The sequence below is a fragment of the Dendronephthya gigantea genome, unplaced genomic scaffold, assembly GCF_004324835.1.
Source record: "Dendronephthya gigantea isolate DGI-Jeju-01 unplaced genomic scaffold, DenGig_1.0 000194F, whole genome shotgun sequence".
In the NCBI taxonomy this organism is placed as follows: Eukaryota; Metazoa; Cnidaria; class Anthozoa; order Malacalcyonacea; family Nephtheidae; genus Dendronephthya; species Dendronephthya gigantea.
Genome location: NW_021163204.1, coordinates 288198 through 356522, shown reverse-complemented (window position 1 = coordinate 356522; position 68325 = coordinate 288198). Strand labels below are relative to the sequence as shown.

The window sequence follows — 68325 nt, the reverse complement described above, 5'->3', positions numbered from 1 at the left end:
CACGGTGAACAACTTCGAGGTGAAATAATGCTTTCCCCTAACGTTTCTTCGACTCGGCCATTTTCGACTCTTCCTTATCCAGACGACTACCTTCTCTCACAGAAGGATATTGTAAATACTTCTTTGCTAGCTAGCTTGGTAGTTTTATGCTGTTGCCATACCGGGCAAGGTGAGATTTCTTCCGAAGGTGTCATAGGTATTGCTCGGGCATTTATTGCAGCCGGGGCTCGCACTGTTCTCGCCACACTATGGCCCATTAGTGATGATGCCACGAAAGAGTTTATGGAAGTATTTTATGGTGAGTTGTGCCAGGGAACATCGGTTTGTGAAGCACTAAGAAAGACAAAGAATCTCTTCCAAAAACACCAAATCCAGGCATACCGGTCTTACAAAATCTGGGCCCCATTTACCATCTACGGGGAGGACGTGGTTTTTCAGAAACATGACATCGAAAATATCAGAGATAAATCACGTGACATGTTCTCTGGTTTTGTTGTATTACCCTAAGGTTTGTAAGTATAATAATTATATAGCTTTGTGTAGCCAGTATCGGATTTGAAATATTCAGTTTTTTAAATCAATATACAGTAGGAGGCAAAAGTTTGAGTCCAGTCGTTGTAGAATTCCAGTATTAAATCCTGGCAGCGTATTGGAGTTAAGACATGCGTGCTAGTGTTTCAGTACTGTAAACTATATTAATTGCACACTGTTTTGGTCCTAATGATCTAAATTAAACAAAATAAAGTTCTCATTCCTTTACACTGCCCAAGATGGGTAGGAAAAAGGGCAAAGTGATGGTGCACAAGGACAAATAGTTCCATTAAGTATTGAAGGATTCTTTCCTCGTAAGATCGCAGAAGAAGTGAGAATTTAAAAAGGTGGTATGCAACTAACCTTGGAGAGGTTCGAAGAAACTAAATCCTACTCAAGCAAACTTTTAGCTGCTTTGGTCATGCTCGGTTTGGCAATATTGAAAGATATAATAGGATCCTAATTAAAGAAAAGTATCATCCAATTCTTCAAGGACATGGAATTTCATCTGGTACAAAGATGATCGCACGTCTAACTACATGATAATCACCCTAAGCACATGCACATCTTCTATGTGCCAGAAATCGTTTAGAAGCAAACTCATTCTGGTGATCTCGTTGTCATGGCTTTCCACCTCATATTCCAGATCTAAAACCTATGGAGCACTTGTAGAACCGTTTTAACCGGAAGAGGGCGAGGCACAGACCCGCCAGCCAGGCTGACTTGAGGCAAGTGGTCAACGAATGCTGGCAAGGTATTGAACGTGTGACATTAAAAAACCTATGGAATCTATGCGAGCAAGAATAAAGGTCATTTCAAGAGCAAAAAAGAGGGAACTAAGCAATGACATGTAAATGCATGTTTGCACATTAAAATACGTAAAAATGAATATCATAACATCTCATAGTTGTTGTACAGCATGTATTTTTCTGTTTACTTGTTTACTTTTTTCTAGTTCACTTATCGGTAAGGTTTTCTGTAGAATATTAATATATGCTGCTGAAACAAAGAAATACAGTCACTGGACTCAAACTTTTGCCTCCTACTGTAAGTAGACATTTCCTCTCTTCAAAGTGTGATAGTGCATTGGACGAAGTACGATTGGTATGCAGTTTTGCAGTTATCGCCAAGCCGTAAGTATATATCAATTTCAATTCAAATGTGATTTAAGAATTCCCTATCCCCATTATTTGCATACTTATTCCCTATTCCCATTATTTGCATACGCTGGTCCCAAGAAGGGGAATAGCATTTCTTTCAAATTGCATGAACCAGGGTTTCATCCTTTCGTTATTGAGGTATCGGGCCAGTCAGGATTAGAACATTAACCTGCTTACTTCTCTTTAATTTCCAATATGCAAGTAAAATTATATGTAGGATATCATTTCAGTGTTAAAACAATACGCTATAGCAAGCAGATATTCTATTATTTTTCTCCACTCGTCATCGGTTCACATCCAATTGTTATATTTTTGAAAAAAGGGGGGTGGCTGCCTGTATGAAATTTTCACTGATAAAAGCAGCACTTTATTTGACTTTGCAGATTAAACTTTTTGTGCAAGCATTTGAACTTGCTCCCAGAAATAAATGTACACTTGTTTCAGGCATGCGCAACATAGCAAAAAAAAAAATTACTTAGAAAAACAAATGCAGGCTAACACCGTCCTGCTCAGCGTTTCCGAGATATATTTTGGTGCTTGTATGGGCATCTAGAAAATAAAGTGCCTGTAGCAAATTATATGTGGAAAAGTTGACCTTCAATATTATAAGTTTGCGGAATTCCAGATTTTTTCTTTAAGATAAGAGAAATATTTAATTTATATGCGGCAGCTTCTAATGTTAAGAAATTTTAAGCAAACTTAGTTTAGTAAAAAAGTCAAAATTATTGATTAATTGATTTTTGTTCTGTAATTTTCTGTTATTCGAATCAGAGTTATATTTATACTAAATGTACCTACCTACCATTAATAAATGAGGTTCTCAAAGTATGCTTAAACTTTCATAAAGAAAGAGGAGAGTTTCAATTTTTCTTACAACGTTGTAAGCATCAAACGCTTTCAGATATAACTTGATACTTATTTATAGATAAGAAATAACATAAACTTTAGCCAACATTCTAAAACCTAGTGGACCGACATCACGCGCATTGTATTGATGTGTGTCCGCAATGAAGAAGGATGTAAAATATGTGAGGATCTTCAAAGCGTTGTTCAGTAATAAGGACTTTGAACTTGCAACGCCGAAACATCGTTAAAAACATATGAAATAGTTCAATATTTTGCCTTCTGTTTAAAAAAAAGATAACATCAATCAAACCGATCTACCTTCTACGACCCAGTAGAACACTAATGACATTTGTTTTGACAATTGTTGACAAACGTCTTCACAGTTATTTCATCGGCGTAACAAAAATCGGGCAACTGAAACAATAATTGAAACAATATTGAAACAATAATTGCTTCACATACGAAAGTTAGAAATCGGCAAGACTGCAAGAGCAATTATTTTACATTGAGAAAAGGAATACACTTTCAACTCATCATATGGTATACCGAGATCATGCTACTCACTGAACTAGAAAAGGAAAGCAATAAAATTGAAATATGTTACCAGTGTTAAAGTATTGGACAGATGAAGGGTTGGGTATTGTGACAGTGCTTCAGTCGACTAAACGATATAATTATACCCATATGTGTATTTGTTGTTTCCTTTATTTATAATCATGCACACCAAGCAAGTGGTTATTGATCTTGTGGTTTAAATAAATCACTTTTACTGGTGCCTCGAAATTATGTACAAATCGTGATCATAACTGGCCAAGTGTATTTAAGGAAAGGAAGCGGATATGGATATGAAAGGCTTTTGTTTCATCTATATACTGCGTGGATCGTGTTCAAACAATTTCATTAACGGACCGTTATAGCGACCATGTGCGTACAGATATGCCGTTCAGTAGCGTTGTACGAGGAGAGACATCACATAAGCAAGGAAGTGCGAAAAGAATTATGCCAGTCCACAAAGTGGTTGAAGAATGTTGGTCGTAATGTTCACAGAAAATCAGTTAAACTTAAATTTTAATTTTTCAAAGTATTAATCGAAGATGAAGGGTTTTAGAATTGAGAAGATGTAACCATGCACATTTTGTTTCTAATAATAAAGTGTTTTTTTTTCATTTGTTTCATAAAATACATTTAACCGATGAAAAAATTATCTGCATGTGCCTGTATTACTGTTTCGTCAAAAGTTTTTGAAATTGAGCCATTGTTTATTTTCAGCCTCTATATTCGTCTCGCATTCTAAGACCTTTTTATCTTCTAATATTGTCATATACTGCGAGATGTTGCCAGGAAGATGATTACAGCAAATAGTAACATAGTATAAGTGGAAACAATTGTTAGGACCTGCAAGCTTCCAATTGGAAAATTCAAGACAATTTTTAGGCTTAAAAAGTTAAGGCCTTCAATTACTAACGACATAGAATTACCGTAAATTATGAATATTGGACCCTAAATTACTGACTAAGTTAGCAAATATAATTACTATATTCTATGTAGTACGTATCAACGCATGCTTTGTAGTTCGTTTTTTATTACATTATTTTCTTTTATTACAAAAATTAAAGACAACAATAAAAAAGTAGTCATTTTCTGCAGTAGTTTTCTAATAATATTACTTAGTTTTTAATTGTATAATGTTTCTTCTTTGTTTGGTGAGACTTAAGGATGGTGATTACAGTTTTTGATGTGCATTTAGCCGATATACTCCGCCGTGTTTATTTACTTATTAAGGTGGACACAGACCGGACGCGAAGCGACAACGGGACGCGAATTTTGAGTTTTCAGAAGTATGTAAATTAAATTCTGGAAGATAAATTTGAATCAATCGACGCAGAGCAGTCAAAATGAATTATTGTTTAAACATCCTGCGCACGGCCTTGCCATGCAATAATGTAGTGTTGCTGGTACAATTAGCGGTTATTAGAATAGTACTCGTGATGTTTCAAATTTGGGAAAATTAAACTCTCCCATCCCGCTTTTTTAATTTTGATGAATATTTCAAACATAACTCGTACTATTATTTTGGTACAAAATTTTTTTTTGGTATTATTTTGGTATTTTGGTTCTACAACTGGACAGGATAATTTTTTATGGATTTGTGGAGTAGAGTTTTATTGGAGTGGATTTGATCTTGCATACAAAGTGTCAGCGTCTTATTCCTTGATGAACAAATAATCATTATTCATTTCTGCAGAAATTATTTGTTTTCATAATCAAGATGCACTAAAATATTAGTATAGCAGGACTAAATTGTCAGGCCGCATTGCTACGTGACTGCAATCTGTACTTATCAGTGTTTGTAGATATTTCATGGTATACAAGCGCGAAAATGAACGAAGTCAATGGGTCAAAAAAAATCCATCGCGCAGAACAGTGTATGTGAATAAATGGCCTCCCCCCAAAATCCGTGTAGTTTCACCGCCCATGATATAAAATAATTTAGATCAGTAGAGATCAGTTTCACTTTCATTGAGCAGGTATATTTAGGTTTCCAAATGTTATTCCTGGAAAACAATTAATATTGTATTTGTAAGTCTCTTGCTGGTTTTGGAATGATAACGGCACAGTCATTGAATTCCGAATACAGAATAATTATCTTAAAGCGTATTTTCACGATTTTTACACCATTGTTAAGTTCATTTATTTCTTTTTCAAATGACACGTTGTACGTGTAATTTAGTTGAAAAATGAAGAAGTACTGGTTCGACAAAAAAGTTCATAAAAATCACCATTTTCCGCCGATGGGAACTGGACGTTTGTTTTATTGAAAATTAGTCCCAATTAAAGGGCTTTAAAATCTAATCACTACTGAAAACTACAATGCAAATTTATCGCAAAAATTCTGCTTATTCAATGTTCAACGATAGAAGTTTGAAGAACACAATGCCTCCATTAATTAAATTTGCATTTTCTTTTGTCTGCATGGAGGTCTAATTTCGAATTCCCATCGGCGGAAAAAAATTGATTTCGAGCAACATTTTTTAAAAGACGATAACTCGGCCAGTTTTGGTCGTGTCGATATAGAACGGTTAATCGTAAACTAAATAAGCTAATCTTTGTTGCCATATAAAAACTAGTATACCGAAGGCCGCGGGTTCAAATCCTGCCGTGGTCAAGTAGAATTTTCTGCTTGCTATGGCAGGCTGCCACTCGGTGTCATATCCTACTAAAATCCATATAAAAACTATATCGTTTACTTTAGTATTTTATACACAGCAGCTTGTCAAAGTTGGATTTGAATATTTTTTATACACACTGTATATAAACTTTTAAATTGGCTAATACCACAAAATCTAAAATTGTGTTGCAGACCCTTGGGTTTTTTAGGGTCAATTCAGATGTCAAGTTTCTTTAGAGCGAGAATCATGGCACTTATAGACTGACATAACTAGTTCGATGACGAGAAAGTGACACAATATTGAAAAGAAATTATCTATTTGTATTTGTTTCACTGCAGTCAAATTATTGGTACGGCCAAATTTCGTACCCGTGACCCATTTTCATCAGTGTTCAGGTTATGAATACACGTGGTCGCTTCTTAGGAATTTCTTTGAAAGACTAGCTAGCAGAGTTTATTTACATGTACATGATCGTACACCTTTTCTTGCAGGCTCACCCATTGCACTTGTTGAAGTGAAAGTGGCTTTCTAAATTGACTCGGTGTTAATAACATGTACAGCTGCAAAGAGATTGCTTTTTAAATGCCACTAAAACTATTGCATGCTATGGTGTACTTTGTAAAGGTAGTGAACAAGATATTTGGCGAGATTTACATCATCGCGTGATATGTGTTGATGCGTGATTTTCTACTGAATTTTAAAATTATCAAGCCGAATTATGTCAGCGTTTATAAATATAAAAGGTACATGATTGCATGCCCATACTGTACTTGTTTTTTTCAACTCCTGATAATAAACTAATATTCATATTTTAATTTTTATATTAATATTATTTCAATATTCCTCTGCATACAATATTATATAAAAAGCCACGGTCTGATGTTTCGCAGTAAAGATCTCACGCTCGGTCAATAATCGGTTATTATTAAACTCCGCTTCGTGAGAACTTTGAAGTTTATAATTATGGGAAAAAAAAAACTTTAGAGGATCTAGATGGCATTTGGGGGCCTTGGATAACGTTGAAAACAAATTATTGACAATTTTTTATTGACTTCAATGCCGGTATTTTATACGCATTTTATTGTAGTTGTACAGTTGTATGGAGTTCCATGCTGGCTTTGAAATGGCAACCAGGTATAGTCATTGTCATTGCTTTTCAAATAATTACCAAGTGTTTATTTTGTCACGAAAACTATGTTGATGAACGTGGATACATTAGCTTTCCTCACACCCGCTCTAACAGCTGCAAATGTTGTTGCCAATAGCTTTCACTAAAATTGTTCGTCCAAACAGAAAACAAAGAATTCCAGTATGCCATATTTTGCTCATGCATGATTAACCATGTCGGTCACGTCAGTTGTTATGACATATTGATTTTCCCAGGGCTTTCGATACACGCAGTACGCGAAAATTGAAAATTATCTGGCAGTATTCCTTTCTTCAGAAATTAGCTATGTAAACTACTTCAAAGTTTATTTTTTTACACTCTTGGCAAGTGACAAGTACCATTTCCGGCGCTATCGATTACATGAAGGCACGATTTGAATAAATAATAGACATGCAGATCTGCTAAACACGAAAAATCTTAATATTGAAAATGCATGAGTTTGCACCTATCGAAACTCTCAAGTAATTCCGAAGACGATATAATTATTTTTCCGGTGAAACAATTTCACTTTCTTTACGACATAACTTGCACTCAAAATTCTCCGAGAATCAAAGCTCAGAAGGAAGCAACTCGTGCGCAGTAGCTCTATCAAGGGAATTTTAGTTGTTATCCGATTCAATTTGTTAACATTGCTTGAAATGAAATCACATAACGATCACCTACCACAATTTTTAAATATTATTCACATTTAGGGAATAAAAAATATTTTCCGTGTTTCCATACAGTTACAGAATCGCTAAAACTAGACACGTAACGGCAAACGTAATTGTTTACCTCACACGACGAGTCAGATCGCAGTTGACATATTGATTTTCCCAGGGCTTTCGACACACGCAGTACGCGAAAATTGAAAATTATCTGGCAGTATTCCTTTCTTCAGAAATTAGTTTTTTTAAAGTCATTAACTATAAAATATTGGCAAATCGTTTTAGGATGACCAAAGGTCGAAATGTGCGAGAGAGGACTGTGGTTAAAGTTTGAGTTCTAGTCCTCTCACTACATTTTGACCTGAAACGCACCGCCCTTAAAATATTAGCGCAGCCGTACTAAATTCTCAGTCTGGCTGCATCACTGTAAACAGTAGGCCCTACTTAATGGTGATTTTAGTTCTTTCACAGGTTACAAGCACCAACAATGAACCAAGCCAAGGAGTTCGATTTTGTTAGCGCTGCGAAAAAGTTTATTATTTTACACTCTTCGCAAGTGACAAGTACCATTTCCGGCGCTATCGATTACAAGATGGCACGAACTTAATAAATAATAGACATGCAGATCTGCGAAATACGAAAACATCTTAATATTGAAAATGCATGAGTTTGCACTTATCGAAACTCTTAAGCACTTCCGAAGACGATATAATTATGTTTCCGGTGAAACAATTTCACTTTCTTTACGACATAACTTGTACTCAAAATTCTCCGAGAATCAAAGCTCGGAAAGAAGCGATTCGTGCGCAGTAGCTCTATCAAGGGAGTTCAGTTGATGTATTCATATCAAGTGGCCGTTGATGCAGTTCACGTACGGGTTTGCAGTATAGCATTGGATAAAGAACCTGAACTGATATAAGGATAAATATACATTCATCAAAGTATCAGACCGTCGGTAGAAATAGGAGGAAAGCAAAGATCAACCCGAAAGCGAACAACAAAGGCTATGCCTTGAATCTTAGCTCCTCAACGGGTAAGTTTGTTTAATATATAAACCAGGTCGGTAGCTTTCATAAACATGCATATATCTAGCATATATTTCCACATATACTAGCATGCATATGCGACCATAAATCTATAGAGTATACTAGCAAAATAATTATATTTTGGTGTGTAATATACAAAGTTTAAGTGAAGGTGAAGTCCGCTATGCGCATATATAACAAATTGAGGCCTAAATTTACGATTTTTTTAATTAAAAGCACTAGTTGACATTCATTTAGGCATAGCAAAGAAAATGTTGCTAGATTTTTAGAAGAAGTTATACAGATCTACATGATATGCCATACCTGATCTAAGATTTCATACATCAGTCTGTTAAATTAATTAATAAGCTATTAGTTAATAAGCTTTCCTGATGATCAGTACACTGACAATATTTATAACCAAATTTATATTTGGGCATAGAATCTGCATTTTTTAAACACTTTGATTCATCGAAATTATCGTTTCTCTGGTTTATAAATGAAAGTAATCACAAAGATTAACTTTCACGACCCTACGTTTCGACATTCCGGGGTGATCTGATGTTGAAACTCGGTTTCTTATATGCTCTCAAGATGACGTCATCTATGAATTAAATGTAAATATTTTTTTTGCAAATAGCTTCCGTCATCCCTATATAGGACACAAGGACTCGCATTAATATGCCAGGCTTCCAAACAACGCTTTTGTCCATAACGATCATTAGTGGTAATGACTTTTGAATCGTTCCACGTTATGCGGTTAGTTTGAGACACGTGTTCCTCTAAGGCTGATTTTGAACTTTCAAAGTTCGAAAGGCCTTTTTATTTTCTTTTAAACGTTTGCCAAACAGACGTTTTGTTTCACCTAGATATTCTTTCTCGCAATCACCACATGTTATAGAGTATACAGCATCAGTTTTCAGTTTAGTCGCTACGCGATCCTTGGGTTTCGCGAAAATATGTCCCATGCAGTGTCTGAAAGGTTTTTCCTTCCTGAGATTACGTATAGATGATTGTTACCATTCTATACAGAGATGGGTAATAAACCTCTCTACTAAGGAGCTAAAGGAGATTGAAAGGAAAGGACTAAAGAGTTTGCTATTTCATCAAGGCGAATTCCAATAGCTGAAATTGTCGCTTCGGTTGAAGAAGGAATTTTTCACCTTAACGACGAAACTAAGCTAACGGTAAGAGCTGAAGTCAGTAGCATCCTCACACGTGCTAAGGCTCCCCAAAAAATATTTACAGTAAAGTGTTCATCTTTGAGAAAGATCCGGACAGTGTTGTGTTCTCAGCAGATAAAGGCGATTGTGTTCTTGTAATGGACAGACTAAGGAAAACTATCGCGAGAAAGCGCGTGCATTGCTCAATGACAAAAACACCTGTAGTGTCCTTAAGTCTGACCCAACTTTTAAGACTGAAAAAAAATTGAACAAACGCCTATCACTCTTTAAGAAAGCTAACAAAATTAGCGAGGTCTCTTATAAATTGTTGCGTAGTAGCGATCGATTATCTCTGCGATTCTATGGCTTTCCGAAGATTCATAAGTCGGGAATCCCTTTGAGACCTATCGTGTCTTTTCTCAATTCTCCTACTTATACTCTTTCGAGGTATTTGGCTAGAATATTGTCTCCTACTGTTGGGAATAGTCTCTACACATAATAAAAAAGTCCACTCATTTCGCAGAATTTATTAAAGGTGAAACTCTAGACACAGACCAAGTGCTCGTATCGTTTGACGTCGTTTCCTTGTTTATCAAAATCCCTGGGTGGGGTGTTACAACATTTTTGTATAAGATTGATCTTGGACAAAAGTTGTTGTAACACCAATCCCCTCCCCCCCAAATTTATTGTTGCTACGTGAAATCTCCTTACAACAGTGATTTTGGGGGTGGGGTGTTACAACATTTTTGTCCAAGATTGTAGGTATTCTTTTTGAGCAAGGCACTGATTATGTCGAAATGAATCAGGAGATTTATTTGACAAAATTATTGACAAGATTTGAAATGTATGTTTGCAAATCCCGCTCTACTCTTTCTGCCACGAGGATTTTACTGAGCCAAGTAAATATCGTGAATTGGTTGGTTGTCTGATCTATGCAATGACACGCACGCGCCCTGACATATGCTGGATTGTCACGACATTGTCACAGTATTTGTCGAGACTTCTCCGAGAGCATTGGTTCGCGGCAAAACATGTATTGCGCTATCTGAAAGGAACTCTTGATTATGAATTGTGTTATAGAAAGTGTGATGATGATTTGCGGTTAGTTGGTTTTAGCGATGCTGACTGGAACTCTTCGATCCATGATAGACGAAGTATCAGTGGGTACTGTTTCAGTTTAACTGAAACCGGGCCATTGATCTCATGAAGATCAAAGAAACAACCGACTGTGGCGCTCTCCTCTTGTGAGGCAGAGAATATTGCTCTGGCAGTGACCGTTCAGGAAGCTCTTCACCTCATCCAGTTATTAAACAAACTCGTTAATATTTGTTGTCTAATTCAAATTTATGAATATAATCAGGGTACGATAGCTTTATCGAAAGATCCAGTTAATCGAAATAGGTCAAAACATATAGATATTCGTTATCATTTTATCCGCTCGATATCAACGCAGGCAAGGTTGTAGTATACTACTGTCCTACTACAAATATGATAGCTGATATAATGACTAAATCACCAACACGTTCAAAGTTGCAAAGATTCAAAGATTTTATATTTGGTACCTAAAATATTTGTAAAATATTGATTATCGTTAAAGTTATGTTAACCATTGATGTATCTGAGTTAAGCAAATATGAATGAGATCAAGCTAGTGGGGGTGTTAAAATGTGATCTCATCGTATTTCTCATTGTATGTACTTAGGGCGAATGTATTTTTTATGTACTTAAATAAAATGGCGAAAGCACATTGTGTTATTTGAGTTGAGAATATATCAATCCAAATCGCCATCACGACGGAAGCGCCGAGTACTTCCACTGGCAGTACGGCCAGTGGAACGAACAGTTCATCATGTGTTGCTGAGAAATGACCTGCATCCAGTTGCCCTTTTGGGCACCCTTCGTATCCTTGAATCCGACGCGATGCCCTAGCGTCATATATCGAGATCTTCAACGATTCTCAGTTTAAGTAATCTAATAAGTATTTGATACTGCAAAGCTTTCGGCCTGTTAACCCGGGCCTTCATCAGGAGAAATCCCTGAAATAACATTTACACGGCACTAAAATAACACGTTAGGCGTGATTTGTTAGCTTACGCCATTAATTAAGCGGTTTCAATTACCAAATAATTATGAAAAAGTTATAGTTTTAATTATACGCGTGTCCTAGACTAGTATTTAGCTAGCTGACATTGAAAAGAGCACGCCACGTACTATTGAGCAAAAAAAAAGATTAAAACTATATAATAGACCTATTTATTGGAACTATTTGTTTTTCATAAATATTAATTTTGGTAAGTGAATGGCGCGAGGTAACAAACCATGATTAACGTGATATTTAAGTGACGTGTAAACAGTGTAAATGTGTATTCAGGTAATTGCACTGATGAAAGCCCGGGTTAACGGCCCGATAGCTTTGCAGTATTAAATACTTATGTGGTGTACCTAGTGTCAGTAGACTCTCACTATGCAAACAATGGAAGATTCTGCATGAGTTTGTTCTTCATCAGTCTTCACAAATCGAATCCGAACGTAGAGGAGCTGGACACAAATCCTACTAATGACCGTGAACATAATTTGGAAAACAAAATAAGCAGCTTCGTCAACCTTGGAAAAAAAGCAAAATTGTTTCAAACAAATCATAACCAAAGATTGAGTTTTTGACAACAATTTATATAACTCTGGCCTGGAGTGAAAAGTCAAAGAGAAATTTATTTTAACAAATTTTAATGCCGTTTCACTTTGCACTACTGCGATTCCAGCAAAACTCAGATAAGTGACTCGGGCAAGATGTGTAAATAAATAAATGCATAGATAAATAAATAGATCACGTCGCAATCATGCTTCATGTTCTGTATAGCCGTGAAGACTTTTTTATAATTTATAATATTAGATGCTTTTTCAAATTTACAGTATACATTTTTTGCATAGCTATACAGTTGCCTGTTTAATATGTTACTTCTGCCTGTTTAATAGAAAATTCGATCAATCCTAACATAAATCCTAAAGGAAGTTTTCGTTATTTATGCACATTATAAGTGTTTCTCCTCCAGTAATCAGCATTCCGGATTTGCGAAATGCGACTAAAAAACGAACATAAATATATATGGCATGTGAGTGAGAACATTCGAATGTAGTATTTATATGTATTGAGCTGTTATATAATTGGATTGAACTCAACTTGATTTGAGTTATGAGCTGACATGCGAATTTTACGGGAGTCATAATAATGTTAAAATTGTGTAATTTTATTCGGACTTAAATTTTAAAAGCTTGCTAATTACTTTATACAAATTATAAAATTTTCAAATTCCTATAGGCTACCTTCACAGTGGTTTTAATATATGCGTGTATAAGATTAATACTGTATTAAGTACTATGCCAACAAAGTAAAAAGGTTGCTTGTTAGCGCAAAGATCACTAAAAAGACAGCTTTTTTAAACGAATGCGGATTGCCCAGTGTTATGAAAAAGCTGGTCAAATAAGGAGTATAAACCGAATCCACGCGCGTCTGGACGTGTCTCCAATAATGCATCTTTGTTGAATGAGGGCCACTACTTGCAGAATAAGTTTTGGAGTGTGTTGGTGAGAAATCGCCTGCATCCAGTTGCCCGTTTGGAGGATTGGCACCACACATTTCTCAAAATTCGTAACTGCGAATCCGAGGAGATGCCGTTCATATCGATGTCCTTAAACGATTCTCAGTTTGTTCTTCATTCACAAATCGAATCCGAACGAAGAAGAGGAGCTGGAAACAAATCCTAATGACCGTTAACATTCATTTGAAAATCAAGATGAGCAGCTTGGTCAACCTTGGAAAGGACGAACTTCCTGGCCTTCCTTGGAAAAATGCTGAGGATAATGAAAACTTCCCTGATATCGATAAACTTTAAAACGTGACATTTTCATGTATTTTAGAAAGCACAGTAGCCGTCCATTGGTTTAAGGACTATGGCGAATACCGACAATTCATTGCAAACCGTGTTAACAAAATTATAAGCCATCCGAAAGGGTTACAAAGCCATCAGTTTATGTTCCTACATCTGACAACCCTGCAGACTTGGGTAGTCGTGGCGTCAGTCTCACGTCAGCAGCGTTGTGTGGTGAAAATGTCCAGTCTAGTTGGCTGATCCAGGTGAATGGCCACCTCAGATCGTGACAAGTACAAAAGCAACAATTGATGCCGAGAAGAAGGAGAATAATGGCCTGGATGATTCTCGATCGAAAAGTTCAGCTTGAGTAAAACAAGGAAGATTGATGATTCAGCTTTGAGATTCAAGCACAATCCTCGAAATCCTTCCAACAAGATCCAGAGAGTATTAACATTACAGGAGATTATAGATCAAGATTCAAGAGCTATTTTCGGTCCGCAGAGCCCAAGAGCGGAAAGTTTGTGAACGCGAAAGTTCGTGAAGAATTTTGGATTCCTCGGCAAACTTTGCTTTCGTATGTTGGCAAAGCGATCCCTAAAGAAACGTTATGGATGTAAGAGATTTCCTGTTGTATAACCATTCCAAGCCCGCCTGCTGAATTTTTGCACATGAATAGACCTAAGATGATAATAATACCTTTCACAGTAATCGGCGTGGATTTCCCAGGTACTATCAAATATCGCAGAAGTCCGAAGACGAGCGTATGGTTTATTACACTTCTGCCGTTGACAAGTGCGGCACATTATTACTATTGGTGAGTCAGTGTTGATTGCGTGCCAATCCCGTTTGAACACATTTTCATTTTCTAATATCTGATATAGCGGTTTTAAGGTCTGTGCCTTCAGTTGCTTTTCTTTTCAAATAAACGTGCCGATACCAATGGTTCGGCTCAACTAATTGTAAACGCACAAGCAGGCAACAATTGCTAGGAATTGCTTATCTTTTAGATAAGCAATTTAAACATACTAATTGCTAAAATCCTTTTTCTGTTAAAATCCAAGTTCATATTGTTGACAATAATTTTTTGAAAGTTGATAAGTTCTCAGATGCTTTGATATTTAGTGGTAATGAGTTCCACGTGGAGATTGCTGAGTACTCGAAGGTTCGCTTTAATTGATTAGTTCTAGGTTTAGGTAATATAAAATCTACTTTATTTCTAGTATTGTATCTATGCCTTTCCTCATGTCTCGTCAGATTAAAATTTATTCCATCAATATCAGAATGCAAATATATATACATTATGATCGCCTTGTGGTTTTGTCTTCTGTGACTAAGTGATCTCCAACCAAGATGGCTAAGGGCTACATCAGATGGTGTGTCAGAACTTACTCCCAATATTACCCTCGCAGCCCTGCTTTTCATTCTCTGCAATTTGGTTGCTAATGTGATGCCACAACTGTCCCATACTACCCCACAGTAATCAAAGACAGGGGCTATAGTGGTATTATAGACCAGGGTAGCAGACGACTTCGAGAGGTATGGCATAATACGTTTAAGAACACCAATTCTGGAAGATGCCTTTTTGCATAACTTATCAATATGAGATGACCAGGTTAATTTACAATCCAATATAATTCCAAGATACTTGTATGTCTCCACCTGTTTGATAGAATTGTTATTGAGGCGCAGGTCGATTGGGTCACAGTAGCGTAGCTTTTGTGGTGTAGCTATAATTATATATTCTGTTTTCTTAACATTAAGGGCAAGACCGTTAGAAGTAAGCCAAATAGAGATTTTTTCCTGGTCAAAGTTCAGTTTTTGTTCGATCTCCGCAGTATTCTTTCCGCTACAGTAGATTGCCGTGTCATCGGCAAACATACTTATTGAACTTTGAGTTATACAGTTAGGCATTTCATTCACGTACACTAGGAAGAGTTAGGGTCCAAGAGCAGACCCTTGAGGAACTCCAGTGATAACAGTTTGATTTGATGACAGTTCTCCATTATAGAATACCCGTTGTTGTCGGTTGTTTAAGTATGAAATAAACCAATTAAGGCTCGCACCACTCACACCGAAGGATCGTAGCTTTTCAATTAGTAATGAATGTTTCACCGTATCAAAAGCTTTCATTAGGTCTAGGAACACCACTCCCGTCACTAGGCCTTTGTCCATATTAGAAAGCCATTTGTCTGTCACCTTTATCAATGCAGTGTGTGTAGATCTTTTCGGGCGGAATCCTTGCTGGTTTGGGTTCAACAGGTTGTTTCGCACTATGTGATCATATAATTGTTTATGAATCTCCCTTTCGAATATCTTTGCTACCACTGGCAAGATAGAAATGGGTCGATAGTTTCCTACGGCATGCCTTACACCCGATTTATACACCGGCAAAACCTTAGCTATTTTCCATTCATCTGGGAATATCCCTTTTTCGATGGATAAGTTATATATTAAAGTTAGTGAAGGAGCTAGTTTGTCCGCTGCAATTTTAATTAATCGACTGTGGATATAATCAAGACCCATGGCTTTCTTTGCATTCAAACTCTTCAATTGTTTGCGTATTGTTTCAATTTCAATGGGTTTTAATTCAAATAGTGGCGATGAATAATCTAAATTAGCGGTTTATAACCATTCGCTATTGCACAAAAGGCTGAGGGACTCAACACCAGTTAAGTCCTATTTTTGGGACGTAAACAAAGGCTCTCTCTTAGAAATGAACGTATACTAATGCAGTAACTTATATTATTGTTTATTTAAAAGCTAAACAAAGGATTGTCCCAAAAACAGCCCTATGGTGCATTTTCAATATCACTATTACCAGTCCGATTATTACTGTTACAAGTGTCGATATAACAATAACACCTCAAAATTCGATTGTGTCAACAAAGGAGATACTCTTCCATGCGCGGTATATACATTAATTAACCTCTTCTAATAAGTTTTTTTCAACACCAGTTAAGTCCTATTTTTGGGACGTAAACAAAGGCTCTCTCTTAGAAATGAACGTATACTAATGCAGTAACTTATATTATTGTTTATTTAAAAGCTAAACAAAGGATTGTCCCAAAAACAGCCCTATGGTGCATTTTCAATATCACTATTACCAGTCCGATTATTACTGTTACAAGTGTCGATATAACAATAACACCTCAAAATTCGATTGTGTCAACAAAGGAAATACTCTTCCATGCGCGGTATATACATTAATTAACCTCTTCTAATAAGTTTTTATATAATTTTGTTTAAGGTCTGAAGTAAAGATAGAGACACTTGAGAAGGTAAGATAATGGATTCGAAATCTTTAAAATCTCTCACGGCAAACAATGATTCCTTAGAAAAAGCAAACATCAATCTCAACTTAGGTGATACCCATTTTAGATTAGCAGAGTATAAAAAGGCTATTACCTATTACATTAAATATAGGGAAATTTGCACTGAAATTGGCAATTTTCAAGGGTTAGCAACTGCCTGTGAGAAACTGGGTTCTGCCTGTTTACATCTAGAGCAGCATGAGGAGGCTATCGAGTATTTTGCAACAAGCTTAGAAATTTCCATTCAATTTGACAATCACTCAGGAGTGGCGACTAACAATGGCAATTTAGGCACTGCCTATCATAGTTTAGGAGAGCATGAAAAAGCTATTGACTATTTCAAAAAAGGTTTGGAAATCAGTGCTGCTATTGGCGACAAGTCAGAAATGGCAAAAATTAATGGCAAATTGGGCAGTGTTTACCTTAGTTTAGGAGAATATGAGAAAGCTATTGACTATTTCAAAAATGGTTTAGAAATGAATATTGCCATTGGCGATAAGTCAGGAATGGCCGATAACAATGGCTATTTGGGGAATGTTTATCTTAGATTAGGAGAATACGTAAAATCCGTTGGCTATTTAAAAGAAGGTTTAGAATTGAGTACTGTTATTGGTGATAAGCCAGGTATAGCAAGTAAAAATGGCAATTTGGGTAATGCCTACCTTTGTTTGGGAGAATATGAGAAGGCTATAGCCTATTTTAACAAAGGTTTAGAAATTAGAATCGCTATTGGCGATAAATCAGGTATAGCAACTATAAATGGCAATGTGGGCAATGTTTACCTTATGTTAGGAGAATATGAGAAAGCAATTGACTATTTTACAAAGAGTATAGAAATGCGAACTGCTATCGGCCATAAATCAGGAATAGAAATTAACTATGGCAGTTTAGGCAATGCTTACCTTAGATTAGGAGAATATGAGAAAGCCATTAGCTATTTCAGAAAAGGTTTAGAAATGAGTACTGCTAATGGCAATAAGTCAGGAATGGCAGCTAACAATGGCAATTTGGGTAATGCCTACCTCTATTTAGGAAAATATGAGGAAGCCATTGAGTGTTATAGGAAAGGTTTAGAAATGAGTACTGCTATAGGCGATAAGTCAGGAATAGCGACTAAGAATGCGAATTTGGGCAATGCCTACCTTACTTTAGGCGAATATGAGAAGTCCATTGACTATTTCAAAATAGGTTTGGAAATTAGTACAGCTATTGGTTATAAGTCAGGAATTGCAACTAACAATAGCAATTTGGGCATGGCCTTCCATAGTTTAGGACAATACGAAAAAGCCATTGACTATTTCAAAAAAGGTTTAGAGATGAGTACTGTTATTGGCGATAAATTAGGAATCGCAAGTAACAATAGCAATTTTGGTGATGTCTACCATAGTTTAGGAGAATATGAAAAAGCCATGGAATATTTCAAAAAAGCTTTAGAAATGAGTATCGCTATTGGCTATAAGTCAGGAACAGCAACTAACAATGCCAAATTAGGCATGACCTACCTTCGTTTGCGAGAATATACCAAGGCCATTGACTATTGCAAAAAAGGTTTAGAAACGAGTACTGCTATTGGTGAAAACTTAGAAATAGCAAGAAGCAGTGGATTGTTAGGTAATGCCTACCTCAATTCAGGAGAGTATGAGAAAGCTATTGACTATTTCAAAAAGGGTTTAGCAATGAGTACTGCTTTTAGCGATAAGTCAGGAATAGCGAGCAACAATTGCAATTTAGGAATTGCTTATCTTGAATTAGGAGAATGCGCGAAAGCCATTCGCTATTGCACAAAAGGTTTAGAAATAAGTGCAGCTATTGGCGATAAGTCAGGATTAGCAAATAACAATGCCAATTTGGGTAATGTCTACCTTAAATTAGGAGAATATGAGAAAGCTATTGACTATTTTAAAAAAAGTTTAGAGCTGAGTACTGATATTGGCCAGACGCGTGCAGTTGCCTCTAACAATGGCAATTTAGGCAATGCCTACCTTAGCCTTGGAGATTATGAAAAAGCCATTCACTCTTTCAAAACTAGTTTAGAAATGAGTACTGTCATTGGTGACAAGTTAGGAATAGAAAATAATTATTGCAGCTTAGGTCTTGCTTATCTTGAATTAGGAGATTATGAGAAATCCATTCAATATAGCAGAAAAGGTTTAGAAATTAGTACTTCTATTGGTGACAAGGCAGGAATAGCAAAAAACACTGGTAATTTGGCAAATGCCTACCTTAGTTTAGGAGACTATGTGAAAGCTATTGACTATTGCGAAAAAGGCTTGGAATTGAGTCATGCTATAGGCAATAAGACAGGAATAGCGATTGGGAATGGCAATTTGGGCAATACTTACCTTAGCTTCGGAGAGTATGAGAAAGCTATTGACTATTACAAAAAGGGTTTAGAAATGAGTACGGCTATAGGGGATAAGTCAGGCATAGCAATAAACAATGTCAATTTGGGCATCGCCTACCGTTGTTTGGGAGAATACGTGAAAGCTATTGATTACTTCGAAAAAGGTTTGGAAATAAGTACTAATATTGGCGATAAATCAGGAATCGCAAGTGCGAATGCCGGTTTGGGCAGTACTTATAGATGCTTGGGAGAATATGAAAAAGCTATTGATTATCAAAAAAAGTGTTTAGAAATTAGTACCGCTATTGGCGATCAGTTAAAAATAGCAATGGTCAATAACAATATGAGCAATGTTTATAGAAGTTTAAGACAATATGAAAAATCCATTGACTGTTCCAAAAAAAGTTTAGAAATGAGTACTGCCATTGGCAATAAGTCAGCAATAGCACATAGCAATTGCGATTTGGGCAATGATTATTACCTTAGCTTTGGAGAATACGAGAAAGCTATTGACTATTACAGAAAGGCATTAGATATTAACACTGCTATTAGCGATAAATCTGGAATAGCAACTCAGAATGGCAATCTGGGCAATGCCTACCTTCGTTTAGGAGAATATGAGAAAGCCATTGACTATTACAAGAAAGTTTTAGAAATAAGCATCGCCATTAATGATCCGTCACTCTTAGCAATTAGTAATAAGAATTTGGGAGCTGTACATCAATGTTTAGGTCAGCATGAAACAGCAGTATTATGTTTCATGGAATCTATCAGCATCTTTGACAAAATATTTTTAAACTCAGTACCAGACAAAAATAAGTTGTCATTCACCAAACAATACTTTACCGCCCATGTAATGAACATGAGTTGTTTTATTTCTCTTGGGCGCATTGAATCTGCATTATTAGTCATTGATCTTGGAAGGGCTAAAGAACTTCATTGCTCCATTGAAAGAAAAAAGAAATTTTTGAATGCAAAAATGTTCGATTATGCAAATTCGGGATGGAAGAGAATCAAGAATAGTGAAGAACGGGTAGAAATCGAAGAATTACAGAGCATCCTCCAGGTAAGCAGCAACGATACTTCCATTATAGTATTTGCTTTCGATTTGCCAGGTTTTCTCAATGTTTGGGTGTTGAATGAAGAAGTAATCTTTAGAGTATCAAAATCAGAAGCACGATTGGAAACATTTGTGCAACTGATAAGTGAATTGTTCAGAATGGTGAATGTGAATGTTAATCGGGATTCTTCGTTTTTCGAACTCGATTCAGTGGCCAGTATTGATGAAAAATCGATTCTTCCTTTGGACGTTTTTAAAGAAAAATCTCCGTCTAAAAATCTTTTTAAGAAGCCTGCTGTTGGGCATGATGATTTAAACCAAGACGGTATTTTGAAAACATTGTTCAAACTGCTTCTTGAACCTGTAAGCGATGTGATTAAAGGCAATAAGCTTATAGTTGTTCCTGACAAGCAATTGTTTTTTGCCCCATTTTCATCATTGATTGATAAAAATGGTTGTCATTTATCCCACAGTTACAGCATTCAAGTTACGCCATCATTACACACTCTAAGGTTTAGCATTGAACGCTCTCAAGATTTGGGCCTTGGCTTTGCGTTGTTTGTTGGTAATCCAACTGTTGGAACGGTTTCCTTAAATGGAAAAGAATTTTCACCCCCTGCCCTTCCAAATGCTGCTAGAGAAGTTGAATGTCTTTCAAAGCTCTTCAATGCAAGACCCTTAGTGGGGCGTGAAGCTAGAAAACAGGTTGTACTTGGTCTTTTATCTGGGGCTAGCATAATCCACATCGCTGCTCACGGTGAACAACTTCGAGGTGAAATAATGCTTTCCCCTAACGTTTCCTCGACTCGGCCAACTTCGACTCTTCCTTATCCAGACGACTACCTTCTCTCACAGAAAGATATTGTAAATACTTCTTTGCTAGCTAGCTTAGTAGTTTTATGCTGTTGCCATACCGGGCAAGGTGAGATTTCTTCCGAAGGTGTCATAGGTATTGCTCGGGCATTTATTGCAGCTGGGGCTCGCACTGTTCTCGCCACACTATGGCCCATTAGTGATGATGCCACGAAAGAGTTTATGGAAGTATTTTATGGTGAGTTGTGCCAGGAAACATCGGTTTGTGAAGCCTTAAGAAAGACAAAGAATCTCTTCCAAAAACACCAAATCCAGGCATATCGGTCTTACACAATCTGGGCCCCATTTACCATCTACGGGGAGGACGTTGTTTTTCAGAAACATGACATCGAAAATATCAGAGATAAATCACGTGACATGTTCTCTGGTTTTGTTGTATTACCCTAAAGTTTGTAAGTATAATAATCATATAGCTTTGTTTAATCAGTATCGGATTTGATATATTCTGTTATTTAAATCAATATAAGTAGACATTTCCTCTCTTCAAAGTGTGATAGTGCGTTGGACGAAATACGATTGGTATGCAGTGTTGCAGTTATCGCCAAGGCGTTAGTATATATCAATTTCAATTCCAATTGTGATTTAAGAATTCCCTATCCCCATTATTTGCCTACTTATTCGCTGGTCCCAAGAAGGGGAGTATCATTTTCTTGCAAGTGGCTTGAACCAGGCTTTCATCCCTTCGTTTTTGAGGTATCGGGCCAGTCAGGATTAGAACATTAACCATTTAACCTGCTTACTTCTCTTTCTTACTTCTCTTACTGCTTACTTCTCTAATTCCCAATATGCAAGTAAATTATAGGTAGGATATCATTTCAGTGTTAAAACAATACGCTATAGCAAGCAGATATTCTATTATTTTTTTCCACTAATCATGGTTTACATCAAATAGTTATACTTTGAGAAAAAGGGGGGTGGCTGCCTGTATGAAATTTTCACTGATGGAAGCAGCACTTTATTTGACTTTGCAGATTAAACTTTTTGTGCAAGCATAGACATAGTAAAAAAATTCACTTGGAGAAAAACAATTGCAAGCTAACACCGTCCTGTTCAACGTTTCCGAGATATATTTTGGTACATGTATGTGCATGTAGCAAATTATATCTGCAAAAGTTGACCTTCAATATTATAAGTTTACGAAATTCCAGATTTTTTCTTACGATAACACAAATATTTAATTCATGTGCGGCAGCTTCGAATGTTAAGAAATTTTAAGCAAACGTAATTTAGTAAAAAACCTAAAATTAATTATCAATTGATTTAAAACTGAACAAATCCTCCATAGTAGAACCAATATACCAATAGCTCTATTTGCGAAGGTCATTAATGACGTTTTCAATTAAGTATATGCTTACAACGTTGTAAACTTCAAACTCTTTCAGTAAAACTTGATACTTATTTATAGATAAGAAATAACATAAACTTTAGCCAACATTCTAAAACCTAGTGGACCGACATCACGCGTATTGTATTGATGTGTTTTCGCAATGAAGAAGGAAGTAAAACTATGTGAGGATCATCGAAGCGTTGTGCAGTGATATGAATTTGAACTTGCATCATCGAAAACATCGTTAAAAACATAGAAAATAGTTCAATATTTGCCTTGGGTTGGAAAAAAAGATAACATCAATCAAACCATACTACCTTCTACGTCTTAGTACAAAACACGTGACATTTGTTATAACAATTGTTGAAAGTCATCAAGCGTCTTCACAGTTATTTCATAGGCGTAAAAAAAATGGGGCAAATTGAAACAATAATTGCTTGACATACGAAAATTAGAAATCCGCAAGACTGCAAGAACAATTATTTTACATTGAAAAAATGAACACACCTTCAACACATCATATGGTATACGGTGATCAGTTGACTCACTGAACTAAAAAAGGGAAGCAATGAAATCGAAATATGTTACCAGTGTTAAAGTATTGGACAGGTGAAGTTTGGGTATTGTGAGAGTTCTTCAGTCGACTAGACGATATATGCCCATAAGCGTGTATATGTTGGAGAAATAATTATACTAGAGTTCCACGAAAGCTGCTTCATTTGTCGCTTCGTTTTTTATAATCAAACGAAGCACTGAGTGGTTATTGATCTTGTGCTTTAAATAAATCATCTTTACGGGTGCCTGGAAATTTTGTACAAATCGTAATAATAACTGGACCACGGAATGGGGATTTAAAAGGCTTTTGTTTCATCTATATACTGCGTGGATCTTGTTCAAACATTTTCATTAAAGGACAGTTATAGCGACCATGTGCGTACGGATATGCCGTTCAGTAGCGTTGTACGAGGAGAGACATCCCATAAGCAAGGAAGTGCGGAACGAATTGTGCCAGTCCACAAAGTGGTTGAAGAATGTTGGTCGTAATGTTTACAGAAAATCAGTTAAACTTAAATTTTCATTTTTCAAAGAATTAATCGAAGATGAAGGGTTTTAGAATTGAGAAGATGTAGCTATGCACATATGTTTCCAATAATAAAGTGTTTTTTTTTTCATTTATTTCATAAATTACATTTAACCGATGAAAAATAGTTATCTGCATGTGCCTGTGTTACTGTCTCGTCAAAAGACATTGTTTATGTTCAGCCTCTATATTCGTCTCGCATTCTAACACCTTTTTATCTTCTAATATTGTCATATACTGCGAGATGTTGCGAGGAATATGATTACAGCAAATAATAAATAATATAAGTGGAAACAATTGTTATAACCTACAAGCTTCCAATTGCAAAAGGCAAGACAATGTTAAAGCTTAAAAAGTTAAGGTTTAAATTCAATTATTAACGACATAGAATTACCGTAAATTATGAATATTGTACCCTAAATTACTAAGCTAGCAAATATAATTACTATATTCTATGTAGTACGTATCAACACATGCTTTGAAGTTCGTTTTTCATGGATATTTTATTACATTATATACTTTTATTACGATAATTAAATACAACAATAAAAATGTAGTCAATATAAAATTTCAATCGACGGGGACCGAACGCGGGCTAGTCTTTGTGTTATGCATGACATGCAATTTTATAACCTTCCTAATGGGCTCATGTACGTCTAGAAAGTTCACTTTAACCTCTCTAAACCCCCCATGGGGACCTTTGTTTTCTAGTCCTGTCATCACGCCATCACGCGTCAACCCGAAGAGTTTTTTTGCTGGCAGAGCGAGGTTCAAAGGTTAAGCAGTGATTAAAGTTTAACGTAACAAGAGGCCTCATTGGCAATGTTTTATTTACAACTTTAGAAGTGGTAATGTTATGTCATTGAAAAACCTCTCGTCGTTTCGCGTCGTCGGTAGTACGTTAAGCCGGTTTTCCACTAGCAATATTTTTCGAGCGAATCGACATTTTACTTTTGTTTCAGAGCTCTCAACTGCAACCATCTGGAACAAATTGCTCAAATACAAAGTCAAAGGAATAAAGTCGCTTCGCGCGAAAAATATCGCTAGTGGAAAACCGGCTTTAGGGAGGTTAAGATCGACTTCCGCTACGAGTAACGATAGCAATATTCAATCAGGCAAATGCGCAAACGTAACAATCGTCCAAAATGTGATAACACTGGAAGTCGCGAGTACCGTTTTGGGGCTGAATATGGAAGTGGGTAGGTAGGCAAAGAACCGAGTTTCTATTTACTGTATTATTGTCATTTTCTGCAGTAGTTTTCTAATAATATTATTTAGTTTTTAATTGTATAATGTTTCTCTACTTATCAGTGTTTGTAGATATTTTCATGGTATACAAGCGCAAAAATGAACGAAGTCAATGGGTCAAAAGAAATCCATCATGCAGAACAGTGTATATGAATAACCCCTCCCCCGAAATCCGTATAGTTCACCCCCCGTGATATAAATTTATTTAAACCAGTACAGATCAGTCTCACTTTCATTGGGCAAGTATTTCTAGGTTTGCAAATGTTATTCCTTGAAAGCAAAATTGTATTTGTAAGTCTCTTGCTGGTTTTGGAATGATAACTGCGCAGTCATTGAATTCCGAATACAGAATAATTATCTTAAAGCGTATCTTGGTCACGATAAGAACTGGAAAAATTGAAGGATTTCTGTATGTCAGATTTGGGACGTTGACAGATTAACTAAATAGAAATCAGCTCTACTATTGTAAGTTTCGTCTTCTTTGTTTGAAACTAAATAAAAGACCACCTACAATATGAAAACGCAATCAACAATTCATCTGCCAAATTCTTACGTTCGACGACTTCACAATTAAATGATCGTACTTCGTAGCTACAACCTTACAAAACGTACGCAGAATTATATTATGAATTTTGTTGTAGGAAATAAAAACTGTAAAATAATTTAAATTAGGACACTAGAACTTTAAAAAGTAGAACATTGGTGTTACTGTCAGACACCTAGCTGGTAGGGAGGCCTGGTGGAACAATTGTGCATGAAAAATATGACTTATCAGTGATTGTATAAATCTTACGGGGTACAGAAAGTGAAAAGGAAATCGATTTTTGAAAGACTAGCTAGCAGAGTTTATTTAAATGTACATGATCGTACACCTTTTCTTGCAGGCTCAAGCAATGCACTTGTTGCAGTGAAAGTGTTTTTTTAAATTGACTCGGTGTTATTAACATGTACACCTGCAAAGAGATTGCTTTAAATGCTACTGTAAAATTAATGGTGTCGACGTAAACTAAAACTGTTGCATTATATTATGGTGTACTTTGTCAAATTAGTGAACAAGATATTTGGCGAGATTTACATCATCGCGTGATATGGGTTGATGCGTGATTTTCTACTGAATTTTAAAACCATTAAGCCGAATTATGTCAACGTCTATAATTATAACAGGTGCATGCATGATTGCATGCCCATACTGTACTTGTTTTCTTTCAACTCGTGATATAAACTAATATTCATATTTCAATGCATATATTAATATTATGTCAATATTCCTGAGCATACAATATTATATAAAAAGCCACGGTCGGATGTTTCACAGTGAAGATCTCACGCTCGGTCAATAATCGGTTATTATTAAACTCCGCTTCGTGAGAATTTTGAAGTTTATAATTATGGGAAAAAAGACTGTAGAGGAGCTAGATGGCATTTGGGGGCCTTGGATAACTTGGAAAACAAATTATTGGCAATTTTTTATTGACTTCAATGCCGGTATTTTATACGCATTTTGTTGTAGTTGTACAGTTGTATGGAGTTCCTTGCTGGCTTTGGAAGGGGCAACCAGGTATAGTCATTGTCATTGCTTTTCAAATATTTACCAAGTGTTTATTTTGTCACGAAAACTATGTTGATGAACGTGGATACATTAGCTTTCCTCACACCCGCTCTAACAGCTGCAAATGTTGTTGCCAATAGCTTTCACTAAAATTGTTCGTCCAAACAGAAAACAAAGAATTCCAGTATGCCATATTTTGCTCATGCATGATAACCATGTCGGTCACGTCAGTTGTTATGACATATTGATTTTCCCAGGGCTTTCGATACACGCAGTACGCGAAAATTGAAAATTATCTGGCAGTATTCCTTTCTTCAGAAATTAGTTATGTAAACTACTTCAAAGTTTATTTTTTCACACTCTTGGCAAGTGACAAGTACCATTTCCGGCGCTATCGATTACATGGAGGCACGATTTGAATAAATAATAGACTTGCAGATCTGCGAAACACGAAAATATCTTAATATTGAAAATGCATGAGTTTGCACTTATCGAAACTCTTAAGTACTTCCGAAGACAATATAATTATGTTTCCGGAGAAACTATTTTACTTTCTTTACAACATAACTTGTACTCAAAATTCTCCGAGAATCAAAGCTCAGAAGGAAGCGACTTGTGCGCAGTAGCTCTATCAAGGGAATTCAGTTGTTATCCCATTCAATTTGTTTACATTGCTTTAAATGAAATCACATAACGATCGCGTACCACAATTTTTAAATATTATTTACATTTAAGAGATAGAAAACATTTTCCGTGTTTCTATACAGTTATAGAATCGCTAAAACTAGACACGTAACGGCAAACGTAATTGTTTATCTCAAACGACGAGTCAGATCGCACTTGATTGATTTTCCCAGGACTTAATTTCAGCCACGCAGTACGCGAAAATTGAAAATTATCCGGCAGTATTCCTTTCTTCAGAAATGAGTTATTTTTAGAGTCAATAAAAAATAAAATATTGGCAAAATCTTTTTAGGATAACCAAAGGTCGAAATATGGAGAGAGGACTGTGGATAAAGTTAGAGTTCAAGTCCTTTCACTACATTTTGACCTGAAACGCACGGCCTTAAAATGTTAGCGCAGCAGTACTAAATTTTCAGCCTGGCTACATCACTGTAAACCGTAGGCCCTACTTAATGGTAATTTTAGTTCTTTCAGAGGATACAAGCACCAACAATGAACCAAGCCAACGAATTCGATTTTTTTAGTGGCGCGAAACCGGGCTTTTATCCAGTTGGCATTAATACTAATAATCTCTGAAATTTTAATTTGAACTCCTTATAATACCACAAAATGATGTCAGGCTTTGTCAAATCTCGGGTAACCAGTGCCGTCTCATGTGAACTTCTTCAAAGTTTATTATTTTACACTCTTGGCAAGTGACAAGTACCATTTCTGGCGCTATCGATTACATGAAGGCACGATTTGAATAAATAATAGACATGCAGATCTGCAAAATACGAAAACATCTTAATATTGAAAATGCATGAGTTTGCACTTATCGAAACTCTTAAGCACTTCCGAAGACGATATAATTAGGTTACCGGTGAAACTATTTTACTTTCTTTACGACATAACTTGTACTTGAAATTCTCCGAGAATCAAAGCTCAGAAGGAAGCGACTCGTGCGCAGTAGCTCTACCCAGGGAGTTCAGTTGATGTATTCATATAAAGTGGCCGTTGATGCAGTTCACGTACGGGTTGGCAAGTAGCATTGGATAAAGAACCTGAACTGATATAAGGATAAATATACATTCGTCAAAGTATCAGACCGTCGGGTAGTAGATAAAGAAAGGAAAGCAAAGATCAAACCGAAAGCGAACAACAAAAGCTATGCCTTGAATCTTAGCTCCTTAACGGGTAAGTTTGTTTAATATATAACCAGGTCGGTAGCCTTAGATTTCATAAACATGCATTGATTTAGGATATATTTCTACATATATACTAGCATGCATATGCGACCATAAATCTATAGAGTATACAAGCAAAAAAATTATATTGTGGTATGTAATATACAAAGTTTAAGTGAATGAAATGTCTGCCATGCGCATATATAACAAATTGAGGCCTAAACTTACGATTTTTTTATATAAAAGCACTAGTTGACATTCATTTAGGCATAGCGAAGAAAATGTTGCTAGATTTTTAGAAGAAGTTATACAGATCTACATGATATGCCATACCTGATCTAAAATTTCATACATCAGTCTGTTAAATTAATTAATAAGCTATAAGTTAATAAGCTTTCCTGATTATCAGTACACTGACAATATTTATAACCAAATTTATATTTGGGCATGGAATCTGCATTTTTTAAACACTTTGATTCATCGTAATTATCGTTTCTCTGGTTTTTAAATGAAAGTAATCACAAAGATTAACTTTCACGACCCTACGTTTCGACACTCCGGGGTGATCTGATGTTGAAACTCGGTTTCTTATATGCTCTCAAGATGACGTCATCTATGAATTAAATGTAAATATTTTTTTTGCAAATAGCTTCCGTCATCCCTATATAGGACACAAGGACTCGCATTAATATGCCAGGCTTCCAAACAACGCTTTTGTCCATAACGATCATTAGTGGTAATGACTTTTGAATCGTTCCACGTTATGCGGTTAGTTTGAGACACGTGTTCCTCTAAGGCTGATTTTGAACTTTCAAAGTTCGAAAGGCCTTTTTATTTTCTTTTAAACGTTTGCCAAACAGACGTTTTGTTTCACCTAGATATTCTTTCTCGCAATCACCACATGTTATAGAGTATACAGCATCAGTTTTCAGTTTAATCGCTACGCGATCCTTGGGTTTCGCGAAAATATGTCCCAGTGTCTGAAAGGTTTTTCCTTCCTGAGATTACGTATAGATGATTGTTACCATTCTATACAGAGATGGGTAATAAACCTCTCTACTAAGGAGCTAAGGGAGATTGAAAGGAAAGGACTAGAGCATGGTCTTAAGTTTGCTATTTCATCAAGGCGAATTCCAATAGCTGAAATTGTCGCTTCGGTTGAAGAAGGAATTTTTCACCTTAACGACGAAACTAAGCTAACGGTAAGAGCTGAAGTCAGTAGCATCCTCAGACGTGCTAAGGCTCCCCCAAAATATTTACAGTAAAGTGTTCATCTTTGAAGAAAGATCCGGACAGTGTTGTATTCTCTGCAGATAAAGGCAATTGTGTTGTTGTGATGGACAGACTACGGAAAACTATCGCGAGAAAGCGCGTGCATTGCTCAATCACAAAAACACCTATAGTGTCCTTAAGTCTGACCCAACTTTTAAGACTGAAAGAGAATTGAACAAACGCCTATCACTCTTTAAGAAAGCTAACAAAATTAGCGAGGTCACTTATAAATTGTTGCGTAGTAGCGATCGATTATCTCCGCGATTCTATGGCTTTCCGAAGATTCATAAGTCGGGAATCCCTTTGATACCTATCGTGTCTTTTCTCAATTCTCGTACTTATACTCTTTCAAAGTATTTGGCTAGAATATTGTCTCCTACTGTTGGGAATAGTCTCTACACATAATAAAAAAGTCCACTCATTTCGCAGAATTTATTAAAGGTGAAACTCTAGACACAGACCAAGTGCTCGTATCGTTTGACGTCGTTTCCTTGTTTATCAAAATCCCTTGGTGGGGTGTTACAACATTTTTGTATAAGATTGATCTTGGACAAAAGTTGTTGTAACACCAATCCCCTCCCCCCAAATTTATTGTTGCTACGTGAAACCTCCTTACAACATTGATTTTGGGGGTGGGGTGTTACAACATTTTTGTCCAAGATTGTAGGTATTCTTTTTGAGCAAGGCACTGATTATGTCGAAATGAATCAGGAGATTTATTTGACAAAATTATTGACAAGATTTGAAATGTATGTTTGCAAATCCCGCTCTACTCTTTCTGCGACGAGGATTTTACTGAGCCAAGTAAATATCGTGAATTGGTTGATTGTCTGATCTATGCAATGACATGCACGCGCCCTGACATATGCTGGATTGTCACGACATTGTCACAGTATTTGTCGAGACTTCTCCGAGAGCATTGGTTCGCGGCAAAACATGAATTGCGCTATCTGAAAGGAACTCTTGATTATAAATTGTGTTATAGAAAGTGTGATGATGATTTGCGGTTATTGGTTACAGCGATGCCGACTGGGCTTCTTCGACCCATGATAGACGAAGTATCAGTGGGTACTGTTTCAGTTTAACTGAAACCGGACCATTGATCTCATGAAGATCAAAGAAACAACCGACTGTGGCGCTCTCCTCTTGTGAGGCAGAGAATATTGCTCTGGCAGTGACCGTTCAGGAAGCTCTTCACCTCATCCAGTTATTAAACAAACTCGTTAATATTTGTTGTCTAATTCAAATTTATGAATATAATCACGGTACGATAGCTTTATCGAAAGATCCAGTTAATCGAAATAGGTCAAAACATATAGATATTCGTTATCATTTTATCCGCTCGACGATCAACGCAGGCAAGGTTGTAGTATACTACTGTCCTACTACAAATATGATAGCTGATATAATGACTAAATCACCAACACGTTCAAAGTTGCAAAGATTCAAAGATTTTATATTTGGTACCTAAAATATTTGTAAAATATTGATTATCGTTAAAGTTATGTTTGATGTATCTGAGTTAAGCAAATATGAATGAGATCAAGCTAGTGGGGGTAAAGTATGATGTATCTGAGTTAAGCAAATATGAATGAGATCAAGCTAGTGGGGGTGTTAAAATGTGATCTCATCGTATTTCTCATTGTATGTACTTAGGGCGAATGTATTTTTTATGTACTTAAATAAAATGGCGAAAGCACATTGTGTTATTTGAGTTGAGAATATATCAATCCGAATCGCCATCACGACGGAAGCGCCGAGTACTTCCACTGGCAGTACGGCCAGTGGAACGAACAGTTCATCATGTGTTGCTGAGAAATGACCTGCATCCAGTTGCCCTTTTGGGCACCCTTCGTACCCTTCAATCCGACGCGATGCCCTAGCTTCATATATCGAGATCTTCAACGATTCTCAGTTTAAGTAATCTAATAAGTATTTGATACTGCAAAGCTTTCGGTCTGTTAACCCGGGCCTTCATCAGGAGAAATCCCTGAAATAACATTTACACGGCACTAAAATAACACGTTAGGCGTGATTTGTTGGCTTACGCCATTAATTAAGCGGTTTTAATTACCAAATAATTATGAAAAAGTTATAGTTTTAATTAATACGCTTGTCCTAGACTAGTGTTTAGCTAGCTGACATTGAAAAGAGCACGCGTACGCCACGTACTATTGAGCAAAACAAAAGATTAAAACTATATAATAGACCTATTTATTGGAACGATTTATTTTTCATAAATATTAATTTTGGTAAGTGAATGGCGCGAGCTAACAAACCATGACTAACGTGATATTTAAGTGACGTGTAAACAGTGTGTATTCAGGTAATTGCACTGATGAAAGCCCGGGTTAACTGCCCGATAGCTTTGCAGTATTCAATACTTATGTGGTGTACCTAGTGTCAGTAGACTCTCACTATGCAAACAATGGAAGATTCTGCATGAGTTTGTTCTTCATCAGTCTTCACAAATCGAATCCGAACGTAAAGGAGCTGGACAAATCCTACTAATTACCGTGAACATTCATTTGGAAAACAAAATGAGCAGCTTCGTCAATCTTGGAAAAAAAGCAAAATTGTTTCAAAACAAATCATAACCAAAGATTGAGTTTTTGACAACAATTTATATAGCTCTGGCCTGGAGTGAAAAGTCAATAAGAAATTTATTTTAACAAATTTTAGTCTGGACGTTTCTCCAATAATGCATCTTTGTTGAATGCAGGGCCACTACTTGCAGAATAAGTTTTGGAGTGTGTTGGTGAGAAATCGCCTGCATCCAGTTGCCCGTTTGGAGGATTGGCACCACACATTTCTCAAAATTCGTAACTGCGAATCCGAGGAGATGCCGTTCATATCGATGTCCTTAAACGATTCTCAGTTTGTTCTTCATTCACAAATCGAATCCGAACGAAGAAGAGGAGCTGGAAACAAATCCTAATGACCGTTAACATTCATTTGGAAATCAAGATGAGCAGCTTAGTCAACCTTGGAAAGGACGAACTTCCTGGTCTTCCTTGGAAAAATGCTGAGGATACTGAAAACTTCCCTGATATCGATAAACTTTAAAACGTGACATTTTCATGTATTTTAGAAAGCACAGTAGCCGTCCATTGGTTTAACGACTGTAGCGAATACCGAAAATTCATTGCAAACCGTGTCAACAAAATTATAAGGCATCCGAAAGTGTTACAAAGCCATCAATTTATGTTCCTACATCTGACAACCCTGCAGACTTGGGTAGTCGTGGCGTCAGTCTCACGTCAGCAGCGTTGTGTGGTGAAAATGTCCAGTCTAGTTGGCTGATCCAGGTGAATGGCCACCTCAGATCGTGACAAGTACAAAAGCAACAATTGATGCCGAGAGGAAGGAGAATAATGGCCTGGATGATTCTCGTTCGAAGAGTTCAGCTTGAGTAAAACAAGGAAGATTGATGATTCAGCTTTGAGATTCAAGCACAATCCTCGAAATCCTTCCAACAAGATCCAGAGAGTATTAACATTACAGGAGATTATAGATCAAGATTCAAGAGCTATTTTCGGTCCACAGAGTCCAAGAGCGGAAAGTTTGTGAACGCGAAAGTTCGTGAAGAATTTTGGATTCCTCGGCAATCTTTGCTTTCGTATGTTGGCAAAGCGATCCCTAAAGAAACGTTATGGATGTAAGAGATTTCCTGTTGTATAACCATTCCAAGCCCGCCTGCTGAATTTTTGCACATGAATAGAGCTAAGATGATAATAATACCTTTCACAGTAATCGGCGTGGATTTCCCAGGTACTCTCAAATATCGAAGAAGAGCTTATGGTTTATTACACTTCTGCCGTTGACAAGTGCGGCACATTATTACTATTGGTCAGTCAGTGTTGATTGCGTGCCAATCCCGTTCAGTGAACACATTTTCATTTTCTAATATCTGATATAGCGGTTTTAAGGTCCGTGCCTTCAGTTGCTTTTCTTTTCAAATAAACGTGCCGATAATAATGGTTCGGCTCAACTAATTGTAAACGCACAAGCAGGCAACAATTGCTAGGAATTGCTTGTCTTTTAGATTAGGAGAATATGCGAAAAGGCGAAAACCATTCGCTATTGCACAAAAGGTTGAGGGACTCAACACCAGTTAAGTCTATTTTTGGGACGTAAACAAAGGCTCTCTCTTAGAAATGAATGTATACTAATGCAGTAACTTATATTATTGTTTATTTAAAAGAGTTAAGGAACTGTTTTTGGGACGTAAACAAAGGTTTGTCCCAAAAACAGCCCTATGGTGCATTTTCAATATCACTATATTACCAGTCCGATTAATACTGTTACAAGTGTCGATATAACAATAACACCTCAAAATTCGATAGTGTCAACAAAGGAAATACTCTTCCATGCGCGGTATATACATTAATTAACCTCTTCTAATTAGTTTTTACATAATTTTGTTTAAGGTCTGAAGTAAAGATAGAGACACTTGAAAAGGTGACGAAATGGATTCGAAGTCTTCAAAATCTGTCACTGCAAACAATCATCCCTTAGAAAGAGCAAAGATCAATCTCAACTTAGGTGAAACCCATTTTAGATTAGCAGAGTATAAAAAGGCTATTACCTATTACATTAAATATCAGGAAATTTGTACTGAAATTGGCAATTTTCAAGGGTTAGCAACTGCCTGTGAGAAACTGGGTTCTGCCTGTTTACACCTAGGACAGCATGAAGAGGCTATCGAGTATTTTGCAACAAGCTTAGAAATTTTCATTCAATTTGACAATCACTCAGGAGTGGCAACTAACAATGGCAATTTAGGCACTGCCTATCATAGTTTAGGAGAGCATGACAAAGCTATTGACTATTTCAAAAAAGGTTTGGAAATCAGTGCTGCTATTGGCGACAAGTCAGGAATGGCAAATATTAATGGCAAATTGGGCAGTGTTTACCTTAGTTTAGGAGAATATAAAAAAGCTATTGACTATTTCAAAAATGGTTTAGAAATGAATATTGCCATTGGCGATAAGTCAGGAATGGCCGATAACAATGGCAATTTAGGCAGTGTTTATCTTAGATTAGGAGAATACGTTAAATCCGTTAGCTATTTAAGACAAGGTTTAGAATTGAGTACTGCTATTGGCGATAAGCCAGGTATAGCAAGTCAAAATTGCAATTTGGGAAATGCCTACCTTCGTTTGAGAGAATATGAGAAGGCTATAGGCTATTTTAACAAAGGTTTAGAAATTAGTACTGCTATTAACGATAAATCATGTATAGCAACTGTAAATGGCGATGTGGGCAATGTTTACCTTATGTTCGGAGAATACGAGAAAGCAATTGACTATTTTAAAAAGAGTTTGGAAATGCGAACTGTTATCGGCCATAAATCAGGAATAGAAACTAACTATGGCGATTTAGGCTATGCTTACCTTAGATTAGGAGATTATGAGAAAGCTATTGACTATTTTAAAAATAGTTTAGAAATCCAAACTGCTATCGGCCATAAATCAGGAATAGAAACTAACTATGGCCATTTGGGCAATGCTTACTTTAGATTAGGAGAATATGAGAAAGCCATTAGCTATTACAGAAAAAGTTTGGGAATGAGTAGTGCTAATGGCAACAAGTTAGGAATGGCAAATAACAATGGCAATTTTGGTAATGCCTACCTCTATTTAGGAAAATATGAGGAAGCCATTGAATGTTATATAAAAGGTTTAGAAATTAGTACTGCTATAGGCTACAAGTCAGGAATAGCGACCAACAATAGCAATTTGGGCAATGCCTACCTTACTTTAGGCGAATATGAGAAGTCCATTGACTATTTCAAAATTGGTTTGGAAATGAGTACAGCTATTGGTGATAAGTCAGGAATGGCCAATAACAATGGCTATTTGGGATATGTTTATAATGAATTAAGAGAATACGTAAAATCCGTTGGCTATTCAAAAGAAGGTTTAGAATTGAGTACTGCTATTGGTGATAAGCGAGGTATAGCAAGTAAAAATTGCAATTTGGGTAATGCCTACTTTGGTTTGGGAGAATATGAGAAGGCTATAGCCTATTTTAACAAAGGTTTAGAAATTAGAACCGCTATTGGCGATAAATCAGGTATAGCAACTATAAATGGCAATGTGGGCAATGTTTATCTTCTGTTAGGAAAATATGAAAAAGCCATTGACTTTTTTAAGAAGAGTTTAGAGATGCAAACTGCTATCGGCCATAAATCAGGAATAGAAACTAACTATGGCAATTTAGGCAATGCTTACCTTAAGTTAGGAAAATATGAGAAAGCCATTAGCTATTATAGAAAAGGTTTAGAAATGAGTACTGCCAATGGCGATAAGTCAGGAATTGCTGCTAACAATGGCAATTTGGGTAATGCCTACATCTATTTAGGAAAATATGAGGAAGCCATTGAATGTTGTATAAAAGGTTTAGAAATGAGTACTGCTATAGGCGACAAGTCAGGAATAGCGACTAACAATGGGAATTTGGGCAGTGCCTACCGTAATTTAGGCGAGTATGAGAAGTCCATTGACTATATCAAAATAGGTTTGGAAATGAGTACAGCTATTGGTTATAAATCAGGAATTGCAACTAACAATACCTATTTAGGCATGACCTACCATAGTTTAGGAGAATATGAAAAAGCCATTGACTATTTCAAAAAAGGTTTAGAAATAAGTACTGTTATTGGCGATAAGTCAGTAGCAGCAAATAACAATGCCAATTTAGGCATAACCTACCATAGTTTGGGAGAATATGCCAAGGCTATTGACTATGGCAAAAAAGGTTTAGAAACGAGTACTGCTATTGGTGATAACTTAGAAATAGCAAGAAACAGTGGAGTGTTAGGTAAAGCCTATCTCAATTTAGGAGAGTATGAGAAAGCTATTGACTATTGCAAAAAGGGTTTAGAAATGAGTACTGCTGTTGATAATAAGTCAGGAATAGCAAATAACAATGAAAAGACTTGGCAAATGCCTACCTTGGATTACGAGACTCTGTGAAAACCATTGACTATTGCGAAAAATGCTTGGAATTAAGTCGCTATATTTGTGATAAGGAAGGAATAGCATCTTGGAATGGCAATTTGGGTGATATTTGCGTTAGTTTTGGAGAGTATGAGAAAGCTATTTATTATTACAAAAAAGGTTTAGAAATGAGTACTGCTATAGGGGATAAGTCAGGCATAGCAACAAGCAATGTCAAATTGGGCATCGCCTACCGTTATTTGAGAGAATTCGCCAAAGCTATTGATTACCTCGAAAAAGGTTTGGAAATAAGTACTATTATTGGCGATAAATCAGGGATAGCAGATGCGAATGGCGGTTTGGGCATTGCTCATATATTCTTGGGAGAGTATGAAAAATCTATTGATTGTCAAAAAAAGTGTTTAGAAATTAGCACCGCTATTGGCGATAAGTATCAAATAGCAGAGGTCAATTGTTATATGAGCGTTGTTTTTAGATGTTTAGGACAATATGAAAAATCTATTGATTATTCCAAAAAAAGTTTAGAAATGAGTACTGCCATTGGCAATAAGTCCGGAATAGCAAAGAGCTATTGTCATTTGGGCAGTGCTTACCATAGCTTTGAAGAATACGAGAAAGCTATTGACTGTTACAGAAAGGGATTAGAAATTAGTACTGGTATGAGCGATAAATCTGCAATAGCCACTCAGAAATTGAATTTGGGCAGTGCCTACCTTGGATTAGGAGAATATGAGAAAGCCATTGACTATTACAAGAAAGCTTTAGAAATAAGCATTGATATTAATGATCCGTCACTCTTAGCAATTAGTAAAAGCAATTTGGGATTTGTACTTGTATTATTAGGACAATATAAAGGTGCAATATCATGTTTCATGGAATCTATCAGCATCCTTGACAAAATGTTTTTAAACTCAGTACCAGACCAAAATAAGTTGTCATTCACTAAACAATACTTTACCACCCATGTAAAGATCATGATTTGTTTTATTTCTGTGGGTCGCATTGAATCTGCATTATTAGTCATTGACCTTGGAAGGGCTAAAGAACTTCATTGCTCCATTGAAAGAAAAAAGAAATCTTTGAATACAAAAATGTTCGATTATGCAAGTTCGGGATGGAATAGAATCAAGAATGGTGAAGAACAGGTAGAAATCGAAGAATTACAAAGCATCCTCCAGGTAAGTAGCAACGATAGTTCCATTATAGTATTTGCTTTCGATTGGCCAGGTTTTCTAAATGTTTGGGTGTTGAATAAAGAAGTAATCTTTAGATATAGAGTGTCAAAATCAGAGGCACGATTGGAAACATTTGTGCAACTGATAAATGAATTGTTCAAAATGGTGAATGTGAATGTTAATCGGGATTCTTCGTTTTTCGAACTCAATTCAGTGCCCAGTATTGATGAAAAATCGATTCTTCCTTTGGACGTTTTTAAAGAAAAATCTCCGTCCAAAAATCTTTATCAGAAACCTTCTGTTGGGCATGATGATTTAAACCAAGACGGTATTTTGAAAACATTGTTTAAACTACTTATTGACCCTGTAAGCGATGTGATTAAAGGCAATAAACTTATAGTTGTTCCTGACAAGCAATTGTTTTTTGTCCCATTTTCGTCATTGATTGATGAAAATGGTTGTCATTTATCCCACAATTACAGCATTCAAGTTACGCCATCATTACACACTCTAAGGCTTAGCAATGAACGCTCTCAAGATCTCGGCCTTGGTTTTGCGTTGTTTGTTGGTAATCCAACCGTTGGAACGGTTTCCTTAAATGGAAAATAATTTTCACCCCCTGCCCTACCAAATGCTGCTAGAGAAGTTGAATGTCTTTCAAAGCTCTTCAATGCTAGACCCTTAGTGGGGCGTGAAGCTAGAAAACAGGTTGTACTGGATCTTTTATCTGGGGCTAGCATAATCCATATCGCTGCTCACGGTGAACAACTTCGAGGTGAAATAATGCTTTCCCCTAACGTTTCTTCGACTCGGCCATTTTCGACTCTTCCTTATCCAGACGACTACCTTCTCTCACAGAAGGATATTGTAAATACTTCTTTGCTAGCTAGCTTGGTAGTTTTATGCTGTTGCCATACCGGGCAAGGTGAGATTTCTTCCGAAGGTGTCGTAGGTATTGCTCGGGCATTTATAGCAGCCGGCGCTCGCACTGTTCTCGCCACACTATGGCCCATTAGTGATGATGCCACGAAAGAGTTTATGGAAGTATTTTATGGTGAGTTGTGCCAGGGAACATCGGTTTGTGAAGCCCTAAGAAAAACAAAGAATCTCTTCCAAAAACATCAAATCCAGGCTTACCGGTCTTACACAATCTGGGCCCCATTTACCATCTACGGGGAGGATGTGGTTTTTCAGAAACATGACATCGAAAGTATCAGAGATAAATCACGTGAAATGTTCTCAGGTTTTGTTGTATTACCCTAAAGTTTGTAAGTAATTAAATTATATAGCTTTGTTTAGTCTGTATCGAATTTTAAATATTCTGTTTTTTAAATCATTGTCAGTGGACATTTCCTGTATTCAAAGTGTGATAGTGCGTTGGGCGAAATACGATTGGTATGCAGTGTTGCAGTTATCGCCAAGCCGTAAGTATATATCAATTTCAATTCAAAATGTGATTTAATTAAGCCTTGTCAGCACTCTAGTTAATTGCAAGAATTCCCTATCCCCATTTTTTGCATACTTATTCGCTGGTCCCAAGAGGGGGAATAGCATTTTTTTGCAACTTGCATGAACCAGGCTTTCATCCCTTCGTTATTATTGGCTTTGCGTAAGTTCTTAAATTTCGGTTCAAGTGTCAAAACAATACGCTAGCAAACAAATGTTCTATTATTATTTTCACTCATTACGGCTTACATCAAATAGTTATATTTTTGAATATAAGAGAGGTGGTTGCCTGTATAAAATTTTTAGTATTGGAAGCAGCACTTTATTTGACTTTGCAGATTAAACTTTTTGTACAAGCATTTTAACTTGCTCCCCAGAAATAAATGTACTTGTTTCAGGCATGCGCGACATAGCAAAAAAAATTACTTGGAAAAACAAATGCAAGCTAACACCGTTCTGTTCAGCGTTTCCGAGATATATTTTGGTACATGTATTTGCATGTAGCAAATAAAGTGCATGTATCAAATAATATCTGGAAAAGTTAACCTTCAATTGCGAAATTCCAGATTTTTCTTACGATAACACAAATATTTAATTTATATGCGGCACCTTCTAATGTTAAGAAATTTTAAGGAAACTGAATTTAGTAAAAAAGTCAAAATTATTTATTAATTGATTTTTGTTCTGTAATTTTCTGTTATTCCAATAAGAGTTATATTTATACCAATCAAGGAATCTAGTTTGTAAATTTGATGGATTTGCATTTAAAAAACATTTTACTTTCACAAAGCTCTTCAGACAAAGCTTGGAAACACGCTAAACATAAAATCGTATTTGTCGAGTTAAAATAATTTTCTCGCAGACTGAAAAAATCTTCCATTGTAAAACCTATGTACCTACCCACCATTAATAAATGAGGTTCTCAAAGTATGCTTAAACTTCCATCAAGAAAGAGGAGAGTTTTAATTTTTTTTACAACGTTGTAAACATCAAACTCTTTCAGATATAACTTGATACTTATTTATAGATAAGAAATAACATACACTTTAGCCAACATTCTAAAACCTAGTGGACCGACATCACGCGTATTGTATTGATGTGTTTCCGCAATGAAGAAGGACGTAAAATATGTGAGGATCATCAAAGCGTTGTTCAGTGATAAGGACTTGAACTTGCAACGCCGAAAACATCGTTAAAAACATATGAAATAGTTCAATATTTTGCCTTCTGTTTGAAAAAAAGATAACATCAATCAAAGCGATCTATCTTCTACGACCCAGTTGAACACTCATGACATTTTTTTAACAATTGTTGACTAACGTCTTCACAGTTATTTCATCGGCGTAACAAAAATCGGGCAAATTTGAAACAATAATTGCTTCAAATACGAAAATTAGAAATCCGCAAGACTGCAAGAACAATTATTTTACATTGAGAAAATGAATGCACCTTCAACTCATCATATGGTATACCGTGATCATGCTACTCACTGAATTAGAAAAGGAAAAGCCATCAAATCGAAATATGTTACCGGTGTTAAAGTATTGGACAGGTGAAGGGTTGCATGGACATGCATGTGAAGGGTTGGGTATTGTGACAGTGCTTCAGTCGACTAAACGATATACACCCATGCGTTTATTTGTTGGCTTCATTTTTTGCTTCCTTATTTATCATCACACCAAGCAAGTGGTTATTGATCTTGTGCTTTAAATAAATCACCTTCACTTGTGCCTCGGAATTTTGTACAAATCGTGATCATAACTGGCCAAGTGTATTTAAGGAATGGAAGCGGATATGGATTTAAAGGCTTTTGTTTCATCTATATACTGCGTGGATCATGTTCAAACATTTTCATTAAAGGACGGTTATGGCGACCATGTCCGTACGGATATGCCGTTCAGTAGCGTTGTACGAGGAGAGACATCACATAAGCAAGGAAGTGCGGAAAGAATTATGCCAGTCCACAAAGTGGTTGAAGAATGTTGGTCGTAATGTTTACAGAAAATCAGTTAAACTTAAATTTTTATTTTTCAAAGAGTTAAACTTAAATTTTTATTTTTCAAAGTTTAATCGAAGATGAAGGGTTTTAGAATTGAGAAGATGTAGCCATGCACATACGTTTCCAATAATAAAGTTTTTTTTTCATTCATTTCATAAATTACATTTAACCGATGAAAAATAATTATCTGCATGTGCCTCTATTATACTGTTTCGTCAAAAGTTTTTGAAAATGAGCCATTGTTTATTTTCAGCCTCTATATTCGTCTCGCATTCTAACACCTTTTTATCTTCTAATACTGCGAGATGTTGCGAGGAATATGATTACAGCAAATAATAAAATAGTATAAGTGAAAACAATTGTTATAACCTGCAAGCTTCCAATTGTCAAGACAATTTTGAAGCTTAAAAAGTTGAGGCCTTCAATTATTAACGACATAGAATTACCGTAAATTATGAATATTGGACCCTAAATTACTAAGTTAGCAAATATAATTATTTCTATGTAGTACGTATCAACGCATGCTTTTAAGTTTTTTTTTCATGGATATTTTATTACATTATTTTCTTTTATTACAATGATTAAATACAACAATAAAAATGTAGTCAATATAAAATTTCAGCCGACGGGGACGGAACACGGGCTAGTCTTTGTGTTATGCATGTATGACAGGCAATTTATAACCTTCCTAATGGGCTCATGTACGTCTAGAAAGTTCACTTTAAACTCTCTAAACCCCCCATGGGACCTTTGTTTTCTAGTACTGTAAGTCACGCCTTAACGCGTCAACCCGAAGAGTTTTTTTTCTGGCAGAGCGAGGTTCAAAAGTTAAGCAGTAAAGTTTAACGTAACAAGAGGCCTCATTGTCAAGGTTTTTTTTACAACTTTACAAGTGGTAATGTAATGTCATTAAAAAACCTCTCGTCGTTTCGCGTCGTCGGTAGTACGTTAGGGAGGTTAAGATCGACTTCGATCCGCTACGTGTAACGCTAGCAATATTCAATCAGGCAAATGCGCAAACGTAACAATCGTCAAAAATCTGATAACACTGGAAGTCGCGAGTACCGTTTTGGTTTGGGGGCTGAAAATGGAAGTGGATAAGTAGACGAAGAACCGAAATTCAATTTACTGTATTATTGTCATTTTCTGCATGCAGTAGTTTTCTAATAATATTATTTACTTTTTAATTGTATAATGTTTCTGCTTTGTTTGGTGAGACTTAAGGATGGTGATTAAAGTTTTTGATGTGAATTTAGCCGCTGTATACTCCGCCATGTTTATTTACTTATTAAGGTGGACACAGACCGGACGCGAAGCGACAACGCGACGCGAATTTTGAGTTTTCAGAAGCATGTAAATGATATTCTGGAAGTTAAATTTGGAATCAATGGACGCAGACCAGTCAAAATGAATTATTGTTGAAACATCCTGCGCACGGCCTTGCCATGCAATAATCATAATTTTATAGCGTTGCTGGTACAATTAGGGGTTGTTAGAATAGTACTAGTACTTGTGATGTTTCAAATTTGGGAAAATTGAACTCTCCCTGCCCGCTCTTCTAATTTTGATAAATATTTCAAACATTACTCGTACTATTATTTTGGTAGTTACTCTACCACTGCACAGGTTCATTTTTCAATTGATTTGTGGAGTGGAGTTTGAATGGAGTGGATTTGATCTTTCATACAAAGTGTCAGCGTCGTAGTCCTTGATGTGCAAATAATCATTATTCATTTCTGCATAAATTATTTGTTTTCTTAATCAAGATGCACTAAAATATTAGTATAGCAGGAATAAATTGTCAGGCAGCATTGCTACGTCACTGCAATCTGTACGTATCAGTGTTTGTAGATATTTTCATGGTATAAAAGCGCGAAAATGAACGATGTCAATGGGTCAAAATTAAGAAATCCATCGGGCAGAACAGTGTATATGAATAACCCCCCCCCCGTATAGTTTCAACCCCAATGATATAAAATCTTTTAGATCAGTACAGATCAGTTTCACTTTCATTAAGCAAGTATTTCTAGGTTTGCAAATGTTATTCCTGGAAAACAATATTGTATTTGTAAGTCTCTTGCTGGTTTTGGAATGATAACTGCGCAGTCGTTGAATTCCGAATACAGAATTAAGATAATTAATGCATATCTTGGTCACGATAAGAACTGGGAAAATTGAAGGATTTCTTTTTGTCAGATTTTAGGACGTTGATAGATTAACTAAATAGAAATCAGCTCTACTATCATAAGTTTTGTCTTCTTTTTTTGCAACTAAGTAAAAGACTACCGAAAATTTGTTAATGCAATCAACAATTCATCTGTCAAATTTTTACCTTCGACGACTTCACAATTACATGATCGTAACATCGCAGCTACAACCTTACAAAAGGTACGAAGATTTATATTATTTGTTGTAGGAAATAAGAACTATGGTATTATTTACATCAGGACGATGAGAACTTTAAAAAGTATAACATTGGCGTTACTGTCAGACACATAGCTGGTGGAACAATCGTGCATGAAAAGTGTGACTTATCAGTGATTGTATAAATCTTTCGGGCCATTATTTCATTGGAATAAACTTTTAAATTGGCTAATACCACATAAATCTAAAATTGTGTCACAGACCCTTGAGTTTTTTGGGGTCAATTTGGATTCTTAACAGCGAGAATCATGGCACTTATATAGACCATGTTGACATAATTAGTTCGATGACGAGAAAGTCACACAATATGTAAAAGAGATTATGCATTTGTATGTTAAATTCCAATCTAAACAAAATGGCATTAAAAGCCCCGTTTCTCTGCAGTAATATTATTATTAGCACGGCCAAATTTGGTACCCGTGACCCATTTTTATCCGTGCTCAGGTTATCAATAAACATGGCGCTTCCGTTAGGAATTTCTTTGAAAGACTATCTATAGCAGAGTTTATTTACATGTACATGATCGTACATATTTTTGTGCAGGCTCAAGCAATGCACTTGGCTGGAAGTCAAAGTGGCTTTCTAAATTAACTTGGAGTTAATAACATTTACACCTGCAAGGAGATTGCTTTAAATGCCACTGTAAAATTAATGGTGTCGACGTAAACTAAAACTATTGCATGCTATGGTGTACTTTGTCAAAGTGGTGAACAAGATATTTGGCGAGATTTACATCATCGCGTGATATGTGTTGATGCGTGATTTTCTAATTTTAAAACCATTAAACCCGAATTATATCCACGCTGGGTAAATAATCAGTTATTATTAAACTCCACTTTCTGAGAACTTTGAAGATTATTATTACGGAAAAAAACGGCTGTAAAGGATCTAGATGGCATTAGGGGGCCTAGGATAACTTTGAAAACAAATTATTGGCAATTTTTTATTGACTTCAATGACGGTTTTTATGCGCATTTTGTTGACGCTAAAATTAGATCTGAAATAACATAAATTGTAGACTTTAACTACGACTCTGAAACTCTTAACTTTTGAATGTTTTATTTGATCTAACTCAATTCAGCGCTACGCGCTAGGTTCAAAGTTATTCACCTTTCGCGAATAGAAATAACTCAAAACGTGCTATCATAAACTCTCTATCTTACACTTTCAAAATCAAAAACGTTCTTACTGCGTACTGTCCGCGCCCGCGATACTCGCGGAACACTTCATGTCTCTACACGCTCCACCTCGGAAAGCGACGGAGGAGTCTTTCTTAACAAATATTAACATCATAATGTATAAACTAATCGAACGTTCCAGTTAACCTTTACATCTATTCGTCTAGAAGTTTCTTCTCTAGAAGGCATATCTTTCTGATGTCTCTTTGATAAATGCCGTCTGCTGTCCGGATCGTGACTCGTCGCACAATTCCATCGACGTCTGGAAAGACTTCCGTGATCAATCCCTTTGGCCATTGACCTCGAGGGACGTCTTTATTCACCAGCATCACTAGGTCCCCGACATTATGATTAGGCGTTTTCTGTAACCATTTTTGAGTTTGTTGTAAGGTCGGCAAGTATTCGCTTACCCATCTTTTCCAGAAACTGTCGGCTAACATCTGAATATATTTCCATCTTGCGTTGTAACCGTCTAGATCTCCAAACTTTCCCGCTGACGTGGAGGAATTTTGACGAAGCAATAGTATATGGTTTGGCGTCAAAGCTTCGAGATCATTTGGGTCACTGGATACTGGCGTGATAGGTCTGTCGTTCATTATTTTCTCTACTTCTACCATAAACGTTCTCAGGCTCTCGTTGTTTAATTCACGGTTTCCAACTAATGAACGGAGGATCTTCTTAGTAGAACGTATCAGACGTTCCCAAACGCCTCCCTGATGGCTCGCGGCCGGAGGGTTGAACTTCCACTCAATATTCCTTCTGGATAACGAACCTTGTATTCTTTGTTGGTCCCATTCTTTCAACGCTTGGAGTAGATCTTTCTCTGCACCTTTAAAATTCGTGCCGTTGTCACTACAAATGATGCGTGGAGCTCCTCTTCGACCAATGAAGCGTAAAACAGCGTTGATGAAGCTATCGGCAGACAGGTCTTCTGTTATTTCGATGTGCACCGCTCTATACTTCAAACACGTGAAGATACAACCGTAACGTTTCCCTAACGATTCGCTCTTTTTCGATCTGGTCCTCGGACCAAGCTTGACGAGTCGCCATCGCTCCAGTTTTTCTTCTTCGGAAGCTCTGATACCTCTGGAGGCGTAATCGGCTGGATTAAGCTCTGATTTGACATGACGCCACTGTTCCGGCTTAGACTCTTCGCGGATGGCTGCGACGCTGTTGGCAACGAAGATGACGAAGCGTCGGGACTCGTTTGCTATGTATCTGAGGACGATCATCGAGTCCAGTATAGAACTCTGTCAAGATCGAGTCGCCCTTTCAACTCTTTAACGATGATTCTGTTTACTCGCGTTGCCAACGCTGCTGCTGTAAGCTCTAACTTCGGAACCGTGACTGCCTTCTTTAGGGGTTTGACCTTCGCTTTGCCCATGACGAAGCTGCAATGTACTCTTCCAGCGTCGTTAACTAGGCGCAAATAAGACACTGTTCCGTATCCATGTTCCTGCGATGCGTCCGAGAAGTGATGCAATTCGACTTCCCTAAGCTTTCCGAAATCCTTTGGCTTGAAACATCGTTCCAACTCATATCTATCGAGACTCGCCATATCTTCTTTCCATGTGATCCAACGTTTATGCAGTTCCGTTGGGAGTTCGCAATTCCAATCAAGCTTCAATCTGCATAACTCTTGATTTATTTCTCTACCGGGCAAGATCAGAGGACCGGCAAAGCCCAAGGGATCATAGATCGTTGCTATCGATGATAAAACACCTTTCTGATTGCTAGGTTCCTTCTTGTTACTAGCGACAAGGACAATAGTGTCCCTTTGAACGTCCCATCTAAGACCGAGAGCGTGATCTACGGGCAAGGCTTCTTCCGATTTCAAATTCAGATCTTTGACTACAGGAGCTCGAGATTCAGGTGGGAATTGTTCCAGCACTTCGCGTGAGTTCGAATTCCACTTGGTAAGTTTGAAGCCACCCTTTGCTAACAGATTCTCTAGTTTCTTGCTTACTGATACCGCTATGTCCGGGGTTGTATACGACTTTAGGAGGTCGTCCACATAAAAATCATGGAGGACGGCGTCAATCACCTCAGGGGGATGATCTTCAGCATTATCTTTGGCGGTTCTTCTAAGGGCGTATCCCACGACGCTGGGGGATGACTTGGCGCCAAAAAGATGTACTAGCATTTGGTACGTTTTTGAGGCTTTGGTGATGTCACCATCCGGCCACCATAAGAAACAGAGCACACCGCGATGTTCTGGAATCACGTGAACTTGGTGAAACATTCTTTTAATGTCTGCCGTTACCGCCACAGTTTCGACTCTGAATCTAAGCATCACCCCGATAAGCGTACTCGTATTCTCTGGTCCTCGCAATAGTTCGTCATTCAGTGAAGTTCCTTCTGTTTTGCTCGCGCAATCGAAAACCACTCTAGGCTCTCCCGGTTTCCTTGGATGCCATACCGCATGGTGCGGCAAATACCATAAGGGCTGTAGCTTTGATAACTCTTCTTCGGGGACTACTCTAGCCGCTCCTTCTTCTTGGTACTCGTTCATAACAGTACTGTATTTCTTTCGGAGGTTCTCGTCTCTTTCCATCCTTGATTTCAGGTAACTTAATCTTCTTTCTGCTGTGGGAAGGCTATTCGTGAAGTGTGGAGTGTTATGTTTGAAGGGTAGACCGACTTGATAATGCCCATTTTTCAGAACTGTCGTTTCAACCATCATTTCTTGTGCTTGTCGATCCTGAAAGGACGGGTTTTCTTCGACGTCATCACTCAGATCATTGAATTCCACGTTGTACATCCGCTCTAACTTCTGCTCTAGGACTTCGTACTCAGAGCGTGAATAGTTAATTGAGACCTTCTCGTCTCCTTGCGAACCAATCGGACCGAAAACTGTCCACCCTAATGGCGTCCTCACAGCGCAAGGTTGTCCTCTTTGGCCGTCTCTTCTTTCAAGATAATTATCAATAATGTCCGGTCTATCACCCCCTATCAGGATAGTGACTTGCTTGTCTCCTGTCTCGGGCAAGGTAACGTCTTGGAGATGTGGCCACTCTCGGACTTCTTCATTGGTTGCGATGTGACTTGTATTTACTGGTAAACGATCAGTGGTTAGAACTCTTTCAAGCCGGAAGGTCTCGTTGCCGGTCACTGACTTCACATCAAGCTGTATCTCGTATCCAGATTTCTTTTGTTGAGAGTTCACAGTCGTCATGGTGTATTCTGCTGACTTGGAGTCATGAATGCCGAGTTGGTGGATCAAACTCTCCAGGCAGAGTGTGGTATCTGAACCACTATCTAAGAATGCATGCGTGATAAGTTCGGTATCACCTGTTACACTCTGAACCTTTACTGGCACCACTTTAAAGCAAACTCTTGGTCGACTAGTTCGAATCGCGCTGACATTTGCAGCTGAGCTCGATTGTATCTGTCTGGAGGCATCTTGGCCCTCTGGGGGTTTCTGGTCAGTCTTGGCAGGGTCGGTCTTGGTCACATCTTCTTTATTAGGGGGATCCTTTTCTTCTTCGGTGCTGGGATGTATCAGTTGATGGTGAGGTTTTCCACATCCAGGAATGCGGCAGGTAAAACCACTCCTACATGCTCTAGCGAAGTGACCTTCGCCAAGACACAATCTGCACAGCTTTTTTTAATTGATCACTTTCAATTTGTCCTTAAAAGACAACGCTTTGAACTCCAAGCATCTCCAGATTCCATGTTGGCCAGAACATTGTTTACATGTCCTATTCCCTCTTCAGATGCCTCTTTCTTCATTCTGGGTTGCATACACATGGATTCCCTTTGTTTGCCCTGACTTTACATTACCCTGATAGTTCTTAACGTCTTTCTCTGACTTGAGTTCCCTTCCATATCTATTATTTCTACGCTCAGCAACACTCTTCAGGAATTGAACAAAGTCATTAAAATAATTGTGCGATGCCCTTTGTTTGGATCAGGTCTCCTGCTTTGTCAGCCCATTTTCTCTTCAAGTTCTCCTCCGGTAATTTCCTCATCAACATGATAATGATGTCCTCGTTATCGAGCCTGTTAGAGTAATTGGAACCCATGCTCTTCAGAGTTCTCTCGCTATCTTCCAAGTGACGAACAAATTCCATTAATGCGCTTGCATCAGCTTTCCTAATTTGCAGTCCTTTTATCTTCTCTAGGTGGGCTTCAACGATCATGTGAGACTTGCCAAAGTTGCGCAGAAGGCACTCTTTAGCTTCTTTGTACCTTGTACCAGCTTCAAGATTCACACAACTGCGAATCGCCTCTCTAGCTTTGCCGACACATTGTGCCAATAGACGAGTGAATCTTTGTCCTTCGTCGAGAACCTGGGCTTCAATGTTGTCTTTGAAGTTTGATGTGAACTCCGCATATTCCAATGGGTCACCGCTAAACTTTAAAAGCTCAATTTTTGGGAGAGAGGGTCCCTCTCTTATTGCCTGTGCAATAGAATTCCATGCCTCAGTTTGTGCAAGCATCGGTTGGAGCTGTTGTGTTTTCTTGCGGGATCACGATTTCCTGTGGCTGAGGTCGGGGTATGAATTCTTTCGTAGATGGGTCAAGAGCAACTGGATTTTCTTGGGCGGGATTATTTTCATCTTGTGGAAGCACTTCTGATCTAGTTACGTTTTTCTTCATCTGGTGATCTTGGAGGTATGCATTCATTCCGTCCATTCCTTCCTCTTCAGGTACCTGATCAATCACGAAGTCCATCTCTGCTTGCTTGAGTTCTGTCTCTGCAGCGAGCAAATTTAGCTTCCTATTTAGCTCAACCTTAGCCTGTTCTGTCACTTCGAGTTGACGTTCCAACTCGTGTTTTTTCTTCATGGCTTCCATCTTCAGTTTTACCTCTTCTATCGCCTTTCTCCTTTCCTTCGCACTACTTCGGCTTGATGATGCTTTGCTCCTTCTACTCATCCGAGAGGCTACACTGAGATTGAATTCAGAAGGTGGTGCTGCAAACCGTTCTTTATTTATCTCCCACATGCTAATTACACAGTCTATTTGCAGCTTGAGGTCTCTCTGGTTGTTGTAACTATCCGTCATCAAGTTTCGTTTCCCTTGATCACTCTCTTGTTCCATATACCGCTCGTGACTAATGACGAATTTATGAAATGCATCTTCGTATTTGGCCTTGCTTGCTTCTACTTGCCTTGATTCTGTCTTAAGATCTCTCGTGAGTTGTTGTATTACACTTAGTTCCTTCTTAAATTCTTCCAGCGATTTATTCCTTTCTTGCTCTACGTCGGTGGCAGTTACTGGCCTTTCTCCACCACCCTCTGACTGTCCCTCGCTTAATCGTGCTTCCACTTGAATTTCCTGAACACTCTTTTCGCTTGTTGCCATAGTAACAGTTCAATCCTGACTTTCGAATTTAACTCGTGAAAATTCGTGAATAATTCATATCTTTTAGCTTTGTAATCATTAGATATACTCATATACTGTAGCACCTTGAACACCTTTCGTTCACAAATACTGCAATCTTCTTCTTTCGCAATCCTTTCTATTCGAAACAACTTCGTCTTCGCTCTATCGTATAATAACTTTGAATGATGTAGACTTTAACTACGACTCTGAAACTCTTAACTTTTGAATGTTTTATTTGATCTAACTCAATTCAGCGCTACGCGCTAGATTCAAAGTTATTCACCTTTCGCGAATAGAAATAACTCAAAACGTGCTATCATAAACTCTCTATCTTACACTTTCAAAATCAAAAACGTTCTTACTGCGTACTGTCCGCGCCCGCGATACTCGCGGAACACTTCATGTCTCTACATAAATATTTGCATAAAAATAGCAATCACAAAATAACAAAGTATAGTTTACAGTTGTATTGAGTTCCATGCTGGTTTTGGAATGGCAACTAGGTGTAGTCATTAATTGTCATTGCTTTTCAAATAATTACCAAGTGTTTATTTGTCACGAAAACTATGTCGATGACCTTAGACACATTATAATTATTTAGTTTTCCTGGCGACCGCGCTAACAGCTTCAAGTGTTGCATGTTGCCAATAGCTTTCCCTAAAATTGTTCGCCAAAAGAAAAAAGAATTCCAGAATGCCATTCCATTTAGCCCATGCAAGATTAACCATCTTGGTCACGTCAGTTGTTATGATTCAATTTGTTTACATTGCTTGAAATGAAATCACACAACGATCGCATACCACAATTTTTAAAATATTATTTTCATATAAGAAACATTTTCCGTGTTTCTATACAGTTATAGAAACACGCCTCTCGACCAATCAGCACGCGCCTACTATAAATGTTATATTATAAAATTATCTAAATGTGGTAAACTGCTCATATTGACGAACGTAACAACCTTCCAAAACGTATCAAGATTGAATGAGAGATATTCATTGTTGTAGAACATTGAAAACAAATTGGCGTGTTTCCATCAGACATATTAAAATTGAATATTCTGGAATATTCTTATGATAAAGTACGGACAAAATAGTTTAGCTAATTTAGAAAAAATTGCATGATTACTTGCCTGGTATCCTTTATACATCATCTGACGCGTGGTGAGGGTCGAGAGACGTTTTCTGTTGTGTACAATCTTTCGTGCAAAAAGCAATATTATGCTGGTTGTATAATATTCTAGCAGAAAATTCTGGAAGACAATTCATTTTCTGCAGTAGTTTTCTAATAATATTACTTGGTTTTTAATTGTATAATGTTTCTCCTTTGTTTGGTGAGACTTAAGGATTGTGATTAAAGTTTTTGATGTGAATTTAGCCGCTATACTCCGCCATGTTTATTTACTTATTAAGGTGGACACGAAGCGACAACGCGATGCGAATTTTGAGTTTTCAGATGCATGTAAATTGAATTCTGGAAGACAAATTTGGAATCGATGGACGCAGAGCAGTCAAAATGAATTATTGTTATGTAATAATTATACAAGAAAATTATGATAGTTTTAAAATAATTTTGTTTGATTTTGAAAAATGAAAAACGTTGAAAATTCGCGCCGTGTTGCCAATTCGTGACCGTGCCTGTGCGGGCCTTTACGGATGTCACAATCTTAACGCTTTAAAAGTTCCGCGTAACGAAATCGTAATACGTCATGAATTTTCGTATCAATAATGGTAGTGGAAGTAGATCTTGACCTCCTTACTGAAGCATCACTGCCCCTCTAGCTTAAAGATCCTGCGCACGGCCCTGCCAAAAATCATGTAGTGTTACTGGTACAATTAGGGGTTATTAGAATAGTACGCGTGATGTTTCAAATTTGGGAAAATTGAACTCGCCCTTCCCGCTCTTCTAATTTTCATAAATATTTCAAACATTACTCGTACTATTATTTTGGTTGTTACTCTACAACTGCACAGGTTCATTTTTCAATTGATTTGTGGAGTGGAGTTTCAATGGAGTGGATTCGATCTTTCATACAAAGTGTCAGCGTCGTAGTCCTTGATGTGCAAATTATCATTATTCATTTCTGCAGAAATTATTTGTTTTCATAATCAAGATGCACTAAAATATTAGTATAGCAGGACTAAATTGTCAGGCGGCATTGCTACGTCACTGCAATCTATACTTACTAGTGTTTTGTAGATACTTCATGGTATACAAGCGCGAAAATGAACGAAGTCAATGGGTCAAAAGAAATCCATCGGCAGAACAGTGTATATGAATAACACTCCCCCCCCCCGAAATCCGTATAGTTTCACTCCCCATGATATAAAATTATTTAGATCAGTACAGATCAGTTTCACTTTCATTGGGCAAGTATTTCTAGGTTTGCAAATGGTATTCCTAGAAAACAATATTGTATTTGTAAGTCTCTTGCAGGTTTTAGAATGAAACTGCGCAGTCATTGAATTCCAAATAGAGAATAATTATCTTAAAGCGTATCTTCGTCACGATAACATTGAAAACAAATTGGCGTGTTTCCATCAGACATATTAAAATTGAATATTCTGGAATATTCTTATGATAAAGTACGGACAAAATAGTTTAGCTAATTTAGAAAAAATTGCATTTTTACTTGCCTGGTATCCTATATACATCATCTGACGCGTGGTGAAGGTCGAGAGACGTTTTCTGTTGTGTACAATCTTTCGTGCAAAAAGCAATATTATGCTAGTTGTATAATATTTTAGCAGAAAATTCTGGAAGACAATTTGTGGTGATTATATATGCATGGTTGCACATAAAATTAATACCTACGACAACGTATTCATAAAAGAAAATGTCGTGACAATTTAGTCCTGCTATGCTCGCTGCATGACTGTGAAAACAATAAATTACGAGTGAAATGACAATTATCATAACTCGTCTGGCAAGGCCACTAATCAAATCTACATCGCATCACTCAAGGAAAGATCTCGTAAAAGCCTTGAATTCGTTCTTTGAAAAAAAATTCACATGAGATAGGTATTCTAATCACTAATTCGACTTATAACTAAGCTTTCGTTCGTGCCAGGGCATGCTAGAAACTTGTGATGACTTCTTTGTTTTTAAACAAGCTCTGTATACTTTGACATTAAAAATCATACTGGACAATGTTTATCCTTTTTTTAAGGTGAAATGGCAGAGAAACCAACGCCATCATCGGATCAGTCAGCAATAGCCTCAAACCAAGGTGAAAATTTTACACTAAACCTATTTTTTGTCAGTTAATATAGTTGGACTGTGCTCTAGTTAATCATCGCACAAAGTTCTGAACTATACAATTCGTCATTTTTGCATGATCACGGAATTTTTTGACTTTGTCTGTATATATAACAAGCAGTGCTTAATTTAAATTCACCTGATGAGTGTGGCAAGCACTGCTTGTTTTACGAAACAAATTTGTAGTAAATAAAATCATATGAATTTAAGTAAACCAAGTATATTGTTTTTTTATATTGTCTTTTTAGCTCTATACCTTGGTATATCGAGCACTTTACTGATAAAATATATATCATATATATATATATATTTCAGTGGTCCTGTACCAGCACTTAAAAATTAATGCGGTAATCCTGGTGAAGATCGGTTTCACTTTCATAAGTCAAGCATTTCGCAAGGGCTAATTTTTTTCCTGGGAAATAACAAAAGCTCACAGTATGTTGTCAGGATCACGCTGGCAGGAATGATAACTGCACGAATATTTCTGAGGATTGTTGTATCACACTTCCCTAACCTAATAGTACAAAATATACAATCATAATTATTTAAGGTACGGGTGATTTTCCGAACAGAGGTCTACGGATTATTATTGTACATGGTGGATTGTATAATCGTTTGCTTAAGGAGAAAGGGCTCATGGGAATTTTCATGAAGGGAATTGAAGAGGCTGCCAAAAAAGGGTATCAGTTCTTAGAGGTCAGCAAAATGTGTTATCTATAGAAGCAAAATAGTACTATTCATAGCGAGTTTAACGATTACTCAGACATCGTCCGATTGCAGGCCTGTATGTTTATGATAATATGCACAGTTATTTTAACTTAGTCAATGAAGATAGTATAGTTCAAGCTTACCAAATTACCGTATAGTAGCTGAAAATGGCATACACTATACAAAACTGATGAAAACAATAATAAAATTTGAACTACGGGGAAAAAAGACAAAAAGATCGAGAGAAGGATCTTATCTGCATGGAAATGTTATAATTGGCAATATTTATGTTTTATATAGAGCGTAACAAATGTAGCCAATTACGAAATGGTTTTATCATCGTCAAATGTTCCTGTCGTTCTTGAAGTTCAACGTTTGCTATAAGTTCAACATACGCTATGAAATTTATAGTTCTGCAATCGAATAATATTTTCACAAAAATGCAAATTAGTTACGGCGTCCTGTCTTTCCTTGTCTGCGATTTTTTGTCATATAAATTATAATGATGATGCTTCCTTATAAAGGATGGTGGCACAGCTGTTGACGCAGTCGAGGCGGCAGTTCGTCATTTGGAGGAAGATGTGAATTTCAACGCTGGTCGTGGGTCATTTTTGAATAGCAAGAATAAGGTGGAATGCGACGCAATGATTATGGATGGAAAAACACTGGAAGCAGGTATGACTATTATTATTATTTAAAATTCGAACAAAAATCAATTCATGAATTTATAATAAAGGCAGCTGGTTAATTACGCCATTATGGATTATGGGTTCTCTCAGCTTAAGCAAATGTTCAAATCTCAAGTTCAAAACACCACAAAATTGTCACGTTAAATTTCGTCTTTGGAATATCTATTCTGTACGTGTTTGACGTCGTTGCTGAAAGTTTTGTAGTGACATTTGTTCTCTCAAAATTCATACAAAGCTACGCTTTCAGAAACACTCTTTCTATACAAATGAGAGATAAATAAAGTAAACCCTCCGCAGACCATCCTTTATTTTATTTCTATATCTACGATTTATAAGGCTTAAAACAAATTAACATAAATATTTTTGGAATTTGGAATTGAATAGATTTGTCACACAAATTACATAGTCACAATTATATAATTATTTACAATGTTCAAGAAAAAAGTATTAATTTACAAGAGTATATTAGAAAGAGTTACAAGATATGGTATTTATGTGACGAGGAGGTTTTGATGGGAAACCACTTGGCTTGTTATGTGTATCAAACCTCTTCATATACTACGTATATCTCAGTGATAATTATATGAACATTGTTAATTATGTTAATTTGCTATAGATCAATTTGCTAGAGAATATGATGGGCCGAGATGTTTTTTCATTTTTTTGGTATATGATGCACTATGTATTCATTTTATTATTATTGAAATTGTTGTAAAGAAGTGATCATTGATATTATTTGAGGACTTCTTCTTGCAGTTGTAACCAGGGTATAAAAATCATCTGGGTACAAAAATCAGTAAATCAGAGGCTTCGACAAAACTGAATTATCATTTCCTTCATATTGCATGTGACTTTGACACTCCAAAATATCAAGTAGTTTTATTATATCTAGCGAAAACACGTTTATTTTTTCCCAAATGTAAATTAGAATTTAAAATTTTCGTCTCTTTTTACTACTATTAGTTAGAAGATTAAGGACAAAAACACCAGGCGTATGATAGCTCAGTTTTGTCGAGACGCCTTATGACGTCATGATCTCAAATCAGCTGGAATGTAAAATTGATTAGCATTCCTTGCCTTGTAATAACCCATTTCCAAATCGAGCAGGCGGTCTAGTCGCGAGCCGCGAAGCATCTATGGACTGTTTGGAGGCACAGGAAATATAAGTCTGAAATCTTTTGTCCCTCCAAACAGTCCATAGATGCTTTGGGTTTCGCGACTAGACCCAGTACCCTGCTCGTTTAGGAAATGGCTAATTATGTACTTACCGTTTAAATAAGTTTTCAAAATGGGCTAGTTTATAATTATCTTACGATTATCGTGAAATTTGAGTAATGTAGCATTTTTAAATATCAAGTTGGTATGAGGATCGTAACTACTCTTGTTTAGAATTCTGACAATATGTTTTTGGAGAATTACCTAACGAGTTAGATTGGATAAATACGTATATGCCTACACTAAATTGCAATATTGCGGATTGGGATACTGTGATTGTTTTAGTAAAAAAGCTGGATTATTATTATGCTGCGTATTATTCCTATCGATTTGGAAATCCTATTTCACACATGATTAATGTGATATTTCCAAGAGGGGTACTCATGCATCTAGGAAAACACCGAAGAAAACTTTTTCCTTTGTTTTGAGTAAATTTTCTGTTATTAAGTACAATTTTAAAGTTTGTTTTTTTTCTCGGGTTGAATATCATAAATTTTGTTTTATTAACATTTAAAGACAATTCGTTTGCTCTGAGGCAAATCGAAAGTTTTTGTAGCTCGCCATTTATTACATTAATTAGCCAAATGCACTGAATTAGTATGCGAAAAGAACAAGTTCGTACCGTCAGAAAAAAAAATTAAATAACGTGGAAAAATTCGCCCAACGGGCTCGTTGTCCCACTGATTATTTTTCGTTCCCCCAAATTCCCACACGTGTTTCTATAACCGTATAGAAACATGGTAAATTGTTTTCTATTTCTTAATTGGTAATTACTAATGCGTTTAGGTGCGGTAATGGCAGTACGACATTTTCAGCATCCTGTAATGCTCTCCAGAGCAGTTATGGAAAAATCGGAGCATTGCGTCTTGTGTGCAGATGGAGCCTACGAATTTGCTCAATCAAAAGGCTTCGCGTCAATTTTGGATGATCCTGATGACCTGATAGTTCTGGAAGGAGATGAAGAAAAAAATGAAATTTCTATGTTACGTCCAGGCGTGGTAGGTGGCCTTGATCAATATAGCGATTCTGTAGCAGCAGTTGCAATCGACAGTAAAGGCAATTTTGCGTGTGCAATGTCGACAGGTAATAGTTTAGTTTATGTTTTATGTTATATAATAATGTAGAGAAAAATGAAAAATTGTCTGACAAGACGTCTTAAAACAATGTAACGATCTTGTTTCTATCAGGTGGCACACCCAAAAAACTAAAAGGTCGTGTTGGCGATGTACCTCTAATTGGTTGTGGAGGTTATGCCAATGATTATGCTACCGCGGCAGCTTGCGGCCATGGAGAATCTATAATAAAAATGACTTTAGCAAAAGAGATCGTCTACAATATTGAAAGAGGACAGAATGCTCAGGTTAGTTGATTATACTTTGCATAATGATGAGTGCAAGTTCTTTCGTGTACTTAGTACTTCTAATTCCTAGGTATGCATTTTGTGGTATTTTATCCCCTAAAATTCAGTGAAAAATAGTCAGAACCGTCAGAACCTCGTCCCTTCGAATAACCTGTTCTTTATAACTCTCGTTTCGCGATTTTATGATCATTCAACCTAGGCGTGTCAAACCCCATCGGATTTAGTATCTTAGTATTCTATTAAGGGGGTTTGTAAATAAAGTAGCAATGCCTAAGTTACCATTAATTGTATTGATATAGAACGTAGTGTTATTTTTGTTTTTTAGCGTGTGCAATAGAAGATGTTTTATATTTATAAAGTTTGGGTTTATATTTCTTTAACATTAGGAAGCGGCAAGGAATGCTGTTGAAAGAATGAATTCTGAAGATCGTGTGACAAAATTTGCTGGTGTGATTGCGATTGATAAGCAAGGAAACATGGGTATCGAAACCAATGCTACATTTATGCCTTGGGTCTCCATTAGGAATGGTGAGATGGACTGGAGCCGGGACGAATAAAAAGTCTTACATCCGTGTTGCCGATTAACGTGGAAAGCAAAAATGAATTGCATTTTAAAAAGTAATAACGTACACTGAAAGCTTGTAATCATTAGACTTTGAATTGTAATTTCACTTTTTTTTAGTTTCACTTTCAATGGTTGAGTATTTCCAGGTACTGGAGGTGTTCTTCCAGGAAAATAACATAAGTTCATAGTACTTGTAAGTCTCCTGCTGGTTTTGTAATGACAACAACATAATGATTGCATTTAGAATAATTGTCTCAGTTAAATCTATCTTGGTCATGAAGACAATCGATACACTGGTCTTTCTTGCATGCAGCTGTTGAAATCGTCTCACGAAATTTTTCTGAACAACAAAAATTAAAGAATTTCTGTTATGTCTTATCCAGGCAGTTGACAATCAAATCTTAATATAACCATAAATGATAGCAACTAGCTAAATGAAGGGCTGCCTACCACAATTTTTGAAATATTTACACATGTTTATGTGGGCAATTTCACAATTATATATTATTGTAAATTGTTTTGGAACTTAAAAACAAAATTGTCTTTATGGCAATTAGAATATTAAAAAAACATTGGCGTTACAGATACTGATACACCTCGTATGGAGGCCGATACAAATATCGTGCATGAAAAGTACTGTACCTAGCTGTGATTATCGAGAAAATTATATACAGCGTTTTATACAGACAGAATTAAAGTGGCAATTTAGAAAGCAACTTGAAATTACTAGTCTTGTGAAGTGCTGCTAAGCGCAATCCATCAGTATATAGTCAACGTACCTAGGCCTTTTAGGGAATTTTTTTTAATGAGCATGTTCACAATGTGCATCCGCAATAGAACTAACAAGCGCAAGGTTGTATGTATATTAGCTCCTGCTTGCTTGGAGGTCGTCATATAAGACATTATAAAAAGTGCAGAGTTTAGACCAAAATATAGTGCACTATGGCGCTTGTGAGATATCTTCGGCATTATCATAACTTTTCTCAAGTCGAAATGGCCAATTATAAGTGAAATAAAGTCTGACCAAGCGAGATTTTTCGCAGCTAAATGTGTTGTGAGACGTGGTTTCCTGCATGCATGATTTAAATTTCATTAATTTTTTGTCTATAATTATACAACTGGTCTAAACTTTTTTTGCGTGATTTCTATAACATTAAAATAAATTTAATACGTATCTATATTAATAGGATTTTAATATTCTTTGGCACTCAACATAATGTTATTATTTATTTTCGCAAACTGATAAAAAAGCTTAAGGTTAATATGCTTTATATATTACTGATAGCCGATAGCTTTAATGAGCTTGTGTGTCAAAACGCCGTACGGCTTTCTATCAATAATACATTTTAACAAACCTATCTCGTTCTGAAGCGTAGATACCCTGGCGACGGCAGTAAAATTTGAGCACAAATGGCCTACATGTATATATAGATAAAAATCGCCATTGGTTAATAAGTAAATCAAGATCGGTTTTCATCAGTCAACTATATATATAGTTTAAAATTATGCATATTATGTTCTTTCAGGAAAATAACAATTCGTACACAGAGTTTTTTTAGTTTTATGCTGATTTTGGAATGGCATGCAACTATCCATGCATACATAGTAATTGCATTTTGTATAATTATCTTAGAGCGTCTCTGCGTCACGAAGGCGCGATAAAATAAAGATCGTGGATGATTCACTTTAGTTGACTTCGTAGCCGCCAAAATGCTGTAACTAAAATCACAAGAGTTTCAGTAAACAGATCTAGGGTGTTTAAATATTAACAAAACAAGTGAAATCCATCATCATAATAACATTTGTTTTATTCGTTTGTAAAAAATAATGGCCGCCTACAAAAATTTCACATTGAAAATTGATGATGCTTTACCTCCCTAATTGCTGTTGCTATTAGCAATCTTTTTGCAAAAACATTCCTGAATATAATTCGGGGTTATAATATTATGTATTTAGTAGCTATAATACGATATTCATTGCGCTTCAAATTGAAAATGCGACAGCGTATATTCATTAAATCTTGATAGCACTACTCTTGGAAAGGTCTCGAGAAAGATTTCTTTTATTTATTTAAAGGAAAATACTTTAGGTACTCTTAATATTATGACATATAAGTCAGTTGCTGTTCATGACAGGACTTATACGAGATTAGGTATTTGTTATAAAATCTCTAGGCACAATTAACTGGACTTTTGCATCAATTTGCGTCTCAATTCAACTGTGGTTGCCTTTCCTTCCAATGCAAATAGTTTTCCGTAGACATTTTGTATTCTTGACCCACAGCTTTTAATAGCCGAAAGGTTCAAACTATGAATTCAATAATATCAAGTTCAATATTTTATTGTCTTAATTAAGTCAGTAACTTTGCAAGTGCCATTTTTTTCTTCCAGGAAAATGACAAAAACTCACAGTATGTTGCCAGTATCACGCTGGCAGGGGTTCTAACGGCAGGTTGAGACGTCTTGCAGCTAAAATGCGGATATTGAGACAACCCCAGTGCTTTAAAAGTTTAGAAGCGTTGTGAACCAAAATGTTTTTCGACATTCAGAAGCACATCGCACTTTATAAAGTAACTACATAAGTTCAAAAATGTAAAAAAACCGCATATGTTTACATATGGACATAACTTTCACTTTGTCTTTGTCTAACACTTTGGAATTCGCGCTTATATTAAAAGCTTTTTTATATATTATACTGTAAGAGCTTATATTAGCATGTGCAATGTGTTCACGAATGTAAACATGGTTCGTGCTCTGGTTGATCATATTGCTCCATCGCGTGCGACGTGTAAATGCGCCATACACGACCACATCTTTGAACGGTGAAATTTCGAATAATATTGTCTTAAATCTGTCTTGGTCACGGAGATAATCGATAGACTGGTCTTTCTTGCAGCCGTTGAAATGGTCTGACGAAATTTTTCTGAACGAGAAAAATTGAAGGATTTGTGTTATGTCATATCCTGGCAGTTGATAATCATGCAAATCTAAAAATATTATGTTCTTTCAGTTTCGTTAGTTTCATGCTGATTTTGGAATGGCAACTAGCTACATAGTAATTGCATTTTAGGTTATTACCTTAGAGCGTCTCTGCGTGACGAAGGCGCGTTAAAGATCGTGGATGATTCACTGTAGTTGGCTTCGCAGCTGCCAAAATGCTATCACTAAAATCACATAATTTCAGTATGTCCGATCTAGCCTGCTTAAAGATTGACAAAACAAGTGAAATCCATCTTCATAATAACATTTTTTTTATTCGTTAACATTTTTTTTATTCGTTTGTAAAAAATGATGGCCGCCTCCAAAAATTTACACATTGAAAATTGATGAAGCTTTACCTCCCTAATTGGTGTTGCTATTAGCAATCTTTAATGTTTGCAAAAACATTCCTGAATCTAATTCGGGTCGATATATATAGCTATAATCACGATAATCATTCCACTTCAAATTGAACATGCAACCACGTATATTCATTAAAATCTTGGTAGCACTACTCTAGGAAAGGACTCGAGAAAGACTTTTCAGTTGTATCTATTCAAAGAACTGAAAATGCATTATAGCTATAGCTCCAGCGGGCACTAGACGTTGTTTCAACGTCTATTTTATGTTGAAAAGACGTCGCGACGTCGACAACGTAATATAAACGTTGCTTCTACGTTGTTTCCAAGACGTTGCATTGACGTAAGTCAATCAACGTTGTTTTAACGTTGAATCGAGGTTGATATACAGACGTCAATGGACAGACTTAAATTCAACGTTGTATCAACATTGTTTCAAAGACGTTGTGTCGACGTTATTACTTAAACGTTGTTTCAACGTTGAATCGAGGTTGATAATTAGACGTCATATGACAGACTTAAATTCAACGTTGTATCAACATTGTTTCAAAGACGTTGTGTCGACGTTATTACTTAAACGTTGTTTCAACGTTGAATCGAGGTTGATATACAGACGTCAATAGACAGACTTAAATTCAACGTTGTATCAACATTGTTTCAAAGACGTTGTGTCGACGTTATTACTCAAACGTTGTTTCAACGTTGAATCGAGGTTGATAATTAGACGTCATATGAAAGACTTAAATTCAACGTTGTATCAACATTGTTTCAAAGACGTTGTGTCGACGTTATTACTCAAACGTTGTTTCAACGTTGAATCGAGGTTGATATACAGACGTCAATGGACAGACTTAAATTCAACGTTGTATCAACATTGTTTCAAAGACGTTGTGTCGACGTTATTACTTAAACGTTGTTTCAACGTTGAATCGAGGTTGATAATTAGACGTCAATGGACAGACTTAAATTCAACGTTGTATCAACATTGTTTCAAAGACGTTGTGTCGACGTTATTACTTAAACGTTGTTTCAACGTTGAATCGAGGTTGATATACAGACGTCAATGGACAGACTTAAATTCAACGTTGTATCAACATTGTTTCAAAGACGTTGTGTCGACGTTATTACTCAAACGTTGTTTCAACGTTGAATCGAGGTTGATATACAGACGTCAATGGACAGACTTAAATTCAACGTTGTATCAACATTGTTTCAAAGACGTTGTGTCGACGTTATTACTTAAACGTTGTTTCAACGTTGAATCGAGGTTGATATACAGACGTCAATAGACAGACTTAAATTCAACGTTGTGTCAACATTGTTTCAAAGACGTTGTGTCGACGTTATTACTCAAACGTTGTTTCAACGTTGAATCGAGGCTGATATACAGACGTCAATGGACAGACTTTAATTCAACATTGTATTAGCATTGTTTCATAGACGTTGTGTCGACGTTATTACTCGACGTTATTCCAACGTATAGTCAAGGTTGATATTCAGACTTCTAAAACTTTCTATACGAAATTAAACTTTTTAATGGCTTTCATTTCATTATTTTCATATTCGGCTCAACATTAATAGGCGTCAAAACGCAGGAAAAGTAACAAGCACTGGCTTCGTTGGGTTGTCCAGTTTTTTTACAGTTCAATGCAGCTAATCCAGATATCTGAGCTCCGAGTTCCGACAAGTTCCGACAAGTTAAAACAAATTTCAGTGTACAAATTTAAAGTTAAAAAAAGGTGATAACACATTATTTGTTTAATTGGCGTTTACGACGTTAACGACGAATCAAAGAAGGAACGAATTCGCGAAAGAATAAGGTTGGTGGAACGTGTAACTGCATGCTTTCATTAAAAAAACACTTTTATAACGTCTGGTAAGATAAATTGGAAAATGGCGGGAATTTAGTGAAACTGATTTTGTGACCAAAAATCTGCCAGTATTGACTGCTTTTACCCTGTTGTTGTTTTTAAAAGGTATCTTAAGTTGTCGTTATAATATGGGCTAGTTGTTGAAATAAATTTTGGTGAATACTCGACTAAAAATTGTGAAAAACCACACGGGTTTTTTCAGCGCATGCATGCATATAGCACAAAGGTAAATAGTGTGCAAATGTGTTTCATTGACTGTTTTATATAGCGGTCCATTATCTAAAAACAATTCGTATTCCGGTAAATGTGGATAATTTGACAGATCCAGTGTTTTTTTTACACTGTATATTACACCTTTATTCCACGGTACTAAACTACAAATGAACGAGCAAATGAATTTATAAACTATACAAAGTTGAACTTTGGACTATGATATGGTTTTGACAGGATTTTAGTATTATGTATTCTTCTAAAACGGACCATGTGCAAAAAATTATAATTTAAAACATTACTTTAAATTAATTTTCTGTTTCACTTCAACTCTACATACACATATATACTGAAGAGTAATAAATAAAGAAGGGTATATTTCGTTTCACTTAAAGTGCTAGCTTATATTTCATGCTAAAATCATTTCATCAAAAATTTCATCTTCGTTGACTTTAACCATGAGGGTTTAGAGTTGGTGATTTTGAACGAGAATGCTAATAAGACCCAGAGGCAGAGAAATAATACATTATAGAAATAATAGACAATGTCTATCATTTCAATAATAGGACCCAATCTGACGCCACATGACTCACATCGGGAATTCACATAATTCTTGCGGCGAGCGAATATAGCTTTTGAAATTTGAATTGCAATTTGTTCAATATTATACTACCGGGTTTGATTTGAATTAAGGTCATCAATCTTTACTGATCTGATCGACGGGCAAAGCGCGAATCGAACATAATTTTTGTAGCGTCTATTAACGAGCCCGGATAAACAAGATTGTTGTAGAATGGCCGGTTGCCAACTATATGAAGCACTGTTATGGCAGAGTAAGAAGATGAATTACAAATACACAGTTTGAGACCTGCCGTGTAGTAGGAGGCTAGGAGCCATGGTGAGTAGAATTGTAATAACGTCATTGTGAAATATTATTATAATTTATATTATCAGTATTTCCTAAAGTTAGTAATAATTTCATTGGTGAATTTACCCAAATTTTTTGTGATATAAATCTATAAATTTTTTGTGATATAAAGGTCTAGGTTATATATATACGCATGAATTCTCAGATAATTAATACAGAGTAGGGTATGTATATAATATACTATAGACAGCCTGGACCAATGGTATACTACCACAGTAGAGTCTTGCAGAAGTGTGACTGTGACATTAGTATACAGCTACCATATAATAATTTTCATATTTATCACCAAACCTGTCAGCAATTAAAAGTTGTAAGGGCAAGAAGTATAATTGAGAAATAATTTATAGCATATCGATCACCTGCTACCCGGCCAATATGTTGATTAACATCATCTTACATGTATATATATAATTAAGAAATATGTATGACTCAAAACTCTCATTCAATTTAGTTCATAATGCATTCTATCATTTTATATATATATATATATATATATATATATATATATATATATATATATATATATATATATATATATTTCATATCAACAATAAATACAATTTGTTTAGTTATGGCCACCTGGAAAAAAACAAGAATATCTACATGCTATATGCAGCAAATGCAATGTAAATGACTCAGGAAGATGATGAACAGGATTCATAAATAAACTATACATGTATATTACATTTGTTATATATATTTTATTTTTGATTACCTTTCATTGAAATATTCTGAAGGGTTATTGACTACCGCCTCTGTAAGCATCCAGTATATATCACAGTTAAGAGAATATAAATGGTTTAGAGACTACATAAAAGTACAATAGAACTCATTAACTATGTCAGGGAACATATATGTAAAAAGTTGTTCCTTATTTGTCACATGTCTATTGTATTTTGAACAAATAAACCAATAGTAAGGTGTGAATGAACATGTTCATTTAATTGGGAGGGTCTAGATATATAATACCTAGCTAGCTTTATTTTCACATTGTAATACACAATTACTGTTTTTTAAATATCTGTATGTTAATTGTTAAAGCACCAATAAAATATTTACATATATACATTACAGCTAGTTCACAATATTCTTATGCCTTTCATGGGTTCTCGAAATTCCACAATATGGCTTAATGTGCTCATTTCTTTTGTGGGGGTGTGGGGTGTTTTGCCCATGCAGGTGCTATAAGATCAAAACTAATAGGTCTAAATTTGACTATGTTATAATTATTTTGCATTTATTCATCCTTGTGACAATATGCCACACTTCCACAGTCGGTTTTTTTAATCTCAATTCAATTCCAAATTTTTTTAAGAAGAATTGCTCTTTTTTGCTATTGTAGCATTGTGCACAAAATGCAAAATACAATGAATCAAAAGAATCAGAGAACAGAGCATTAATGATACTTAATTACTATAAGTATCAGGTGATCTCGTTCAGAAACATGCTGCTAGTTTTTTAGTTTTATCCGACGAAATAATATTTGAGGGACAAACACGTGTGCTGACTGTGTGACTCAATCAAAGTCCCAGCGGTTCTTTGTTTTTTGCCTCGAGCAGTGTATATTAGAATCCTATGTAATGCATCATTCGCGTAATTAATGCAACAAATTAGTGTTGCATTTTTCCGCCATTAATTTCAAACAAGAGGAATCTAAAATCTAAAAAAACAATGCTTATCTAAAGCCGCTTTAGTCTAGGACAAGTATAGGTAATACGCATTGTTCTTCTTGATGATATCGGATGGCCAAAATAATTGACAAATACTTGACAAAATACTTGACCCAAAACACGCCGAAAATGGTAATACTAGTACGGAACATACTAATGTTGAAAATAGATCAAAAATATGAATAAAACCCATTCACATTACAAAAATCGTGCTCCTGGTCAGGTCCAGACCTGGTCCAGGCCACCTTCTTCAGTTGGCCTGGATTTTGTAGCCTAGTCCTGGTCCGGGCCAGGTAATCAATGTTCACACCTAGGTCTAGGCCTGGTCCAGGCCAGGTCAAACCACGTAGTGTAAACGCGGCTTAACATATGATAATCCTAGCACTCTTTCGCTTCTACTGTATGATATGGCTTATTGTTCTCTCAATTCAAGATACACAACATTAGTCATAACGATTTTTCATGCCTACGGTCAGGCATAAAAAATCTTCAAAATCACCATCTTTGAGTCCATTTACCAAGTCATTTTAGTACGATTACATTTTAGTACGATATACGCTTGCAAAACACAAGGTAGCTCACTATTTCGACCTGAGAGTGCATGTGCATCTTTTCTGACTTAATTAGTTATATTTCGTAAGATTTAGAGTTTTAATTTGTGACCTTTCAGTTTCGCTTGGCTTGCTGTTAAATGACACATTTTTTGTTTATTTTTTGTCTTAAGATTTAAAGGATACTTATCTTTTAGGTTTAAAGGATAGTTATTTATGTTGTATTTATTCACAGTGACTGCTATATCTTTGGTTGAAAACAATACTGCGGCCCTGTAAATTGGTTTTATGTTCTGTGCATGCTTATTCTGGAGCAGAGGCGCATAATTGCACATTGCTTAAAGATGGCCTTTCTTCTTCTAAAGAGAACGCTATTAATTAACTACAATGTTAAGATATGTTATTGTTTCCAACTTTCTAATATATTGTAGATCGATCATGACTAACGGTTAATTAAAGCTGGTGCGTATGCTTACATGGCCTATTGGAGGCGATATCGCAAATGCAGTGCTGAGGCTACGGCCATTGCAGGGTGCGACAGCAGTGCCAGTAGTGATGGAGACTCTGAACTAGAACTTGTTAATGAAGGGAACACTCGTGGCAGTGGCAATTTGTCTACTTCAGAAATAGATACCCTTACTAGTAGTTGTTCTCCACCTGATAAGGCTGAAGAAGATACTGCTAGTAATCTTTCCCAATGTGACAGCGAAGTAGCTAATAGTTTTGAAGCAGATAATTCAAACTCGTGTAGTTCTAGTTATGACGATGCAGATTATGAAGTTGATATTAACTCTTCTTCCTCTCCATCTTCTTTACGCGAGGAACTCGCAACATGGGCTACTAAACACCACTGCCGAAGAGGGCCACTTAATGAACTTCTTGAAATTCTCAGAAGGGAGGGACACTGTCTGCCAAAAGATAGTAGAACTCTTTTAGCTACGCCTCGGAAAATAACAACGTCGGAAAAATGTGGTGGGCAGTATATTTATCTCGGTATAGAGCATGGTGTGCGTGAAGTACTGTCCAAGTATCCATCTTTTTTAGAGAAGAATAAATCTATTGAGCTTATGATCAATGTTGATGGACTACCGCTTTTTAAATCTTCCAATGCTCAATTCTGGCCCATTTTAGGTTGTTTCGGAGGTCTTGCTGTTTTCGTTATTGCTTTGTTTTACGGAAACACCAAGCCAAACTCAGTTGAAGACTATCTTAGTGACTTTCTTGAAGAATTCGATAAGCTCAAATCTTCCGGTGTGCAAATAAATTCTCAAAATATTAAAGTAGACATGAAGTGTTTCTTGTGCGATGCCCCTGCAAGAAGTTTTCTGAAATGCATAGTTGGGCATGCAGGATATTACGCTTGTGAACGCTGTGTAATAAAAGGACTATGGAACGGTAGAGTTGTATTCAACTGTCAGGAACCATGTTCTTTAAGAACTGATGAGGATTTTGCTAACATGCAATATTCTGATCATCAGAAAGGAGTTTGCCCATTAATTCACCACGGTATTTCCTGCGTTAAACGATTTCCATTAGACTACATGCACTTGGTCTGTCTAGGAGTCGTGAAACGATTGCTAGCGTTTTTGAAAAGCGGACCAAAGGAGTGTAGGTTATCTTCTGCTCAGATTTTGCAGATTTCGGAGCATTTGATGTCTTTGCGTGGGAGCATGCCAAGTGAGTTTGCAAGGCAACCTAGATCTCTGCTTGAACTAGACCGATGGAAAGCCACCGAATTTCGCCAGTTCTTGCTCTATACTGGTTCAATTGTTTTGAGAAAAGTGGTGTCAAAACAGGTCTATCAACACTTCCTTGCGCTGTCTATTGGCATTTCCATTATGTTGGATACAAATGCCGATAGACGCAATTTCTATTTGCAATACGCAAGAGAGTTGATTGTTCACTTTGTTTCTCAGTGTTCTTTACTCTATGGTAATACATTTGTGGTGTA

The 68325-nt window shown here is 36.4% G+C and overlaps 5 protein-coding genes across 5 annotated transcripts; 3 read left to right on the top strand and 2 right to left on the bottom strand.

Moving 5' to 3' along the window:
* Window positions 1–16892: 16892 nt before the first annotated feature.
* On the top strand, window positions 16893–21554 carry LOC114539016 (tetratricopeptide repeat protein 28-like; the record flags this gene model as incomplete). Its single annotated transcript, XM_028559854.1, has 1 exon — window positions 16893–21554. A coding segment is annotated over one exon (4662 nt), but the record flags the coding sequence as incomplete, so codon positions are not given.
* Window positions 21555–28164: 6610 nt separating this feature from the next.
* Window positions 28165–36474, top strand: LOC114539015 (tetratricopeptide repeat protein 28-like). The gene is made up of 2 exons (XM_028559853.1): window positions 28165–28232; window positions 33925–36474. The coding sequence occupies exon 2, from the start codon at window positions 33964–33966 to the stop codon at window positions 36472–36474; it is 2511 nt and encodes an 836-aa protein (XP_028415654.1). The 5' UTR covers window positions 28165–28232; window positions 33925–33963.
* A 9435-nt stretch (window positions 36475–45909) lies between these two features.
* Window positions 45910–47856, bottom strand: LOC114539014. Its single transcript, XM_028559852.1, has one exon. It carries the CDS (start codon window positions 47854–47856, stop codon window positions 45910–45912), a length of 1947 nt encoding a protein of 648 aa, XP_028415653.1.
* A 681-nt stretch (window positions 47857–48537) lies between these two features.
* On the bottom strand, window positions 48538–50718 carry LOC114539013. Its single transcript, XM_028559851.1, has 2 exons — window positions 49158–50718; window positions 48538–49108 (listed from the first exon to the last, which is right to left on the bottom strand). Exons 1-2 carry the CDS (start codon window positions 49989–49991, stop codon window positions 48560–48562), a joined length of 1383 nt encoding a protein of 460 aa, XP_028415652.1. The 5' UTR covers window positions 49992–50718; the 3' UTR covers window positions 48538–48559.
* Window positions 50719–52830: 2112 nt separating this feature from the next.
* Window positions 52831–58970, top strand: LOC114538995 (isoaspartyl peptidase/L-asparaginase-like). The gene is made up of 7 exons (XM_028559830.1): window positions 52831–53033; window positions 53182–53241; window positions 53821–53966; window positions 54503–54653; window positions 56669–56965; window positions 57070–57242; window positions 57629–58970. Exons 2-7 carry the CDS (start codon window positions 53187–53189, stop codon window positions 57797–57799), a joined length of 993 nt encoding a protein of 330 aa, XP_028415631.1. The 5' UTR covers window positions 52831–53033; window positions 53182–53186; the 3' UTR covers window positions 57800–58970.
* The last annotated feature ends 9355 nt before the right edge of the window (window positions 58971–68325 follow it).

Coding starts and splice junctions, on each gene's coding strand:
- LOC114539015 (XM_028559853.1), top strand. CDS start 33,964: ATGGATTCGAAGTCTTCAAAATCTGTCACTGCAAACAATCATCCCTTA.
- LOC114539014 (XM_028559852.1), bottom strand. CDS start 47,856: ATGACGACTGTGAACTCTCAACAAAAGAAATCTGGATACGAGATACAG.
- LOC114539013 (XM_028559851.1), bottom strand. CDS start 49,991: ATGGCAACAAGCGAAAAGAGTGTTCAGGAAATTCAAGTGGAAGCACGA. Junction 49,109..49,157: donor GACCTCAGCCACAGGAAATC/GTGATCCCGCAA, acceptor CTTGCACAAACT/GAGGCATGGAATTCTATTGC.
- LOC114538995 (XM_028559830.1), top strand. CDS start 53,187: ATGGCAGAGAAACCAACGCCATCATCGGATCAGTCAGCAATAGCCTCA. Junction 53,967..54,502: donor AAGGGTATCAGTTCTTAGAG/GTCAGCAAAATG, acceptor TTCCTTATAAAG/GATGGTGGCACAGCTGTTGA. Junction 57,243..57,628: donor AAAGAGGACAGAATGCTCAG/GTTAGTTGATTA, acceptor CTTTAACATTAG/GAAGCGGCAAGGAATGCTGT.